This window comes from Castor canadensis, chromosome 13 (assembly GCF_047511655.1).
Source record: "Castor canadensis chromosome 13, mCasCan1.hap1v2, whole genome shotgun sequence".
Classification (NCBI taxonomy): domain Eukaryota; kingdom Metazoa; phylum Chordata; class Mammalia; order Rodentia; family Castoridae; genus Castor; species Castor canadensis.
Window position 1 is genome coordinate 121,337,900 of NC_133398.1, and position 72,089 is coordinate 121,409,988.

The 72,089-nt window shown below is 35.9% G+C and overlaps 1 protein-coding gene across 1 annotated transcript; it reads right to left on the bottom strand.

Moving 5' to 3' along the window:
* Positions 1 to 1,541: 1,541 nt before the first annotated feature.
* Positions 1,542 to 51,875, bottom strand: LOC141415576 (protein mono-ADP-ribosyltransferase PARP8-like). Its single transcript, XM_074052498.1, is given in 24 exon segments — positions 1,542 to 1,641; positions 2,417 to 2,486; positions 3,626 to 3,699; positions 4,620 to 4,667; positions 4,670 to 4,688; positions 5,695 to 5,767; positions 5,992 to 6,104; positions 7,119 to 7,167; positions 8,725 to 8,792; positions 10,940 to 11,005; positions 11,976 to 12,101; positions 15,505 to 15,597; positions 21,972 to 22,067; positions 22,173 to 22,223; positions 23,610 to 24,171; positions 24,499 to 24,624; positions 29,979 to 30,045; positions 35,694 to 35,784; positions 36,800 to 36,860; positions 43,206 to 43,300; positions 44,376 to 44,453; positions 45,626 to 45,696; positions 46,180 to 46,269; positions 51,738 to 51,875. Coding segments are annotated over 24 exon segments (2,379 nt in total). The 5' UTR covers positions 51,841 to 51,875; the 3' UTR covers positions 1,542 to 1,552.
* Between the last annotated feature and the right edge of the window lie 20,214 nt (positions 51,876 to 72,089).

A 72,089-nucleotide genomic window follows, 5' to 3' on the forward strand; every position in this document is an offset into this window, starting at 1 on the left:
ACAACAACAAAAAGACACATATGGTAACACAGAGAAGGCCATGTAAGATGGAGGCAAAGTCTGAAGTGATGCTGCTGTAAAAAATAGGAATGTCATAGTCTGCTAGAAACCACCAGGATCTAGGAAAAGGCAACAGAGTATTTCCTTTATTATCTGCAGAGTAAGCATGGCTCTGCCACCATGGTTTTGAAATTATAACTTCAATAGCTCTGAAAGAATAAATTTCTGTTGTCTTAGAAAAAAAAAAACTTCTAGAAGGGGACCAGGAACTACAGAAAAGGATAGTTTGAGAAGAGTTAATTTAGAAGGTAACACACATGTAACAGGAAAGCAATGCGAGTCAACTCCCTGTATAGCTATCCCTATCTCAACTAGCAAAAACCCTTGTTCCTTCCTATTATTGCTTATACTCTCTCTTCAACAAAATTAGAGTAAGGGCAAAATAGTTTCTGCCTGGTAGCGAGGGGTTAGGGTGGGTAAGGGAGGGAGCGGGGCAGGGGGAACGGGGAAGAAATGACCCAAACATTGTATGCACATATGAACACATATGAATAAAAAAAAATTCTCATGGGCCATCTGTATGCTGCTGGAACTCTGATTGATATCTGTCAGTATATTACTCTAATTTTACTGATGAAACTGACAGAAGTTATGCAACCTGGGAATTTTACCTTACTAATTTCTGTTGAGCTGGGATGATCAAAACCAAGGCTCTCTCGTGTCATCATCAAGAAAGAAACCCATATGCAATAAATATGTGTTATAAGAAAGTTATAGTTTTCATAATGTCCAAAGGAAAACTAAGCCACTCATCAAAGTTTCATTATGAATAACCTGTCACCAAGCTAATGGATCAAATGCTGAACCATGGTACTTACTATGCACATTTGATAGATTGAAACAATTTTGATGCTGTCAATTTGACATGGCTTATAAAGCAAACCAGACCATTTTCTCAGCTTCTCTTAAGAAACTACACAAAGTACAAAATGAATATACTCAACTCTTCCTTAAAGGAGAGCCAAGGTCATGGATAAGGTGGGAATAGGCAGTAGAAAGGGGCTGGAAATCAGGATTGGATGAAAACCAGACTGGTCTATTGCACCCATTACTTAGGAATAATGCTTTTATATTTCCATGCAGCTTTTATGATATAGCTGTGCCCACCCCTCAAAAAATCAAGACATCAATGTGGGCTTCACTGCCAGTCCATGTCATAGGATATGTGTATCATTTTTTTTATGATACAACCTTTCATTATTATATTCTTCATTCCTGGTTCTAAAATCTTTTATTATTAAAGTATTAAAAAGACGAGGACTGTTTTTCTTCAGTTCTCAGTTAACAACTGTTTTTCTTCAGGTCTTCCAAATTATCAACACTTAAACACCATTTTTTTTCTCACTAAGCTTATTGAAATAAAACATCACTAACTTAGTGATAAGCTTAATTACCTGTTTGTTATACTTGACAGCTAAAGCAACTAAATAATAATGCAGTTATTACTTCATTTGTAGAGAAGACAGTAACATACAAATCTCAGCATTTACACTTACACAAAAAAGAATCGTGTGCAGACATGGTCTGTATTTGGGACGACCCATATCTCTCCATGTTTGTGCAGGTCAGGCGAAGTGATCACTGTAAGTAGAAGATAAAATTAAACTATTTTGTACCACAGGAATCCAAATCCAATCCAAGTTAATATACTCCTTTCTTTTGAAATCTAAAAGCAAAATTACATAAATAAACATACAAAAATATTTAACCTTATCAGTATCATTAAATGTAATTTAAAACAATGAAAGGTCATTGATTTGAATAATCTGTATAATAAAATTGAGGAAATCATTAGTGCCCCATGTAACAATCAAGTGTTGATAACTTAAACATAGTTGGTAGTTTACTGAAAACTCCATGAATAAAAACAATGAATTTTAAGCCAGTCAAATTTTAAAGCAGGAACAAAGTATTATGATCTTACAAATAAATCACCTATCAATTTCTGTCCTAAGTTCAGAATAAGAAACAATTTCCATGTAGGAACAGAAAGATGTTATAGGCTTATCTTCTCAGTGCTTGGTTCATTCTTCAAGATTTTTTTTGTATTACATATTCAACTACCAACTAAGAGGAAGGCAGCACATTAACACAAGCAATAAGCATTACATGATCAGAAAGATATAATTATCTTTCTGAAATATATGCCAGGAATAAAACATAGCACTGTCTGAATTCTTGCCAATTCTGCAATTTGGTTTTAACCTTTATGATCTCAATTGTACTCATTTTCCATTTGTGCCCTTAGAGATGGTCTTAAGGAATAATGCTTGTATTATTCCATCATGAAAAGTCTGTAAATATAATTCAACTCTTAAATATAGATAAGACAGAGAACTAATATCATAGCATTTACCTTCACATAAGGCTATGCACTTCAAGTTACGGCTTTGCAGGAATTGGGATTGTTGTCCTTTTTTCTGTGACTGAAACACAAAGCAATTAAAAAATTAAGAGTAAAAATGTGATAGTCATTCTAATGAAAAAATTGTGCACCATTAATTAATAATAGTCACTAAGATGGCTTCAGGGGAAAAACGCCCATCTAAGCTAGTATCAAAAACTTTGCACTCTAAATATCCAGATACTCTTGTTGTGCATCCAGATAATTTCTGTATGCAATTACTAGAATCATTATTAAATTACTTACAAGATAAGTGAACTAAAACAATACTGAAATGGGGTTCAACAGCCTCCTACTAACACACAATTAAGAGCTCAAATTCATTTTTTCTGGAAGCTTGGCAAGTTTATTTCAAGGTAAGCAAAATGAAATTTGCACTATCTCTTCAAGCATTGACATCAATCATTCCAGATCATTTTACTATCTAAAACTAACCCACTTTTACAGCATATTTACTAAGCGGCAAAAGTTTCAAAAACATTGCATGAAGAAAATCCGGTATGTTATGGTTTTGCTTTTAGATACTAGATAAGTTAAAGTCACATTATTCATCAGATGGATTTTTAATTTTCCTGGAAAATGTGTATAGTCTACACACAGCAGGGAATTCATGCTCACTCTTTACCATCTGGAATATTCTTTCTCCTAGACAGCCATGCGGCTCAAGCACTCACCACGTATAAGACTTTACTCAAATGCTGCCTTCTCAGAGTATCCTTTCCTGACTGGCCCATTCAACATTCACTCTAGTCCCCATTCCAGCCTACAGTATTAAGCATCCTTTTTCCCTGATGTATTTTTCTTCATTATCTAGCACTGTGTCTCACTAAGTATGTTTTAAATTTTATTGTATTCCTTCCACAGAATGTAGTATCCAAGAGGACTGGGATATTTGTCTGTATTTTGGTCACCACTGTACCCTAATGTCTAGGAGAGATTCTTGATTATTATAGTGGGAGATCAACAAATGTCTGTTGAATAATTATTGCACAGAGGCATTGTGGTTATTGCATTTTGGGGGTGAGTTTCATTCCTTTATGAATAATGACCACTTAAAATGATTGTTGCAGACTTAATAAGCCTGAGTATTTATTGAAGTGCTGCTGGATAATGAGGCCACAGTTCCCTAATCATATGCAGTCACTTGAGTCAGTACAACACCTGTGATGCATTGCTGTTTTTATTGCTTGAAGCTGGCTCATCCTTGGCTGACACCTTCTGCTTCTTGTTCATCCCTGAAAACATCAGCAAAATAATAACTTAAGGAAAAACTGATTAATGCAACTCAAAATACAATTCATCTATGTCATAAAGTTCCACTGTGGACAAGGATCTAATCACATCAGGCCAATGGTTCCCTAAAGAATGGTGGCTGTGCCACCGTACCTGGGGTGGATGGCCAGTGAATTTAGGAAGGTCCTGGGAGAGTTGGGAGGTAGGCATCTCTGTTTGTCTTTGCACTGAAAGCAGGGTCAGGAAATTCTTTTGCCCTAAATTTTATACTCGTTCACATGGTTTGGACCTCAGACAAAATTTTACAGTGATTCAGTTTGTACCTCCTCTCTCAATCCTTTCCATGAACCCATAATAAGAAGCAGAAAAATCACAGTATTTTTTTGACTTACTTAATGCCTTTTTTATTGTCAATGCTGAAGATGTATTTAAATTGTATTTTAACTTTTTATTTATTATTATAAGGGTCTGATTTTAATTTTTCTCCTTTAAACTATGCTATTCCATTTCCTATTTCTTTACTATTGTGTACTTCCTGGTACTTATTTTCTTAGTGTTTCTGTGGCATACTATATTTCAAAGATGACTATAACAGAATTTTTCAGTCTACATGTTCTACTGTAATATGACTTGCCACGTTCTTTTAAAATTATGAGATGATATTCAATTCCCAACTCTTGAAGTGCTTGTAACTGTTTTAACCAGAAATACACAATGTCCATACACCCTGAGCACACAGCAGAACCAAGTGCTTGTGCTGGTATATGAGTGTGGAAGAAAATGCACCAAGCAGAGGTTGCAGGAACTGAACAAAATTTTTATTTGCTATTTTTATAATTCTATGTAATTTGCATCTCTTTATAATGAACATAATTAATTTATATTTAACAAAACTGAACTTGGAAATGAAATAGACAATTACCTGAGTAACCAAATGATATGCTTGACATTGGACTAAGATAGATTCCACTCCATACATTGCACCATGGAGCTACAATAGGCAAGAGAGAGACACATCAGTCAGTGGTTTAAATGTCAATATTTTATCATAGAAAGAAACATTTTCATGTCAGTACATTAATTCTTAGAAAAATGATTGGGCACTTATCTTATAAAGTATTCTAGTCAGTTTTTATTTTAATGAATCTAAAATCCTAGAAACAAAACTGGCTAAAATACACAAGAAGATACTTTGATTAAGACTTGCATGTTAGTAAAAGAACAAAGTTTCTATGAATATTTCCAGTTTATTACACAATCTGTCATCCCACTCTTCTAAATTTTTCAAGTTATAAGTTTCATTATCGGGAACTCTTCACTGGTCTAAGGAAACTACTCAAAACTATTAAAATTCCTTCTTATCATCTCTGTGTCCTAGGGCCCTGTTAACCTAGCAGTCTGAACCGAATACTAATTTAATAAATGTGAAATTCTGGACATTCACACTTAATTGAATCACTTCAAATGCCATTGCATTGTGACATTAGCTCAGGTGATCTGTGTTAAGCCTCTCATTTCCTAATCCCTTTATGCTGTCAGATGAAAAATTCAGCTGTATGTGAGAAGTAGAATATGCAAGATGAAGGGAATAAATAAGACCAGGGCAACAACCACGAAATCCTAGTAATGCCAAGTGGTGTTCTGAGGCTGAGAGCAGGTGTCAAGTGGCTCTTTGGTATCATCTGCACTTTGCTTACTCCTACATTTTCTTCTCTTAAACGATTCACACTGTGGCACGGTACTCAAGAAATGAATTTTGGATTAATGAACAGAATGTATGGTTTTACTATTTTCTTACTAGGAACTGATCTTTCCTTTCCATTGTAGATAGATCAATTTTGCCTCAGGTTATTTTGTTAAAATATGCATGTCGTTATTAGACATTCCACATAATGTTTTACAATATCCCTTTTGCAAGCAAAAACATACCAGGATTACTTAGTGAGCCTTAACACTGGAGAATAATACTGACTTACTAATGGATTCAAACACTTTACCTGCAGACGTGTATTAGAGGCAACAACCAGACCGTTCCTCAGGATGGAGTGCCAGTTTTCAATGTGTGAGCCACTTGAAAACAAAGGAGGGGAGGAAAAAAAGCAAAATCAATGAACTTTTACAGTGGTCCTAGAATATAATAAGTCATGATGTGTCTGAAAGTTATGAGTTTCCAAGTCAAGTATCATGCAGTTGACTATTCAAAGTTAATACTAACTACTGAAAGAGGTTTTCTTCCCCATTTATTGCTAAAAGCCTGGGTGGAACATACCCCATGAATACAAAGCCATACTCACTGAAATGCAAAGGTGCTTCCAAAGAGTTTTTTAGCAGCTCTAAAATTGGATTCTTTGGCTGGTGGACTGCTGAGGAGAAGGAATTGATGTGGAGTATGCATAAACTTCAGTTGCTGTCATTTAAAATAATGACAAATGAAAATGTCAATTTCAGTTTATCATTAGGCTGCTGACAACTTCAAATTTTACTGGTTTAAGAGGTACACAATTTCAAGAATAGTAATTTTACACTAATGCATTAACGGGCTAATTTATAAACTATATATTTAAAACATTCATAAATGATAAATCACATAGAATTACTGACATGAAGAATAATTCTTTAGGCAAATGGGAAAGTAATAGCAGACAGGCAATCCAAAGTGATTTATATTTAGATTTGGGATATACTATGTAATCATGTTCAAGCACATCTGCTTTTCTTAATTATATTTAAGATTTTATTATAGAATTTCCTTAGTGTACAGTAGCTGGAGGTTGCGAAGCAGAAAGCTTTATTACTATTATGTTTTATTTGCTGACATTTATAAAAATGGAAATTACCTACATTTAAACATAATTTTCCCATTTGGTCATGGAAAGAAATGAAAGCAGAATCTTTTAGCTTAATTCTTGACAAAATTTTCCAAGTGTTTCCTTTCCCCTCAGGGATATACTTAGGTAGGAATATAATACACAGAAATCTCACATTTGGAGATGTGTACATGGATACACTCTGAGGTGATGGTCAGAAGTGAATTCAGAGTCCGTTGGCTTTCTATATTTATTATTTTAAAAGCTTACGAGGCTGAGAAGTAAGGTCTCTGGGACAGTCTTCTCAAATATGGAATGGGGGCAATACTCTGATCAGTCCTTAGTTAATACTTTTCTATCACTTGTGGAATGACTCAATTATCTCCTATTAATGATTTTTTTTATTTAGAAGTGCATGGCAGTTGCTTGAATTTGAATTTGATACCATGGAAGAATGTAGATGTAGTACACAAATGGAGATTTTCAAACTGAAAAATTAGAATTAACTGTGGTTTATATGCATCTGGAGAGGCTGCCTGAAAGCCACTGGGGTCAGTTCTCCCACGTCATCCCCACTCCTCCCATTTCTGGTGTAGATGTGAAACCCAACTTACCCTGTTAACTGGCAGTTTCACAATATGTGACATATTACTTGAAATAACCCTGTAATTAAAATGGTCAGTCAGTCACAAATAGATTCCAATTGTATTTAAAGATTTTTCTTAGTTGACAAGTGATTGATATGTGCTTTGGCTATGCCATAAATTAAATTCAGTAATAATTTCTTTTAGCGACAGAAATTTAGTTTGCATTTTCAAACAATTTAGAGAGCTCATGTAACAAAAAAGATATTTTAATCTGAGAAAACACACTGGGATATGGTTTCTTAAAACTTACCAAGATATAGTTTTTACTAAGCACAATTTCAAATATTTATCACTTAAAAAAAAAAAAAGAAAATTTCTACTCTATACAAACGCTAGAAGTAGATTCATGTATCTGCTTGTTTCACTTCTCTCAAAATTGCCTAAAATTAAAAGTGAGTTTGTAAGGAAGATTCTTTTTGTTTAAATACTTCAGGATCCCTTTGAGCTCATATTAAAAAGTTAACGTGTGTAGACACTGAAGTTGAAAAAAATTAAGTTCAGTTATCTGAAATAATGAATTTTGTTTCATACTTTCTGGTATATAAAATAATAATAAAGGAAAACAGCAAAATATTTATTTTCATTTTGAATATGGTAATGAGAAAATTTAAAAGGTTAAGAAGGAAACTTTTGTCAGAATTTAAATAATTTAATTACAAATAATAATTTTAAAATAATTACAAATAATACTAAATAATTTAACAATTACAAAGAAGACAGGTTTCTAGAGCTAAATTTTGTCATGGCCATGTTAGACTAAATTACACATTTATTGTAGAATTTTGACTACATGAAACCTAAGTAATCAGAATCTTGAGGAAACTGGATTCTTTTTTCCTTTGCCACATTTTCTTTTTAACTTCCTGGTTGTACAAAGAGTAAGTTCTTATCTAGGCCAATCTCTCATAATTCTTACATTTGTATTGCTTATAATAATAATGGTAAATCTCCTATATCCTTTGAGTTTTCAGAGACGTGTACACTACACCTTTATAAGCTCTTATGGTCTCCATGAGAAACAAGATGGCAGATTATCTGAAGTAGGAGAAGGCAAATGATTTGATGCAGGCATCGTAGCAAGGTAAGTTCTCTACCTACCTTTCCTCTCTGTAGTCTAGCCCTTGAATATAGGTAGAACTAATGCTATATCCCTCACCAGTGTATCTTCTGCCATGATCAAGAAAAGAGTTAAATCAAATTTACACTGTACTTATTAAGGAAGCAAAATACACAAAATAAATTTCAATAAAAAAGACTGAAGAAGTTTTATCACTAGTCCTCACTGAACTAGAAAATTAAATGAACCAAAATGCTTTCAATACAAAACCTAGTTAATCACATCTTTTAAGATTGTAGACAAACTGCCATCAGATGCACTGTGCTCCCTTGAAAGTGTGTATGACAGCACTTTCTTCTCCATGTGATGTACAAGTTTTAATTAAAGTGAGGGTCATTAAGGACTCTTGGATTGCAAAATCATCGGGTCTCATAGGCTTGTAAAACTATAGCTATGCAGGGCTTATGAAATAAATGCATAAAATGCTGTTTTCATTACAAAAACTAAATTTTATACCATTGCAGTAAGGGATGAGCAAGGGGGTCCTGTTTATCCATCTGCTTCTTGATTTCCAGATATGGTGCCTGAAAAAAAAAGTTATTATATGCAGACTTTTCTTTAAAATTCATTTTTCCTCTTTTACAAAAGGAAAATCAGACTGAATGACATGCCTAATCTAGTTAAAATGGAAAATCTGTGCCTTGGCATGGGATAGCAGCAATTACCCTAGTCATGCCCCCCATTGTGGCACAAAAGGACTTGCCTATCACTGTGTTAAGAGACTTGGCTAAAGTTTAGCCTGGTTTGCACCTACACTACACTGTTTCATTAAAGGTGACCCCCCCAAAAAAAAAAACCTCCACTATGACTTTTCTCATCCCCAAAGCTTCCTTTGTTTCCTGTCTTCTCCCTTCATACACTTTAGTCCCTCATCTTTGTAGGTGAGCTTAGTTTCTGCTGCAGCCTCTCTTCCCAATTGCAGTACTCTGAAAACAATGTGTCTTGCTATCTTTGAAAACAGTCCTATAAAGTTGCACTTTTGAAAATGACCACTTTAGAATGTTAACTAGCATCCAAGCAAAACTTGTGAAAGCCACTAACTGGGACCCAGACTTACGTGCAGATTTTTCTGTAAGAAACTGGGCACAATTTACATAAGAACCCTTCTCTAAAATGAGAAACCTAGTGGGATTTACCCAAACAATTAACCATTTTGAAGAACAAACAATAACTTTAGCACTACCTACAAGACAGTACATTCTACAAAATGCAGCAGGTATTAATGTTATATTTCTGAATTGGAAAGGCTTTAATGCATATGTTGCTGAAAGAGGCAGCTTTACATTTCTACCTTGACAGTGAAGCCACTCAGGCAGCAAACAACTAAACAACTTCCCTGGCATCATGGGCCACATCATTGTTGAGCCAGTTATAAAACTTTGGCTTCTAACTTCACAGAATGATGCTAAGTCATCTACATTGACTCCTATTTAAATAGCTTACACATAAGCCAGAATAAAAGAAGCAATTTTTGGCAGGGGGCTGATTCAAGTGTCGGAGATTATAGATATTTTTATATTCAAGAATGATCTGACTCTAGGGTATAGTAGATAGTCCCTATGCCAAAATCTTTTGAGTAAAAATGTTCAACTTTGTGAAAGATACTGCAATAGCTCCTTTTGTCTTATCTCCTGTGGAAATATATTTTATTGTTTTCTTTCTTCATATAAATAATAAATACTTGTTGGAAAAAGAATTCAGACAGTACAGAAAATTGTGAGCATAGAAAATCAATTGAAAGAGATGGTAGTTTTTAAGCCAATAATGTCATTTATGAGTTAAAAGGACAACTTTGTTGTCATTGCCTGACACATGCTATCTGAATAAATAATGACCAAAAGACTCAAAGTTAGAAATGTAAAAATGTATTTTTGAGCACTGTCTTCAAGTAGAGAAGAACAGAGGTCATTGGAGGGGGTGGGTGGGTAAGGAGTAGTGGTTTAGTGAGACTCCCCCTAGTCTTTCCCCAGAGAATAAAAATAGCCCAGGGGAGTGTTCGCCACTGCCCACAGGTCCCTAGTGCGGTGCAAGCCTTAAAACAACACATGCAACACATGTACATACATGTGTGCTACCAATGTTGAATTAGTAATTTCAATTTATATAATGCCTTCCCAAGTGCTGGGTTACAGACCAACATGTGTTACATGTTCATAACCACCCCTGATCCTAATCAAACTTTTCCACACCAGCCTCCCTGATGAACAAAAATATAAACTCATACATCTTCCAGACTGGTTTTCGACTCTGTGTTATATCTAAACTATTTATGAAAAATTTGACCTTGATAGAATATTTCTGTGTTTAACAATAAAATAATGTTCCAAAATTACTAACATCAATAAAAGTTAACATTATAGGAAAATGGTACTATATTTAACCATTGCTTTAAAATATCCCAACATACTCAGGCATTTGCATGAGCTGCAGAGTAGAGTATTAGGGTAATAATTATGCACTTATCCTCCAAAGATCACAGTGTTAGCACGCCAATACACAGGTTTAATTTAATTAAAACATCCTAACATGACACAATTCCTTAATGATTTTAATTATACCCCATATAATAGAAAAATCTACATTTCACTATACAGCCACTCTCAGATATCCTTAAAATGTGATTTAACTCAAGCAAACTGAATTACATGAAACAACAAGGTAACATACTTACTTGTGTCATTTCTCTGATAGAAGTTATGCTATCCAGTGCTTTCATTACTCGATCATAGTTCTTTTTCTGTGCAATGGAAAACATAACAGTATTCACTTACAAACCTCTGCAAGTTATATATCATGAGAAAAATGTGTTATTTCTGTATATGACTTTCCCATCAGAGCCAATGTGAAACAATGCCTGTTTAATGTACATAAAAGGGAAGCTATAAAAGATGACTCAAGGACATAAGATTTGTAGCTAGAGTCAGAGAGAAGTTAAAAGGAAACAATGCTGTATCATGCTTACGTAATAGAGGAAAAAATCTAGAAATACAAAAGATTTTGGATTCTTGATTCAGGCTTTCACCACTCAAATAATAAAAGTCAGTACAGAATCCCTCTTCTAGACAAAAATCCACTTCAAATGTCTCAGTTGCTTTTGTTTTCTTTTGACTGGCATATTGTAACCAAATGAGTATGCTCTCAGTGTGCAACTGACAGCATACACAGACTCAACCGACAATTTACTTCTAAGCACAATGTAAACATGGGCTCTGTTGCCAATAGGGAACAAAGGGAAGGTGTTTCAAGAAGGTATTATATAGTCGTTTCTATAAAAGTACTTCAAGATGAACAATAGTACGTGCTAAGGCAATTTCAGCTCTCATTCAACATGAAAATTCTGTTCTTTCAAAAGGATTCTGCTTAATCCCCACAAATATTTATCAAATGGTTTTCTTAAGACATGCAGTCCATTAGCAATATGAATTTAACTTTTTACTAACCTTTCAATAGCTAGAGAAGGACAAAGGGAAGAGGGAAGGAAGGCTGAAGTGAAAATAACAAACACACATGTGTGCACACACACAAAGGAAAACTTGTCCTTTTCCTTGTGACCCTTATGATTCAATTGAGATTTAAGTAAAAAATGAACTTAAAATAATCACAAATATGCTTTATGATTTAGACACTCAGAAAGAGGAAATTTAGAGAGATTAAAATTTCAGTTACTGATATTTCAAACTCTGTGCCTGGTTAGCGTAACTATTTACCCTGGGATTGAAGGCCAGCATCTGGGGGTCATTAGGATCTACCACAGATGGATATGGCTCAAAAATGACAACTTTTCTAGGAGATTCCAATGCAGATCTACACATGGACACGAGGAGATTTACCACCTTGAACAACACAGGTGAGACAGCTGTCACCCTTCAGATTATATCACATGCTTTGCCATTATTTTTCCCTCTCATGGTAACAAATGTCAATCAGGAAGCCCCAGGATTGCTAGCAAAACTGTAATTCATGACTTTATACCACATTTGGCCAAACCTGACACTTGATGTAAAATAACAAATATGTGCTGCCTGTATCTTAAATTTTATCAAAAATTAATTGTTTAAAGGGGTTTCATTGTGATATTTACATTTATTCTTTCTCAATCACCTTCCCATGTCCCCTGTCCTTAACTGTTTTTGGTGGGTTTCCTTGTATTTTCTAGGCCAAATGGTATCAAAAGGAACAAAAAAGACAGATCTGTGCTTGGTGGCATGAACAGTAGGCCAAGGTCCCTCTTACCAACACTTTCAGGTATGAAAGACTTCAGAACTCTTGTAAATGAGAAAAATTCAGCCATGAATATTTAGGTGGTTGAAAGTCCAGGCAGATAAGAAAGGCAACAAACAATGTATACAGATTTGAATATATGTAAAAACAATAAAAAAAGAAAGGCAACTACAGAAATAGCCTATAGAAACACAAAATAATCTGATAAAAAATAAAGATTTAGAATTTTAGGCAATGGTTGTGAACCACTGCAATAGTGACTCATTATTATTATCACTGTTTATAGGAGCTTCTTGGAACGTAGGCCACTGCTGTTTCTAGACCAGTGTCCTATAGTGTCTTTGTGTCCCCCAGAGCTCTTCATAAAGCAGCAGTTCAGGGGTCAACTGACATAATGAGACTATTGAAGTAGAGGTTCTTTCTGTTTAAGGAAAGAACTGCTTTAGAATTGCTAAAAATATTGGGCCCCTGTTTGTAAAACAGAAGTAGTTAGAAGAATGCTCTTTTGGAGTACAGTAACTCAATTCTCTGATCTTTACAGTCAAATCGTTAAACTGATCTGATTAAGCACTAGATAATTTAAAATTCATTTCTATTTAAGAACCATTCTTTTCAAAAATGTATAATGTACAGAAGGGAGAAAAGCTACCATTATATTTAACTGATAAACATATACATAAACATACACATACAGCAGATCTATAGATATTCAAACACACAAATACATACACTTAGCTCCCTAGGTAAAGTTTTAATTACTTTTACATAGCTATAAATATCTGTGTACATTATCTGGTTTTGAACATTACTTCAAAAGGATGAGAAAAACTTTCACATTAAGAAAGAGAAAGAAGAGTAGAGAAGAGAAGAGAAGAGAAAAACATTTGAGAAAGCATTTAAGTACAGATTAGATATTTTCTTAGTTTTAGTGTTTCTTGGAGGCTTCCATATGTAAATTTGTACATGCTAGGGGCAAAACCAAACTGTATTGTTAGGATTTATTTAAATTATGAGATCTTCCACAATACTTAAGGTTACTGTCCTACTGTGGGTAGTTTTTATTTCCATTCATAATTCATTATAACAAAAAGATTATCCTTAGTGTTTCATCAGGTGGATGCTTTGTAGCTCAATCAGTGAAGTCACTAGGTTAAGTGGCATAAAATCACGAGGTTTAAGCTGTCTAGATAAATTAACTACTGTGCTGTCGGCTGGCACAAGGCCTACTGGCAGGTATTCCGTATTTGTTGAAAGAAAAAGTATTTGTTGCATGATCATTTTCCCTGCTCAGCTGGGAATTTTATTAAGGAAAGATTGGCGTTTCCTTTGACATGCAGCTTCCTGTTGATCATTTCTGTAGCTAGATATTTTCTCATATTCAATTCCTAACTGTACGTCCATTTCTGTGAATTTGCATTAATTTTCTTTGTTAATTTGATGTGGTCCTCATGGTTTTCTTTTACATTTTTCTGAGTTTTCATATAATTATGTTTGTGATAAAAGGAACTTTTTAATACCTCATTGTTTTTATAATTTTTGTTTTTGTTGGTACTAGGACATGAAATCAGGACCCCAGGCTTGTTGGGCAGGCACTCTACCAGCCTCCTGCACTTCATTCTTAATGTTCACTATTTTTTCAAGTGAAAATGTAACATATGTAAAGAATGGCAATCACCTTACGACTTCCAGCACTGAATACACGGGAGGCACTGCCTCAGGTTGGGCATATTTGATTTTACTCTTTTCCAGTTTTCCTTGAGCTATATGCAATATATTTTTGTACATAGTGTAAAGTGAAGAGCTGAACTAATTTCTTTCCCATATTGCACGTCTCACCTCACTTATTAACTAATTCTCGGGTAAGTGAGGTTGTGATTGCTCATTTAACATGTATTTATCTATACTGACTGGTTTTAGGTATAGCCTGCCATTATTTGCCGTTCTTTTTTTGTCAGTAATAAATTTTGTTAAAATGACATAGCACTGCATAATATGCTTTTGCATATGGTTGCATAAACTCTCTGAATTAACATTAAATAATTTAATGTTCAAAAAATGTTGTTTATTGCAACTTTAAGAAGGTTTTTATTGCTGTGCTGGGTGGGAGTATATTGTGGCATTTACAAATGTTCTTACAATATATTATACATGAATTCCCTCTCTCCATCATTCTCCTTTATCCCCCTACCCCCATTTTTTCTTATTCCCTACATAATTAAAAAAATTGTAATTACAATGAAACTGTAGCATCTAACAAATCTGAGCATCTTTATACTTTATTCTTGCCTTTCCAGAAACATGGTAGGCTTCTCTACTTCCAAATTGTTCCATTGCTTATTATTTTTTGTTTGGAGACAGGGTCTCAATATGCAGCCCAGGTTGGCCTGGACTTCTCAGTGTACCCCAGACTGGCCTCAAACTTGTGATTCTCTTGTCTCAGACTCCTGTGTGCTGGGATTATAGAAATGCACCAACACACTTGACTCCTTATTTGTTTTTATATTTTTCTTACTATTTCATAAACACTGCTAGTGTAATCTACCCATTATCTTTGGACCTAAGTTTTTTCATTTTTATTAGTGTGTATGTATTGTGTGGGACATTCATTGTGAGAATTCTGAATAGGCTTACATTGTACATTGGTTAGATTGCCCCCATCATCAGAAGTTTTAAAAGTTAATTGACTTCATTTCATGGCAGGAGGACTTTACAAATAAATTTTATGTAAGGCATTTACAAGGGTTTCTATATGTCAACTTCACCATTCAAGATTTACAGTTATATTTAATCAAAAAGAAAGCCCCATTTAATCTCTTCTCCAGGCAACTTCTAAATGACAAAACATACATTAGATGAAGAGACAAAATTTAGTTTATAGTTTTAAAAATATCAAAATGGCAGTTTTTCTTTAACAAGAAATCATCAAAAAAATTCTCCAAAGAATAGCAAAATGAAAACAGCCAGTGGACTGGAACAAACTTTGAAAACCCCAATAAGAACTCAATAGATCAGTACCTGAGCTCCAGTTGCTATTTCATCGGCAGCTTCATTCATTACTCCCAGAGTTTGAAATGCAAATACACACAACTCTCGTTCACACACTGTGGGCTACAAAACAGGGGAATCAATTACAGCATGTTTCCATCTCTGAATTGCCAAATTAAATTTCTGACTGTCTATACAATAAATAGAAAGTGCTAAGTTTTTAAAAAGAAGTCCTGTCACTTTACTTAACAAACAGTAATCCTTAAATGCAAGTACACCATCACTTACTAATATAGTCACAATTACAATAAGAACTGACCCATTTCATTTTGTTTTAGACATTTTCAATCGAAGCAATTAGAAATGGGAAAAATCCATCTCTCTTGTTTAATATCCACTTGCACATTAAATATATTTTCTTCAGTCCTGGGGATAAAGCCCAGGTCTTGCACATCCTAGGTAAATGTTCCACCACTGAGCTACATTCTCAGTCCTTTAAATGTCTTAAAGACAAAAAAAGTTCTATACAAATGCTCTATATAACAAATATACAATGGAGAATTCCACTTTTTCCTAGGAAATTTGGAAGAAATATGTATGACTCTGCTTACTTACTACATGGTTTATGAAAGATGGTTTTGTTGCAAAGACTTTTGACTTGAATAACCTCATGAAGTCAACAGCACTGAAATATACACTATGCAATTACTTTGGAAGAGCTTTCATCTTTCAAATCTAATATGGTGTCAACCCTCTGATTTATCTTATCTCCCCAGTTACATAGCATTAGGTAGCTGATGAAGCCTAACACGATGCAATCCACGGTTGCTCTGGCACAGCAGACAAAAGGCATTTGTAAGTGCCACTGCTCCTGTGCTTGCTGCCTTCAGAGGAGGACTTGGTCTATTGCTTAGCCAGTGGGGAAGTATAACTCCTTTCTGAACATCCTTTATGTTCAGAACAGGCCCATATGTTTGGCTTTACAAAGCCTGATTAATCACAAAATTTTCTGGTTGACTCTCCCCTGAAGAGAATTTTAAAGGAAAAAAAGGAATTGATATATTTCCTTTGTTGGCCACAAAAGTACAGTCTGATTCCATTTCAAAAACTGTCAGAATTGTGGGAGGAAAGTAACTGGAGAAAGTTCTCCATCCAGATTCAAGCTATGCCCACTGCTAAATGTCTTTGAACATGCCCAAAGCAGAATATTGTTCAATTTCTACCACTTTTTCTTCACTTGAATGCCTACCTTATTGATAAATCTTTTATTGTGTGTGTGCACCTCTGTACACATGTTGTTTCCTCTTTTCATCTTTCTGAAGCAAATTGTATGGTATTATGTGAAGTAACAGCAGCGGCCAGCCACTGCTGCCTACTTACTGTAATGTTAGATGCTACATTGGTGTCTAAATATATGAAGCTGCACATGAACAGGAGCACACAAAGAAAACACTAGAAATCACAAAGGACTCCAAGAACTTACTCATTGCTACACGAGACTTGATAGTTAATTTTGAAAATTTTACAGGAGAAATTCCAAAGACTTAGGAATAATTATGATAAAGTACATCTCCTTCTAGAAATAGACAGCAACATTCACCGACACAGAAATAAAACTAACAGAAAGAATGATATTGCTACCACTTACTATAGTAATGAATTGTCAGCAATTAAACAAAAAAATGCAAACTCTCAGAAATGTATGTAGGGAATTCAAGTTTAGAAGTCAAGAGGCTGTTCTAGTACCATTCTGCCAGAGACAAAATCCTGTCTCTATTACATACTGGCAGAGGGCCACTAAATAAAAATTCTGTTTTCCTCTTAGGTAACATGAGGATGATAATAATAATACCTACTTACTAGAGTTATGAGGACTCCGCTTGACAATCCAAGTAAAGAATGTAATCTCATAAAAAGCACTTAAAAAGCATCATTATTGATAACACTACTGTTATTTTCTGCAGTGAAAATGGCATGGCCAGGGTTGAGCACTGGCAAATAAAAATGTATCTCCTAAGTAGGTGAGGTTGAGACTCATGATAACTACACTTCTCCAAGCACAAAATTAAAATAACACAATCATACAATTGAGGGGAGGATGTGGCTCAAGTGGTGGAGTGCCTGCCTGACAAACCCAAGGTCCTGAGTTTAAACTCCAATACTTGCAAAATCATACAGCTGTTTAATAAATCCATACAAATTGAGTTAACTTGGATTTCAGAATAATGTATCTCTTCATTATGTTACGCAAAGAGATCTCGACTCAGGACAAACACTGCATGTTCTCTTATATGCAAAATCTCCACCTTAGGAAAAAAGGGACAAGAATGTGAAAGGACTGCTTGGGGAAGGAGGGCAAAGAGAGTGATGGTGGTAAGGAGTGAATGTGACTGAAATCAGTTATATGCAGGAATGAAAATACAATTAGAGCCGTTAAAAATTGTTTCTTAAAAAGGCAAAAAAGTTTTGATATTCCTTTGAGAAGAATGTATTTCTGAGAGAAAACTTGAGTGGCAAAAAAAATAGCATGTACTACAAAAATAAACTTTTTTTATATATGTTTCCCTGAAATACAATGAAACAAATAAATGATACAATTCATACAGATTATAATGTTCACAAAAAGACTATTATATTTGTTTCTTTAAAAGTCTTAAAATAGAGGCAAAAGTCAACTATTCTGGTATTCTGGAAACTAACTAAGAGCTTTCAGTAACCCGAGGAGAAATTACTGAGGACAAATGGTTACATCCTGGTAAGAAATGCAAAATTTGTGATAACAGCCCACCTTGCTGATTCTGAAAAAGCAAGATGGAACTCATTCACAAAGAGTTGTTATTACTGTATCTGTCTGATGGCTCTTTGAAGACAAGTTCAAAACAACTGTCTTTATTTCTGCCTGTCTCGGAACTCAATATGATACTAATCTAATATCCAGGGTGCATGCAGAAAACATTTACAATCAATGTTTTAGTCACTGCTGTCTAAGGCAATAGATAACAATGAGACAAACAGCAGACTAACCAAAAGGCTTAGGAGGAAAAGCAAGGAATGAGGTGTCAGAAGGACTATGTGAACCTTACACATATTCGGAAGAATGTAGAAAGCCAAGTACTTGCCCATGTACATACATGCATGCTCGAGAAACACCTGAGCCAGGCATAATAGCACATGCCTGTAATTGCAACACACAGAAGGATGAGACCCTGTCCCCAAAAAACAAAGACAATACCACACACACACACACACACACACACACACACACACCTTGGCAACAACTGGGAAGGAATTTTTGTTACAATAATTAGTTGACCAGAAAATGAAAAAAACCTAAATGGTCAGTCAAGATAATGAACAGAGACTGTACAGTGAGCCAAATAGAAATTCTGGAGTTAAAAAGTACAATAACTGAAGTCAAAAATTCACCAACAGAGGATTTTAAGAGCAGAATTAAGAAGGCAGAGAAAGACCACAAACATGAATTATGCCATTGAATTAAAATATTAATTGTAATTCACAGAGGAATCACTATGAAAAAAGTTACAACATGTACTGGAAAATACCTATTTAACACACAAAAGAGGGAGTAATGAAAAAGAAAAAAAATAGGTAAAATGACAGAAGTCTTTCTTACTAGTAATTGCATTTAAATACAGAGATTAGTGAGATAGATAAAAGAACTGGATCCACTTTAGTTTCAAAGACATAAATAGGTTATAAATAAAAACATGGCAAAAGTCATTTCATGCAAATCATAACCAACAGAAAGCTTCAGAGGGGTCAGGTGTGGTGGTTCATGCCCATAATCCCAGCTCTTTGCAGGCCGAAGCAGAAAGTTCACCAGTTCATGGCCAGCCTAGGTTACATAACAAGATCCTGTCCGAAAAGAAAAGAACAAAACAAAACGATAGGAAAAAGGTACAAAATGAAGGAAGAGGAGGAAAGGAGGGAGTGAGGTATAGAGGAAAGGAAGGAAGAAGGGAGTAAGGGAGGGAGGGAGAGAAGAAGGCAGGGAGGGAGGGAAGGGAAAGGAAGGGAAGAAAGCTGTAAAAGTTACATTAGTATCAGACAAAAAAGACTTGAAGACAACTGCTAAAACAAGGGACATTAAAAAAAAGGGTCAAAATATCATGAACATATAACATTTATAAACATATGCTCCCAACAACAGCTTTCCCCCAAAACACATGAAGGAAATACTGAAAAAAACTCAAGAAATGAGACAGCTGAGCAATAACAGTTTGAGAATAAGACACTATTATAATTTGGATTTGAAGGCCCTAGAAAGGTGCTATGAACAGGTATTGGAACCTTTAACAAGTAGTGCCCAGTGGGAAGTCCTTAGGGTCACTGAGAGTGTGTCCAGGAATTCCCAGGCAGTTTGCCTCTTTTTGCTTCTTGGAAATAAGATGAGCATTTTTGCCACATGTTCTTACCATGAAGTTGTCCTCAATACAGGCCTGAAGTAATGAGACCAAAATGTAACACAAAAATTCATGCAGGGAAAAAGTAAAACTGTCTATATTTACAGATGGTGGTTTTTTTTTTTTTTCGGAGGACTGGGGTCTGAACTCAGGGCTTCACACTTGCAAAACAGGCACTATACCTCTTGAGCCACACCTCCAGCCAATTTTGCTCTGGTTATTTTGGAAATGGGATCTTGAAAATATTTGCCTTGGCTGGCCTTGAACCAGGACTCTCCCAATCAGCTAGGATTACAGGAGTGAGCCCCCAGCTCCTGGCTAAATGATGTGATATTATGTGGAGAAACATTAAAGAATCCAAAAAGAACTTATTAGAGCAGAAAATAAATTCATTACAGAATACAAGGTTAATATACAAAAATTATTTGTATTGCTACACATTATCAAAGAACAACCAAAAAAAGAAATATAACAGTTATGCTATGTACCATAACATTAAAAGTTACAATAATTAAAAAGAAATTTATCTTACAACATAAGAATCCCTCCAAAGTCTTACCACCTGATATGGGAGTTAGAATTTTGGGGTAAACAGAAAAATTCAGTGTGTAGCTGAAGGCAATACTTCCCAAGGTAATCCTACACAAATGTGAACTGACAAGACCACAGAATTGATAAGGAAAAGTAAGGAGCCCCAAATAGTCAAAGCTATCTTGTAAAAGGAGAAGAAAGCAACATTAATCAAAACAGTATAGTACTAGCACAACACCAGACATGTAGATCAGAGGAAACAGACTGGACAATCTAGAGATATACCAATATACCTATGATCAAATGATTTTCAATAAGATTACCATGGTCATTCAATTAAGAAAGAGTAGTCTTTTCAACAAATGATACTGGGAACACCTTACACGCAAAAGTATGACTTTGGAAACAACATCATATCACATATAAAAATTAACTCAAAAAGGACCAGTAGCTGGGCACTGGTGGCAAAAGCCTGTAATCCTAGTTACTCAGGAGGCAGAGATCAGGAGAATCACAGTTTGAAGCCAGCCCAGGCAGCACAAAAAAGGTGCCGGTGGAGTGGCTCAAGGTGTAGGTCCTGAGTTCAAGCTCCAGTACCTCCCCCAAAAAAGACGAGTAGCTTAAATGTAAGCATAAGCTATAAAGCTGTTTCAAGGAAATGTAAATGTAAATCTTGCGACTGAATTTGGTAATGGTTCCTTAGACAAAATGTCAAAACACAACTAACCAAAGAAATAAATGAAAAGAACTAAAGAAAATGAAAGGACAGCCCACAATAGTAATAATCTGTCAAAAAGGATCTCATATTCAGAATATATAAGGAACTTTACCAACTCAACAATAAAAAAAAATAAGCCAGTTTAAAAATGGAATTTCATAGATATTTCTCCAAAGATATGTAAGTAGTAAGAAAGCACTTGAAAAATGACTAATAAAAAATCATTAGTAATTAAAGGAAGTGCATATCACAATGAGATACTGCTTCATACACACTAGATAGTTATAATTCTTTAAAAAAAAGAGATGTGTAGATGTGCAGAGAGCAAAACTGATGGATTTCCAGTGGGATGTAAATGGCACAGCCATTATCAAAAGAGTTTGGCCATTCTTCAGCATTATATGACTCCATTTTTATTAAATGTCCAGAACAGACAAATGCATAGAGACAAGAAATAGATTAGTGGCTATCAGGGGATGAAGGCAGGGCATGGGGCCTATACCCTCCTTCTTGTAGTAACTATCTTAAATTTTAGATTTTTGAATAAGCTCAGTTGAAGCAACATTGACACTTAAACTTCTAAAGAGTATTTCTTAAAATTCCATAATTTATGACGGTTAATGTCAACATTGATAGAAGTGGATACAATAATAGTGACACATAGGAAATATAGTAAGAAACATTTTGTGAATACCGAATTACTTGCCTTTTCACGGACTTCTTCAGAAGTAGTATGATTTCATTTTTGCCTAAATTATGCCACTTAGTATTCTAAACAATTTGCCAAATAGAGTAGTTACTTAACTCTGCCAATAGGAACTTACCCTAAGCATGGGGCCATGTTGAAACACATGTGGTTCATCACAAACCACACAGTATTCATTCAATACAGGGATCCGCTGTTCAGCAAACTCAATCGTCTGAATAAAACGACACAGAGAAATAATCCAGTGACGTTCATGAGTGATTTGAAAAGTCCAGTAGGACTAAAATATTTCTGCAATGGATAGCATCCTGACTCATACCTGCACTAAGAAGCCGCGGTCTCGTATTGGAATGCATTTTGCACCATTTGGCTATAAAAAGCAAAGTAAGAAGACAGTAATTTTTATTGGGAAAACGTAGAAATTAAAGCCTTTGACTTCTTCAAAAGTGATTACAAAAGTGATCATGCAAAGAGCACATGAAATGCTGTCTTTCTGATGTCAAGATTTCAGAATTTCTTTACTAACTCTACTGTTAGTACTGTATCATACTGTTTCTGCCTTTACTATTACAATCTTTCCCTAAATTAAATAATGGTATTCTTAATCTCTGATCTTCTACTAAAAATGACCGGCATCTTTACGTGATCACAAAATTCATTTCCTCTGATACTAATCAGAAAATGCTCATATTACAATCTCATTTTATGAGATACTATTACTCAAAGAAATACTAAAAAAGCAAAGCACAAAACATTATACTGTGCTTAACCATCATGAAGGACATCTAGACATTTTCTTTCCAGAACAATTGATCTTTCTTTGGTGAAATTATGGTAGGAAACATTTCACTTCATCATTTTTTTGACATTATTTTGCCTACATCCTTAAAGTTTTCCTTTGAATAGAAATGGACTTTTAAGATGTCCATATAAAATTATCAATATGCTCAAATCTTCATGAAAATTTATAGTATAATTTACCATTTCATCTTAGAAACAAATCTATATGAGAATAGATTTCTGAAAGCAGTACCTTATGTTTATCAACTTCATCTATGGCTGGGTGTATCCATATTAGTAGCTACAGCTAAATAAGTACTCTCAATATACATGCACACATTTTGAAAATTTTTCATCCAATTATTTTGATTATGGAAATAACACGTATAAGTTAGGTCTGTTTTTATCTGTAATTTGCTGCAATGGCAATCACTCTAGAGGTAAATTTATTGGTAAGATTATTTCCCAATAAATGCCAAAGATAGCTACAGTCATCACCTGGCCCCACATCCCCAAAAAACAGCTTCAGCATAAAGTGAACAGTAAGAACAACTTTGAGTGAGGCTCCAAGATACAGGTGTCAATACTGCTTGTATTCACCAGTAACAACACACATGGCCAAAGTTCTCATACATAAATCATAATTATAATGTAGAGGTGGCCTTTCACTACTCATGTGAAAAAAGAGATGAGGTTAACCTACTTTATAAAACACTAAAACTATATGCTTCCTTATAAGCATATACAACTGACTTCCATTTTTAATAGCATTCATTACTACAACAGGAATTTGGACTGGACCTTAAACCAATAACTACTCTTACTCTTTTAGAATCAAAGTTACAAATGTCTGGTATGCAAAAGCAATATCCCAAAAGGAAAAAGTTCCTTCCTTCACATTATCTTATGGAGAGGATAAAAGCTCCACTAGCTCTTAGCTAACGTTTAAGAACCCAAGATGAAAGTATTTACGCACAGCAGGCTGGGAAGATGAAGATGAAGATGGTGTTAAGATACCAATTAGCCCTGAGGTAAGAGAGAGCCTCCTGCCCTCTGCATTAGGTTCCTTGAAAAGCTCGGTTTTGGATGACTTGGGGGTACTGGAGTAGGACTTGCTGAGCAGTTTGTGGTTTTTCAGCCCGTATAACTCTTCCATTCTAAGATTACTGGAGTAGGATCTGCTTAACAGTTTGTGGGGCTTCACGTTGGTGTTGTGCTCGCACCTCGGGTCTCCAGAACAAGATCTAGTCAATAGTTTATGTGACTTTAGAGTGAGGCAGTCCTCCTGCTTAACAGCCACAGGGCAGGGACGGTTCAAGAGTTTATGCGACTTAATAGTTGTCATCGCCTGCTCGGCCCTGGAGTCGCTGGACAGGGAGCGACCAAAGGCCCTGTGTGACTTGGTGCACACATCCTCAGCCTTTACCGTGCTGGAGCAAGTCCTCCGGAGCAGCTTGTGTGTTTTGGAGATGCCGTCTTGCTCAGGTTTCAGTTTGGATTTGTTTTTGCCACAACCAGGGGGAGGATAACTTGGCGACCTGGGAGAGGAACAAGAATGCAGCAGGGCAAATCATGAGTCTAACACTCAACAGCATCTGTTACTGCCCCATTTAAATTCTGCCTCCAGTTATGACTAAACCCAAAGTAGGTAAAGAATGATCACAGGGGCCAAATCACATTTTTCCTGGAAAGCAAAAGAAGATTGTAAGATTTTTTTTCTCCCTCCTCCTATGCCAGAAATGCTACATTGTTCAATATATGTTACTTGGTCTTTTCTTTAAAGTCACAAAGAGAAAAAGCAGATGTCAGGACAACTGAGTAAGTATGTTTTATCACATGTAATGATGATGTCACCGGTTACCAACCTGCGCAAGGTAGAAAATAAATGCAGGGGAGACTTCACCTTCTTCTCTGACAACTTCTTGTTGTGCAGGCAATTGGACTTTTCTTTGCTCTGTTTCCACTGCTGTGTAACAAATGTCTGCATGATTCTGTCAACCCAAAGGCAATTCTGTTATCACAGTTCCAAGGTAATTTAAAGTAATATTGCTATATTTATATTGCAAATATGTTTATCTGAGGAAAATAAAGATGCTAAATTAAAATCATACAAGGTTTTTCACATGTAGGAACACAGCATATAGCAACTACCAGGACTTTATTGTGACTAGTTATATCAAAATAAATAATAAAATTATTACTTATTAAATCATAATATTGCTATAATTTAATTATACAAATGACATAAGGATTTGTAGGAGAATCATACATATAAAGAGAATTAACAGGGTGGTCAGTAATTATGAATTATTTTAAGTAAAGCCAATTTCTTTATAAATTAATTTTTACTTCTATATTTTTCTTCATGAAAAGGAAAACAAAACTAAAAATATGTGCTCAGCAAATATTGTCTTCAGCACAGCTCATTCACCTGTAAATAACACTGGGGTATTCCTAAATTTCTTAAAATTATTATCTCAAGGAAGGAATTTAATAATTAATTCCTAATCTCAGAATTTTCTATGAGATCAATTCATCAGTACCTCATGATACAGAATTCTGGAATATCAGCTGTGGACAAACAGCATTGTTTTCTGAAAAGAGTGTCTTTATCTCACCTTTCAATTGTCAAGAGGAGTGTCCCCTCAATGCTGATATTTAAGTAGATATGAATTTTTACAATTATATATTGTATATAACTGTGCAATAAATTCAACACCTTTATTTCTTTTAAAAATCACTTCAGTGTTCTGGAAAAGGAACATGGTACCCCTGTTTGTTCTTCAGTTACAGCATGCCAGGTTGTAAACCAAGAACTTTATAAATACATTTTTTCTGGTATTCACATACATTCCATACGTTATTATTCCATATATTCACAAATAAGGTGAAGAAGTGAAAATCTGTGCAAGTTAGTCTGAATAACAGTGACAGTTCTAATCAGCACATTAATGAACAAGGGTCAACACAGGTATAAACGTATGCAATTCCATAAGAACAGGTGGGACTCTTAGCATGAGACCAATTATTAAATTCAAGATCTATCGGGTCTTAATAAACTAACTCAGCTTAATAAATTAACTCAGGAAGGACACCACCTGGGCTTCTTCTGGTAATCTTTCTCCTGCCAGCTTGGATGGATTAAGAAGAAGAGTTATCGATGGACTTATTATGAGTTCTCTGTCAAAGGGGTGAGAACAGAGGATACACTGCAACAAATGTGCCATGAACCCAAGTTGGCAGTAAACTTGCTTTGGAGCTCTGGACAAAGGAAACTTTGAAAATTTTTATTTGTTTCTCTACTCAAGATTCTAGCAGGATTGAAATGTCCACTGGTACATCTTCTAAACGAGCAAATTTGGAATGTTTACTTTCTATGAGTTAAAAAAATTTCTATTCCAATAACCACTGCTAACTTCCCTTACTTTTATGTTGCATCAGTATTCTAACATGTAACCACCACCTGAAATCAGCAATACTTAAACGTGCACACTCAGTTTCCTAGATGTTCTTGGATGCAAGAGGAATTACCATCAGGGCTAATCTGAAGTTTATGTATGACCACATTTGATATAACAACCACCTTCTCCCAATAGGCAGCCCTGAAAGATTTAAATATTCACATTTGAGTTTTCTTTCACTAGTCTGTAAGCATCAAGAAGAGGTATGACAGGATAATAAGAGAGCGATTTTAAGGTAAGCTACACATCTGCCCAAGTGAAGGGCAGATAATCTACCAGGCAACTATTTGAACAAAGGTGCCAGGGTCCTTTCAACAGGGAAAAGTAAACAGGAATGTGCAGCCTCGCAATTTTTCTCTTGCTCATCTCAAAAGAAACTATGCACAAGGAACACAGAGCATTCTACTCAACCTATATTGGCGAGCTTCAAACCATCAGCCATCAAGTTAAATTCTGGTACTATTTTGAGTTATGAGAATTTTATTTCAATTTCCACTTAACTTTTAAATTGAATTTAGTTTTATGAATATAGAATGCTACATAGTGAGACCAAACAAGAATTGTAGTATTTTCCCTCCACAAACACAACTTAACTGTGATCAACATAGACCCTTTTAGGGTTTTTTACTGACTTTCAAACATACATCCTACATCACATACATGTGATGTATATCATGTACAAGTGATATGTAGGTAAATTAGGTAGAAAAATTAGCAGATGTATCTGGAGTAAAACTCTGGTTCTATTGCTTTCTGGCTGTGTGACCTTAAACAAACTGCTTATCCCCTCTAGGCCTCAGTTCCACTGTCTAGGAAATTTGGCAATAACAGAACCTGTGCTTCAAGAGGGTAGTTAATAGATAGAGCATTTCAAATAGTGGCTGACATATAATATCCCTTAGTCCTGCTGCCCCAAATACACCAGAATAAAATGAGGGTCTCTTAATTATTAAAAACAAATCTAAACAATAACAAATGCTTTAATTCTAAACCTGACTTCTTTCCTATGTGTCTCTGGGAAAATAACCTCAAAATATCTGAGTTCCTTATGATGAATTACTGGGAAGATGAGAACAGATATTAGAAATTATATAATTTTACCCTAGATAAGACCAGAAGGATCTTAGCCAAACCAGTTATTTATAATAAAGGAAATTTAAATATCTATCAGAGTAAAATTTGCCAAGGATCAAAAAAAAAGGATCTAGGTAATATTAAAAAAATTCTACATAGATAGTATTTATGCATTAAAACAAGTAACTTTTTAAAAATATTGGCCAAATAGATGACAATATCAATAGATTATGTTACATTTTCTAAGCCATGAACACAGCACACAGCTGTCCTTAGTTTCTAAGGCTTGGAATCATACCCACAAGTTATTTTTCTAAACACATATACTCAGAAGCGATAAAGCGTAAAAAGCTGTTTATTCTGGGACTTCTAGGTTTTATAATTCTCATCTTGGTTCGATCAACCTTAGCCCACTTTTTTACAGAAAATGTTCTAATGTGCTTATTATAAAAGCACATAAAGTAGAAAAGCAGAAAAGCAAAGAGAGAATTGGGTAAGGGGAAAAAAAAAACACGGAAAAAAAATGTACCAAGACAAGGTGGTACCCTAGCCAGATGGCACAACATAGAGAGGGAGGCCCCATGCTCTTCTCTAAGACATGAGATGGTGACTCAATGCAGGAAAGATAATTCAAGTAAAAAAGAAAAACTAGTGGATACACTAGAAAAGCATCCCTAGTCTTAGGAGAGAGGACTGAGAACCAGTCTCCTACGAGTCCTTGTAAGAGAACACTCATGTACAGTGTGCTAACCATACCTTGCGATTTCAATTTAACATCAGTGATGCTCAATTCTAAGCACTAAAAACTGTCTTGGCTTGGGAGTGTGCCTCAAGTGATAGAGCTCCTGCCTAGAAAGAACAAAATCCTTAGTTACCCCCGGAAAAAGAATAATTATCTAATTCTGCATTTGTACATATGTAACCTAAACACTGGGTGTTTACAAGAGTAGTGTTATACAATACAGTGATTACAGATAACTATGTAGTATGTATTTCAAAAATCTAGATGAAAGGATTTTAAATGTTATCACCATAAAGAAGTTAGAGATGTTTAGAAAGACAGATATGGTTAACAATGAATACATATATTAATATATATAATATATACATACACATAAAATATATTTTTATGTCTGTACTAGAACTTGAACTCAGGGTTCTGAGCTTGCAAGACAGTTCCTCTACTTTCTTCCTGTTATTTTGGAGCTAGGTCTTGCTTTTTATCCACTCAGCCCTGGACCACAATCCTATTTTAAGCTCTCTGCCAATACTGACGTGACAGGGAGTGCCACCCACCCAGATTTTCCCGCTGAAAGGGAAAAATGTTTGAATCTTCCAAACATTCTGCCCAGGCTAGCCTGAACCTCTGTCCTCCCTATCTTAAGCTTCCAAGTATCTAGGATCATAGGTGTGAGCCAATGGAGCCTGGCTAGTCTGTATAATGTTCATGTTTTTATGTAATTAAAAATAAATAAAAATAAGAGTTCCTGAAAATGTAAATTCATTTCTTCATAAGCTAGACTTAACCATCCCGAGCATCATGTTGTACACAATATATTATCTACCAATTTCTTAAAAATTAAAAAAATTAGTGGTGGCACACAAGTATAATTCTAGCTACCTAGGAGGCGAAGACAGGAGGGTTATGGTTTAAGGCTGCCTGGGAAAAGCTAGTGCAAGACAGAGGGCACGGTTCAAATGCAAGAGTACTTGTCTAGCAGGCACACGGCCCTGAGCTCTTTGCCAGTACCATAAAAACAATTAATTAATTAATTAATATTAATAAATTACCCTCACTTGAACTGAGGTAATCTCATATCCTCTTAAGGAAAGATGGAGGCTCCGGTGGACTCTTCCCTCAACATGGAAGTCTCCAAAGGGGATGTGTAAGCAGCATCATTATTTCCTTCAGTGAAAACCACAAATGCTCAGGGTCCACACCAAAATACTGACCAGTGGGTCATATCAGTGTTCATTTGACTTTAGAGAAAGTTGGAATTGAACTTTCAAGTCTGTATACCAGTACTCTTTTTTTTACTCAAAGACATAATTTGTTTCTGTTGTCCTTATATTTGACTATCAGTGTTTAGCAGTTAGCTTCTGTCTGATTTTATGACACACTATACAAGAGCTTCAAAACCCATCACCATTTTTTTCTACTTCAAGACAATAATGCCAGAATCCTAGTGAATAGATATGTAGCAATGACAGGCTAATCTGTTTATTCAAATTAATTCATACAAACTGTATTTTTGGAGAACTAAATTCACTTCTAAAAGATAAACTGAGTCACTGTATTAGTCAAGGTCCAAAGAACAAATAGTTTCAAAGGTATAGGTACAGAAAACAGAAATCCTACAGTAGCCCAGGATCAGTGGCTGCCAAGCTTTACCACCTTCAGTCCCAAGAACAAGCAGTGGGAGCCCCTCATAAAACCTGGTCAGAGTCATGTGAAGGCTGCAGCTGGGAGCAGAACAGGAGGCAGCAGCCAGAGGGCGACTCAGCAAAGGGACCTCCTGGGAAGAAGCCAGGAAAATGAGCACCTCCTCTCCCCTACTCCCTCTGATGGTCACATTACAGATGGTCCCTGTGTCCATACAGGCCTGAGTTCTGGTCCTGGGCCCCAGGCAAAAAGGGAGCTCTGCTGACAAAATTACAGATGCAGCTCTTAGCATCAGCATGATTTCCTCTCCTGAGACACTTCAAAAAGATCTTAATGAATACAAATGGAGAAAAATATAAGCAAAATGAGAATTTGATTTTCCTAAATAGAAATTTACTTTTTTTTTTTAACTCTTCAGAAAACTTACTTTTTTAGCTGATATCCCAATCCAAATCGTTCTTTTGTAGAAATCTGAAAGACATCAACAGTGGGTACTGGAAAGAAAAAAAAAATCAGAGTCAAAAGCACTAGTGTATATGTGAACACCCACATTTGAAATAGTGTGTATTTGTGTGTATGATGTACATTAGATTTTATATGAATGTAAGTATCTGTATATGTTGATGTATTATGCACAATAATGAAGACTCTCCAAAATAATCAACAGTTTAAATATGCACAAATAGGACAGGCAGTGAACCATTTATTAAACAGAAGAGAGACATGCCTGTATATACACCAACATTTTTAGAAGTAAACAATGGAAGATGAGGATAAAGCATAAGAAACTCTATGTCCTTCCTTAAATCAGTACCTCTTTCTTAAAATTACTAAGTTCGCTATAAAAAAAAGTTGTTCGTCAATTATTATTCATGCCCACTGTCAGTCACTATACCTGTCAAGAACACAGAGAGAGAGAGAGAGAGAGAGAGAGAGAGAGAGAGAGAGAGAGATCCCTACTCCATGAATCCTGTTGTGTAGAGGGAGGAGACAAGACAAAAAACAAACACAAAAAATTGACATAGCTGTAGACAAATGCAAAGAGAGGAGTGGACAAGGTCCAACAGGAGACAAGTGCAAAGAAGGACCATGGATGGGGCTGCATAGGATCTCTTGTCCAAAAGGCCAAGGGAGAAATAAGAAAAATCAGTCAGGAACATCTTGCACTAATTAAGGCAAGAGACATGGTGGCTTGCATCAGTGCAGTGAGTGATTCATATGTTCTCCGAAAGCTAACATACTTCATTGTTAGACTGGATTTTAGGTGTAAGGAATAGGAGTCAAGGGCAAATTCAAGGTTTTTGAGCAAATAGAAAGATAAAATTTACCAAGTCCTGTGAAAACTGCAGTTGTAACAGGTTTTAAAAAGTGAAAAAGTTGGTTATTTGATTTCTACCCATGTAAAAAAGGTGTGGACAGTGGGATACAGGAGGACATGATTTAGGCATTCAAGTAAGAAGAACATACTAAAGATATAAATTTGATACACCTAGAGTGCATGATACTTGAGAAAGCACTCAGTGACTACAAATGGAGGATAGAAGTCTGGGGGTTACGCTCTGAGCTCAGGAAAGCTCCAGCAAAGGAAACCTAGAGAGCAATGGCCAGGAGGATGGAAGACTCCATAGAGCTGTTACACTAAACACAAACTTCCGGCATATTTTCAAAGCAGAGGTAAGTCTTCTTTGTTGCTAAGTCAACTAAGGTGAGGACTCACAGGGCTACTTGCAATATTGAAGTCACTGGATAAACTGACATGAGCAGTGTTTGTGACATGAGAGTACCATCACCCAATGTGAGTGGATTCAAGAGGAAAAAAAAAAGAAAGGAAATGAAGTAAGCTAATGTGGAGGCTCTGCGGATGAAATTGAACCATCAAGGGAAACACAGAACCACATTAGCAAGTATCAACTGAAGTAGGACTACTCAAATAAAAGGATGACATCAAACAGGAGATCAGATAGCACCAATCACAGTAAGAGTTGGGACAGCAGATAATCAGGGCAAAACTGTCTTGCCAATACCACATTTTCAGATCACCCATGTTCCACATTGTAGACCAAAATGCTTCACTCTTTGTGTTGGCCATCATTCATTATGGAAGTTTGGTGTTAGTATCACTAGTCAGTTTCTTTCTTGAGAATCGCCTAATCCTTATATAAGAGTGAGGAACAGCGTAGACACCACTCCAATCTCACCTGTCTCAAACCTGGCATCTCTGAAATTCAAAAGTGAATAAAAATTCCTAATGTCTTAAAAATTCAGTGGAATTTTTTTTCACAGAAAAATGAGAACACACTGCACTCTCTAAATTTAAGAAGACACAAATTTCACATGCAGGAAAAAAAACTGACAGGGAAGAAAAGGCAGAGAAACTAAAGGAACTTGGCTTACTTTACAAAGGTAGCAAAATCCAAAATGCACTAGAAGAACTAAAAACCTTCCCCAGAAAAGGGAAGAAATATGTGCGATACATAGAAAGAAAAGATGACAGACAGATGTTTGTCCAGAATATATGAATTACTCCTAAAAATTAATAGTCAAGGCTCAAAAGCTCATCATAGCATGTATGACTAGAAAAACTGTTTATCAAAATGATACATTTCCTAAGAAAATATGTTATAAGCAATAAAATCTAAATGACCCAAATTCTTAAAATACACTGAAAAAGCTCATGAAAAACTTCTTTCAAAGATAAGCTCAAATGAAAAAATGCTTATCACTGCTAATATTTACTATACTAATATAAGGTATTAATAATTGGGGAAACATGAAGAGAGAACTACTCACAATTTTTCTTTAATTCTGTAAGCATTTTAGCCATCATCAGCAACACCACCAACAACAGGTGTTGGCGAGGATGCGGGAAAAAGGAACCCTCTTACACTGTTGGTGGGAATGTAGACTAGTACAACCACTCTGGAAAAAAATTTGGAGGCTACTTAAAAAGCTGGACATCGATCTACCATTTGATCCAGCAATACCACTCTTGGGGATATACCCAAAAGACTGTTACTCCAGAGGCACCTGCACATCCATGTTTATTGCGGCACTATTCACAATAGCCAAGTTATGGAAACAGCCAAGATGCCCCAGCACTGACGAATGGATTAAGAAAATGTGATATCTATACACAATGGAATTTTATGCAGCCATGAAGAATGAAATGTTATCATTCGCTGGTAAATGGATGGAATTGGAGAACATCATTCTGAGTGAGGTTAGCCTGGCCCAAAAGACCAAAAATCGTATGTTCTCCCTCATATGTGGACATTAGATCGAGGGCAAACACAACAAGGGGATTGGACTATGAGCACATGATAAAAGCGAGAGCACACAAGGGAGGGGTGAGGATAGGTAAGACACCTAAAAAACTAGCTAGCATTTCTTGACCTTAACGCAGAGAAACTAAAGCAGATACCTTAAAGCAACTGAGGCCAGTAGGAAAAGGGGAACAGGTACTAGAGAAAAGGTTAGATCAAAAAGAATTAACCTAGAAGGTAACACCCACGCACAGGAAATCAATGTGAGTCAATGCCCTGTATAGCTATCCTTATCTCAACCAGCAAAAACCCTTGTTCCTTCCTATTATTGCTTATACTCTCTCTACAACAAAATTAGAAATAAGGGCAAAATAGTTTCTGCTGGGTATTGGGGGGGGAGAGGGAGGGGGTGGAGTGGGTGGTAAGGGAGGGGGTGGGGGCAGGGGGGAGAAATGAACCAAGCCTTGTATGCACATATGAATAATAAAAGAAAAATGAAAAAAAAATAATTCTTACAATGTTTTAAAAAATTAATAACTTCTAAAAGCTAATAATAATGAGTTACAAAATAAATTGAACTATAAAATTCTGATCAAGCAAACAAGTACTCAGAAATACTCATCTAAAATTAGTGATCTTAACCAAAAACAAGTAAAAACTATATAGCAAGAACTGCATTAGTATATAAAATTCAAGACTACAAAAGTTAAGTATTACTATGTTGCAAATATATAGTCTTCCAAATTCATTTACGAGTGTACACCAACCACAACCAAACTCCTCAGAGTTCATTTTGAATGTCAAGGAAATGAAGTAGGATGTGACAGAATGTATGAGGAATATGTTTTCATATTCTTTTTAAAAAAAAAAAAAGGTAAGTTGCTGGCCAGGTGGCTCACATGGTATAATGCCTGCCTAGAAAGTGTGAGACACTGCCTGTCAACCCCCAGTGCCACCAAAAAAACGTAAATAAATATATAAATAATGAAAGTTCAACTTTTTTTCTCTCTCATATAATTTTGGTTAGAAAGTGAAGACTGCCTAAGACGTGGAAAATCTTCTAACACTCTGAATAAGTATAGAGGTACCAACAATGAGGTGATTTGAACAGAAAAACTTTTTAATCTTAGTTTCACATTCCAAATTAAAAACAGGCATGCCCTTTAGATTAGAACCTGAATTTAGGCATAACAAATTATGACTTTGTTTAAGGTATATTTTTCCATGTACAATTAAAAAAAACCTATCTTTAATTTCAAAGTGGATAAGTGGATACATTTCTTCAATTCTTATCATTTCTGTTCACTCCAGATATATAATCAGGTTAGCCTTAGCCAAAAAAAAAAGTGTTATTCCAAAGCACAGGAAAAAATGCATTTGAAAAAGAACAGGTAAGTCAGTCAGTCTAAACTATGGACTAGACACATACTTTTACAAATTCATTTTACTATAAATACTGATACTTTCAAAGACACATCACAAAGCACCCATAAAGACGTATTTTTCTTACCTTTTCATTTGCTTGCAATAATCAAAATTATGAGTTAGGAAAAAAACTATTTCTTCTGGAACAATAAATTAGAAGTTCTTTTTAGTAACTACTTCTAGTTCTATTCGTGTATTACACAATATTGCCCATTTTAAACCATGGGGTTTTTTTTGCACATTCTCAGTGAGGTAAAAATAACCTTTAGAAGAATTTAACAGTAAGACAGCAATGAGTTAATATTATTGAACAAGCCCCAATTTAACCAGTGTAATATACAATTATGACAACTTCATATAAGAAACTCCCAGCAAATTTTGCTTCAAACAGAGGAGACTGAGCCAATCAAGGGCCCTAAATGGATGCCCCCACCCTTTACCACTGACACATCTCGGAACATGGGGCAGATGACCTTCAGGCAGTGGGCTCAGAGTTTTGATGGGCACTGGTTGTGCAGGAAGCAAAGGCCTCCAACTTTTTCAACCATGACCTCCCCATCTTAGGTCAAGTTCTCTCAGAGGCAGGCCCAAAGTGTAGAGGTGGTGACAAATAGTTTACTATGAACTACTCTCAGGAGAAACTAATAAAGGGATGTGAGGAGTACAAGGAGGAAAGCCCAGAAAGGGTACAAATTCAAGTAAAGTCCCAGCTTCACAGCTGTCCTCTGGGTAACACAGATGCATAAATCACACCTCAAAAAGTTTGTCTGGCCTTGAGACCAAGCAGGTATGTTGCTGGACTGCACAGGATAACCTGCTCTTCACAGGAAAGAAAGCTCTGTGTCTAAGGACAAGGTACTGAATGTGTACAGAGCTGACGGAAGGGAGTACAGGGAGGTAAAAGGTGTCTCAGAGGATCAGGGTGTGGCACCAAACAAGCTCCCGGTCAACCATCCAGCTGTCAGATCCCACAACTGCGCACTCTAGAGTAAACGCAGGATTCTTTATCTTTCTTTTTCTTAATGGAAAAAAATAATACATAAAACACAGTAATTTCTGAAAGATGTGTACATCAACTCCTGCTTGGACAGATACATGTTATATTAGCAAAGCTAAGTTCACTAGTAATCACAGATGAGATAAATAAGAAAAAGAAATAAAATCTAGAGTCAATCCAAAATATATTTACTGAGCTTCCAATATATTCAACTACTCTTTTAGGTTTTAATGTGTTTCACAGAAACTTGTCAATTTCTGAAAAGCTATGCAACTGTTACATATTTCTGTTCCCCTAAGTTAAATTGCCAATAAATCATCTTTCTTAGGAGATAGCCTACTTAAATACCATCATCAAGATGTTTAATTCTTATGTTTAGAATTATCAAATTAACACTCATTTTGCTTAGTTATGGTGCATAGCTAATTAATATTCAAACAGTAAAAAATAAACTAACCTGGGCCATTTAAGTATTGGGTAAGGGAACAGTGTAGTCGGACAATTATTGGTTCTGTTCGAATTACTTCCCATGCCACAGCAATCTCCTCCTGCATAAATACGTTGAAAAGATGAGTTAGCCATCCTTCAGAACTCAAAATGGAAAAAAAGCCACTTAAAATGTAGGCTAAACAAGATGCCTCACTACTGATGAATGTATTAAGAAAATGTGTTATTTATACACAATGGAATTTTATGCAGCCATGAAGAAGAATGAAATCTTATCATTCGCAAGTAAATGGATGGAACTGGAGACCATCATTCTGAGTGAGGTTAGCCTGGCCCAAAACACCAAAAATCATATGTTCTCCCTCATATGCGGACATTAGATCAAGGGTAAACACAAGTGGACTGGACTTCGATCACATGATAAAGCGAGAGCACACAAGGGAGGTATGAGGATTGGTAAGACACCTAAAAAACTAGATAGCATTTGTTCCCTCATTGCAGAGAAACTAATGCAGATTCTTTAAAGTTATAGAGGCCAATAGGAGAAGGGAACCAGGAACTAGAGAAAAGGTTAGTTCGAGAAGAATGAAGTTAAAAGGTAACACACATGTACAGGAAAGTAATGCGAGTCAACTCCCTGTATAGCTATCCTTATCTCAATTAGCAAAAGCCCTTGGTCCTTCCTAGTATTGCTTATACTCTCTCTTCAACAAAATTAGAGATAAGGTCAAAATAGTTTCTGCCTGGTAGCAAGGAGGTAGGGAGAGAGAGGGACGGGTCGGGGTGGGTAAGGGAGGGGGTGGGCGAAGGGGGGAGAAATGACCCAAACATTGTATGCACATATGAATAAAATAAAAAATATTTTAACAAACGCTTTCAGATCACAAAATAAATAAATAAATAAAAATAAAATAAAATGTAGGCTAAAGAAATGCCTAAGTTATGAAGGACTACAAATTACCTCAAAATCCATTGTTGTGTGAATAATAAAATACTGGACAAGTCTACATGAAGCACCCCAACAAAGTCACTATGTACTGACACCAAAAATTAGGTTTCATCCTAGAAAAAAATTACTTGAAATATACCAGCCATACTACAGAAATTGATACTTACATCAAGAAAACTGACATCAATATGCAAATCAATGTCTACATCATCGATGGCTCCATATTCTCTGAAAGCAGAGATTCACATTATTTTTTTCATTCCCCTTTAAAGATTCAGTATGTGCTAGGTTATTATAATTAAAAAATTCAATCATATTGTGATCCCTGATTTCTATGTATGGATCAGAACTGACAGTAGACATAAATAACTCAATCTAGTTGGACCATTATTTTCTGTGACCTATTTATACCAAAGAGAAATCTATCTATATTTTCACTCATGCATATGCATACACAAATTCAAGAGTTGCTTGGTTCCAAGCTTCAAATGTTCCCATCCCCTGTGGCAAATTAGTCAAACTTCTCCACGTGACTGTTCCATTTTCACTACACACTCTGAGTATGAAGAGCTGTGTCTGGTGGTAAGGAAGAAGTTTTTGACATGAAGAGTGTCCATGAATTCTCCTTCCATGTTGGACATCGGTGATTTGCACACTGGTCCAGGTGTTCTGCCACTTGAGTATCACTGTGTTGTTTGGGTGGGTAGCTATGTTCCATGAGAAGGCATTATAAAAACAAGCTCAGGTGGTAACATGAACCAGTATGGTTTTTAATACAATGAAAAAATACAAAAATAATAGCTTAAATATTCTTTCCATAAATGTCTCCATTTTGATATTCTTATAGAATTCACACCATATATAAAAGGTAAAAAACTACAGAAAAAACTGAAATGCTAAGTTAACTAAGTAACTTGAATATGTATATTTTAGTTATTTATGTAAACATTAAGATAGTTTTATATTCACGAAACTACCACTTTGTATTGGAAACTGGGTCAAACATTAATCGATAATCTCATTAGGTTCTCATCACAACACTGTCAAGCCGATAATGTTACTACATTCATTTTACAAAAAGGAAATGGAAGGTCAAGAAGTGAAAAAAGCTGCCAAGTGGAATATAAAACTTGATGAGAAAGTCATATATTGAATCCATCCATATCTAACTTCAAAACACTGTACAGGTCTGTCACAAAATTCTCAGTGAAAATTTATGTGCAACATATATGCAAATAGTACAGATACAATTCATAATTATGGCAGTTGATAGTGTTCAAAGCAGAAAATTTTTAATGATAATTTATGTAACTCAATTATGTAAATTAATGAATAAAGAAATCTAGAAGCTTTCTTTGTGTGTTGATGTCTGTGACAAAAAAGAGAATATGTTAGAATTTAATAACTTAGACTCTGTACTTTTTCTATTTTTCTCTTAAAAATATATCAAAACACTGACCACATTCATACTTTTTATGAAATTTACTTTCATTGCAATAGTTTAAAATATTACATAAAATTAATAGTATTATTTACATGGGGACATCACATCATTACAACATCTGGACTCTTCATAAAATATAATCACAAAATTGATATGAAATTTAATATACAAAGTATAAAAAGAATAAGGCCCAAGCAAATAAGATTCATTTCTTCTCTGTCATTCCTCTTTTTTATGTAACCCTTTTAAAAAGGAAAGTCCCATAGTAGCTCATGGGCTATTGAAAATTGACCTTATAGCTCAGTCGTTGTAATTTAATGACCTTGAACATAGGAAAATGATTCATAAATATAATAGCAATAAGAATATATTTTGTTATGTAATAATATAATGTAATTAATAATATATAACGTATAAATATACATAAACATATATTATCATATATACATATGATAATACCTTGGGAAATACTCCACCAGGATATATATATTACTTAATTATTGTCTTAAAAGGTTCTTATTGTGATCATTTCCCACACCTCACTACCAATGGATATTTTTTTTCTCTCATCTTTGCCAATTTCATCTGCAAGAATAACTTTTATCTGAATTAATTTACTTGGTAAGACTTGGCAAGAGGCAGAGAGAACGGAATCAGAGATAATAAATATCAGTAAAATCTTATCCATAATTGGCTACCTAATCAGAAAGCTATGATAAGAATGTGAATTTGCAGTACTCTTTGCATTATTTCATAATTTTTAGGTTAAAAGTTTCCTTTCAATTTATTTTTTAAAGGGATGAGGGAAAAAAGAATTACAAGTGCTCTTCATTATAGCAAAGCATGAGTGCAGCATTTTAAGGACGTGGAAGATTTGCAATTTACTGTATTCTGTAGGTGTATATCTGGAAATAGTTAGCTTTTTCTGTTTTGTTTTTACAAACAACAATGTGTATATGCAAGCCAACTTCGGTTGTAATGCCCTTTTTATATAATGCCAGTAATTTCACGCTTCCCACTGCGAGGGTACAAAGAGCAGTTAGTTCGTCCAGATGCAGCAACTCAGTCATCAGGATTGCTTCTATACCTGAATAATGTTCAGTAGCCCATGATCTCATAAACAGCAAATGCAGGATCAAGTCGAATGCTTCCTTGATGTAAGAATGAAACTTGAATCGTGGCTGTGTCCTGAATACATTATTGGGTTTATAATAACTCAAAATAATTTTTGCCCTGCCTTTATTTATTCACTGTAGAATGACTACATCAAATTGAATTTGAAATCTTTTTGAGATATGAGAAACAACACAGAAATGATCTGAAGCAACTGTTTCACTGTGAAGCAGAGGGTCCAGAAAGAAATGCTGTGTAAATGTCCCTTCTCCTCACCTAGGTGGGCTCCCAGTTCAGTTGAGCTTCCTACTCATTGAGGCAACATATCTTGAAATCTGGGCATTTGATTTTTTTGACCCAGATTATTTAAGAACATGCGTATGAAATGCTTTTGTTAATAAACATGTACTTCTGAGGACATCCTATAAAAATCCTTATAATACTTTTCTATTTTTAATATAACTAATTAAGAAGCATCCAAATTAGTGAATAATTTGCATACATACTCATACAGACAGTAAATATTAGACCATTCTTGTCATTCTTTCTTTCTCAGATTAGTCATTATACCATTATAACATGCTATAATGCAACCTCATCAAAACTAGTTGTGACCAAGCTGGTTATAAAAATCTATTTTTAGCATCTCACCTTTTCTTATTAACTGTCAAATAAATCATACGTTTCCCCTACACACACTCACACACACACTCACAATTCTACCATCAATTCTTAAGAAATAAACCTATTTAATTTTTCTGCTTTCAACCACTGGGCAGTTACATCTTGAGAAGATATTTTGCTGTGACATCTGACGCCTATTCACTGTGTTTTTGCCCGGTGTGGGCATGATGTTTGTGAATGGGCCAAAAAATATGCAAGCTTACTAGTCAGGAAGAAATCTTGACAAGACCAAAGCTTTTGCAAAACTGTAATCAACATAAGATATAAGTTTCTCTAAAAGACAACAGGGCTGAAAAGAATTTAAAAATTAGACGCAGATAAGAAAGAAATCTCATCTTTCTTTATAAAAAAAATTTTATAAGATAAAATACCATTTGTAATTTTAAAACAATATTCAGAGACTTTGCAGTCACCTTAAAAATCCTGAGTTTTGCTCAAAGAAGGCCCAGGCTTTGGGAGCAGAGTGAGTTTCTAGGATCTGAGCTTCTGAAATTTACATCTAAATTGTTTTCCCAGGTCTTTGGAAGATATTTCTCCCTTTGGTTTAAGAAGGACAGAGGGGAACTCCATACTTCCTATCATCTCTTCCTTATTTTCCATGACAGACTCAACTCAGAGGCAGAGGGTGAAGAATCCATACACAGGAAAAGATACAAACGTCCAATCCAACAACTTTTGATGAAGAACATACTTCAATGTATAAGTTATACTGTGGTTAAAAAGACTAATATATCAGGATGAACCACTTTTACTTTATAGATACAGATATAAATAGATACAGATATATATCCTGAAAATCTTGGCTTACACTAGAAGGCACTAGGGGATCGGGCAGGTCATGGTCATCAGTGAGGATGACAAGAGTCTAGGAGACAAACTTCACTGGCAAAACTAGTCATAAGTCCAGGTTACATATGAAAGGTCTCAGGAAAAGAAAGTCCAACCAAACAACCAGAATAAGATAATCAGTGAATTTATAAGCAGTTCAAACTGGCCACTTAAGTGGTCAATCCTGATTTCTGTAGGTTGGTTCTGTCTTGTCTTTTTCTTTATTCTTTTTTATATTTCTTCTTTCTTTCAGGAGATAGAGGTTTGGTGGCCAGAAGTATAGTGGCATGTGGTTTTTCCTCCACCCATCAAAAAAAAAAAGAGAGTTGGAGGTATGGCTTAAGTGGCAGAGCACCTGTCTAGCAAGCACAAGACCCTGAGTTCAAATGCCAGTAAGTGGGTGGGGGCAAAGGCAGGGGGAAAAGGGAGATTCAGAATGCTTTTGCTCTCCAAAACATCAACTCAAAGAGGCCTGTTTCAAATGTCCATTTGCAAAATGCAATCGAATTGTGTCACAGTCATAATCTTTGGAGCTCCCAGTCTACATCAGGCATTAGTCACAATAATAAAAACAAAGGTTAGATTACTCATACAACTTCAATTTTTATAATGAAACAGGAAATGATCATAAAACAAAGGATATTTTGTATGAGATTGTAATTGCTTCTTTCCTAATCAAATGAGAACTTTGACCACTCTAAAAATATCAATCTATTGATAGAGCACCTATCTATTCAAGTGTGATGCCCTGAGTTCAATGCCTAGTACTGCCAAAAAGTGAGTACCATAAATATAATATTCAGGGGCTAGGAATGTAGTTTAGTGGCTAAGTGCCTGCCTAGATGCATGAGGCCTGGGGTTAGATCCTTAGCACAGTAAAATAATAATAATAAATACTATATTCAAATGATACTAACCAATGAATATTACTTTATAAATGTATAACTACAGAAGTACATTTACAATTAAAAACATATACTAAAGCATATGGTTAAATGATTTAAGATGAAACATTTAGACTGATCACAGGAATTCTATTTCACAGAGACAGAATTCACTTCCCACTGCATAGGCTATGAATCAGAGGTTTATTTACATGTTGTTCCATGCAGCCACTATTTCAATATTAGATGGAATAGCCAGGTAGGACTGGCATTACCTATTTAAGTAACAAATTTACTATTAATTAGTTTTCCTATATCTTCTTTTAGCCTACTTTTAGAAAGGTTTTGCCTCAGTCTAGGCAATCAATCAGTAATTTCCACCTCTTACAAGGAACTTAGATGTGGTTAGTTGCCTTTCTCATTAGATATCGCATAAAAACTTTGACACCAAATAGCCTATTGTGCACATTGAGGTACTTCTTTGCTCTTCAAAGTCCATTAAGTTCTTATAAGACTCAATTAAGTAAAAGAACAGCTAATTAGAACAGTCTGTTTTCAATAGATTTAGAACTTTGCAAGAAGACGATTCCAAGACCTTATGCCTAACTACCTCTTTTCCATGTCTCAGGATTAGAGTAGGCAGGAAATTAATTTTTATTTGATTTTAAGCAAACCAAACAAGTTTTTCTGTGATTCCATTTAGACCATGATCATTTATTTATGTGGCTTACATTCATTAAGATTTACATTGGAGCAGGGTGCTGGAAGCTCACGCCTGTAATTCTAGCTACTTGGGAGACGAAGATTGAGAAGATCAAGGTTCCAGACCAGCCTGGGCAAATAATTCAACACCTTGTCTCCAAAAATAACCAGAGCAAAGTGGACTGGAGGTGTTCAAACCCAAGTTCCAGCCCAAAAAAAAGTGGATAAAAATCCAAATTACTTATTACTTTAGGTACTTCATTTATCTAGTTTCAACAGTCAATAATGATGAATTTCATTAATAATATGAGAACACAAATACAGAGGACCATAGGAGTGTGGGTAGGGTTTTTGTTGGTTGGCTTGACATGGTCTCATAATTTAACCCAGGCTGTCCTCAAACTCACAAGCCTCTTGCCTCTGCCTCTTGAGTGATGGGATCACTGTACCTATCACCACCATAGGTGCTTAATAAATGCTTTGTGAAGAAGCAACTTCTTATATACATGATAATATGACTGAAGCCAGAAAACATGGAAATATGTTTTAGAAAGTAATCACTGTATACCATGGTTAACCTCTAGACAAAAATAAGCATTTTGAGTGAAAAGTTGAATTCTATTATATTATGTCTATTAATTATATGTCTCAGCTTTTTATACTAGTGGGGTGCATTTAAATTTAAAGCTTCAAGCTTTCAAGACAACTCTCCAAAATAACTAATTACCTTACTACAATCAGCATAAACTTAAACTATGTGTACAAAACATAGTCATCCATACGCCATTTTTGCATAAGTAGAAACACAACAGAATCTCTCACATTCAAATATAATTGAAAGTCCTTGAAGTTACTCCAGTAGGAAAGCTGCAATGGTTTCTCAAATGATAAATGCTTTCTCAGAAAGCATTTATTTACCTGAGAGAAACGGCATGTGGCCCATATATCTCTCTCACTGCCGACAAATCAGCTTCCAGCTGTGGGTGCTTGTGCAGTTCCCCATCATAGTTCACCTGAGGACGGGGACCATTCGGGAGTGACGTAGATAAACTCAATAGTACATTCACCAAAGTTCTTAGCTTTACACATGGCTAGAATAATTACTTGTGTTAAAAAGTTAAAATTAGATTATTTTGACACAAAGAAAATGCAAATGTTGAAAAGGAGTGAATTAAGTGTCTGACAAATACTCTGTAAAACTTCTGGAATGAATATCTAGACTCAAGAAAAGCATTTGCTTCCTCTCTGCAAAAATTAGTTCTGTGAACAAAAATCAATCTTGGAAGAATTATTTTAAATCAAGGGTTCTATTGGATAAAGATCCATTTCATTGAGAAATCACCTTGCTAGAACTCTATTCTTGGAGATGAAAACTACTTTTACCATGTCCACTCAACTGCTGATTTGTACATAAACTTTACAACTTGTTTTCTATTCTGAATGAATAGTTACATGCATTTTTTATGTGATAACTTTGGCTTTCATGACCCTCCTTATCATATTATCCTCTTGGTATCATGCCCAAGTTATAAATAACCTTGATCAAGAAGGTTACAGAAACAGAACAGCAAAGTGAACAGCCACACTCTAAAATTAAGTGTGCAGCTACTTCACATATGCAGCTTAAATTATGACATTTCTTCAGAACAATTTCTCAACACAAATGAACAAGGAGGATGCTCACTAATTATTATTAGGGCCCACTGAGTTGTATAAAGATAAACCATCTCTCACTGAAACCTAATAATTGAGTGTCCTCAATTTAAAACAGTGCCATCATTTCAAAATATTCAAGCAATATGCTTAAGAAACATGAATGTCCCAATCATAATAAAATACTATACAATTTCTGTAAAGCAATTTAGACAACTTCAATGTAAATGAATGATTACATAAAAAAAGGATTTGCAAAGGTAATCTTAATTTCTGAAAACTATGTAGAAAATGAAAAACAGATAAAGTATTCAGATTTTTTAGCAACTTACAGAACCATGGACACCTGGGGTTTCTTAACTCTTGGGCATGCACTAAGGCAGACACGGCAATTAGAATGCTGAGAATGGATCCTTGGAAGACAGATTTACTTACCTGTCCTCCATAATAAAATTCCTCAGAATCATTGTCTCCTTCGGAATCTTCTTCCACTGTGCTGTTCTGTCTAGACTCCTTAAAAAATAAAGCAAGACCATTTTAATGGTCAAAACAGTTTTTCCTTCTTTTGAAAATAAAATAGCAATATAAAACATTCTGCCGGGCATCAGTAGTTTATGCCTATAATCCTAGCTACTAAGATTTTGATGACTGGTGTTGGAGGCCTGTCCAGGGAAATAGTTCACAAGACTCATTCTTGGTATGGTACAATTCTACCTTTTGTTTGTGGATGTATTTAGCTCTTTATAAAGCAAATCTTTGGCTGATAATATTTGCAATTTAATATTTTATGTATTTCTGAATAATCAATTATAGCATCAGCTTTTATTAAAAAGTTCCTCTGTATTATTTATCCAAGATTATTCTCACTTCCACTGCCAACTTGAAACAACAGCATGAAGCCAAAAAAACTTTGAATGCAATAATAAAAAATCAAGTTATGACAAGAAATACAAATCACATTATAAAGAGAACTTTCAGGATATAAAAATTAGCTGTTTTAGAATTCAGAATACAAAAGGGTATTAAAATTAATATGCCTGTCTGAGTGTTTAATTAACTGAACTCCATTATATGTCTGAAGTTCAAATAATGAAAATTTATGGTGACATTCCTATCACTGGCCTTACTAGCAAAGTCAAAAGCGGGTGGGGAGGGGAGGTGGTATCTTTTGAATGTAAGACTCCATTCATCTGATGTTTCTTAAGGAAATTAAAAGACTTTGGGTTTTGGGTTTTATGAAATTCTAATCTATTTTTGGTATCAGTTTTATTCAAGCAGTGATTCTCACTATGGATAAAAAAGGGGAAGAATCATGAAGAGCTTTCAAGAAAAGGACAGTTGGTCCCGTTGCATTTCTTTTGTTTGTTTAATGGCATTGTATTTATGGAAAATAGATGAATTTGTGTTTTTAAGCACCCAATATTGGGGGGGGGAGGAAGCTATAAGTGCTCTTCTATCAACTACATTATTTTATTAAAGAATATGAATAAATTATGTTGTGTTTATGTCTTATTTAGAGCTAAATGTCTTGAGAGCAACTCCTCAGAGTTGATTTTGGGCCATTCTTGAGCTTGAGTGACACCACATGCAACTTTAAATTGAAATGAGATGTTAACTACAAATACATGGTAAATTTAAAACACATCTGTGCTGTTTTCAAAACACAAAAAACATCTCTTACATACCTCTCCATTTTCCTTTTGCAATTTGGACTTTATAGATAAACAACAGTTAATATCATTTGTTTTTCGTAATTCTGAAAGAAAGTTACAAATTAAGAAATATTTCAGTTTTCATCATTTTTTCCCCCAAACTTTCATAAGTTTCTGTGATTCCCTCTCTTTTGCGAAAGAATTAAGGGGTATCTGGAAATTGTATCATCTTGGGGAGTTAGACAGTAAGTCAATTTTCCTGGTTTCTTATTGTGTGTAAGAATGTGATCCAACTAAAGATACAGCACACAGATTTTTCCAACTGTCAGTACATACTTTATTGCCCTAAGTGTAATTTTATATTCAGTATTGTCACTACAAAGGGAAATGGTTTATAAGAGCCATATACAAATTATTGAAAAAAAACCAGTATGTTTACGATATAAAATTTATATGAAGATCCACATTTACAGAGGGTAAAGATAGGTATTTGCTATATCAGCTAAGAAAAACAAAGAGCAACAGTGAAACTACCTACAATCAAGACAAATTAATTCAGGATAAGAAAAATGTGGCATTGCTGTTACCTGTTGCTATTCTATGAAAAATTACAGGAATTGGCTCTGTAGTTACTAACACATCTTCATCATTTTCTGAACTTGACACATATGTATTATCTGAAAAGAAATATGATTAAAGACACAGTAACTTGAATAACTATCCTTTATAAAAATATTAGTTATAATCAACATTACTTTAGTATCGATTATCATACAAGGATCTGCTGCTGATGTCCCCTGCATCAAAAAATTTTAAAATGAGGAAAAAAAAGAAAAAGAGAATTACAGCAACAGAAGTACAGGATCATGCAGTTCACAGCACCAAGAAATAATGGGGATTTTGCATGCTTAAGAACACAGAAAATTAATTCAGCTTATAGGATCTTCCTATTTAAAAAAAGCTTCAATCAAGTAATATATACAACCATTTGCTAATTTACCCACCCCAAAAAAGCAAAATATCACCTTCACCATCAGCAGCTTCACAAAGTAGTAAAGTTAATAGAAGGCACTATAATTTGATTCAAGAGCCCATAATTTGGTACCTATGCATTGTGCAATGCTGAAGGTCAGGACTCTACCTTCAAATATTTTGTAAGAGATTTTCTACCAGTTCATATTTTGACATTAGCACACTTTTAATTTTTGGTTTCAGCTTAAGTGCACCCCAAATCAAAAAGTCTCAGGATTTATGATACCATGTATTTAATTACCATTCTGACATAATAGGCCAAATTAGACCACAGAATGTATCCAAGTTCTGATCAGAAATGTAGCAGAGTAGAGAATACATCACGTCTCGATGCCACTCTAATGGTTTGGGATAAAATTAAGCAAAGACCAGCAATAGTTCTTTAAATGTTTAGGAGAGTTCATTCACAATGCATTCTGCTTCAGGGCTTTTCTATTATTTGGAAGTTTTTGATTACTCATTTGAGTTTCCATTTCTTCATGATTCTGACTTGGCAGGCTGCATGTTTTAGGAACCTGAGCATTTCTTCTAGGTTAACCAGATTATCAATCCCACTTCTGGGTTTGCTAAATGAGGTCAGTATTTCTAAGGGATGTCAACCCCTCACATGCATTGTAGCACTATTCACCCTATTCACCATGGCTATATGTCCAGTAACAGTTGACTGGATAAGCAAATTATGCTAAGAGCACACAATGGAATATTCTATTCAGCCTGGAGGACATAAGCAGAAACAGAAACACAGAAATGAAATCTAACAAAGTTACACTAAAAGAAGCATGGTGTAAAACAGAAGGTCACAAGGGTAGCGGGGTGGGTGGAAACAGCTGTCAGTCAAAGGGTGCAATCCTTCAGTCCCAGGGGTCTCTAACATTCAGCAGGGGTGATGGTGGATGTGTGAAACAGATTGTGATATCAATACAAAACGTCCCTGCATGTAAACATTTATATCAAATCACCACCATCGTCTACCTTGAAAATCTACATACAGACACAAACTAGTCAAGGATCCCCTTTACCTTAAGCCACAGTCTCAGCTATGAAATGAGGAGACTGGCTAATGATCTTTGAGCATTTTCTCTACTTTTTGGTTATTTAAATCTAACTCTTTCTCAAATTGCCTTTGTCATCTGTGAAAACACCATCGTTTTTTAAAGATGTGCAAGAAAGATATAAATAGGCCTAAGTCTATGTTTCATAGAAGACCTATAGACTTTTGGTAAAGCTGTTATCAACATGAGTATTTTCTCTTCTCTTCCCTAAAGGTCACTGCAAACACTGCAACCAGAAATTCGTATGGAACAGTGGGGAGAAAGAAAAGCATCTCTTCAACTACTGGTTTTATTCAATTTCAAAAGCAGGATAATTGAAATCAGGTCATTCCACTCTCAATTACTATGTAACTTAAAAGAAATGATCACTACAATTATAAATAATAGTACATTGATTTTGTAATCTATTCTAGATGTTTTCTCTGAATTTTCTGTGTAATTTCATGTAACTTCCCAAGCCAATTATTATCCTTTTTAAAGATAAATCAGAGAAATAAATTAAACAATTAATTGCACAAGTAATAAGCAGTAAAGCTTAAATCTTTTTTAATCTAATTTTGTCACTATGTTGCTTATTTTAAATATAGAAAATAGTATCACTCAAAAAAATGCCTATTTAGTATAAAAACAATTACAACTCATAGGTTCTTTTTTGATACAAACTGTAGGATTTTACTTCTCACTTATTATTCACACAGCTACACACAATGCTCACATTTGTCACCTGTCAGTCAAGACACTGTGTACAGGCAACAGAGAACCCAGAAACCACCACTTCTTTCTTCTAGATTCCAGTAAGACATATAGTAGATTTGAGGGAATTCACTCCCAATGCTTGGTGTGCCTCCTAATTAAATGTGAGAACAGAATAGGTGAGAATTAAAGACTTCTGCTGTTTTGTTGTAGCAGAGCCAACCTGTGACTTGTAATATATATGCTATTCTCAAATCCATTACAACAACAAAAAATCATCTTCACTGTAAAATTCACAGAGTATAAACAAGCCAGAAGGCTACTCATTTCTTCACTTGATTTTAAAGAATCAACCTATCATTTAATATTATACTTACATCTGTCATTATGAATACCTAACTCAATAAAGACTCTAAACTATGAAATGACATCTGTTCCTAGGAACAAAATCCTGACTGTGGAGGATAAAACTGATACATTCCAAGAGGGCAAAGAAAGTCTCCTGCTTCCAACCCTAGACAATGAGCTAATCATTGAGCTATACAATCTAGAAAGATAGAAAAAAATAACCCTAAGGATCACTACCAGAAGGAATGAATGTTAATTGCAAGATTACTGCATTTAGAATTAAAATGCAATGGCAAAGAAAGCAACATGTTTGACAGAATTTTTTAAATACACAAACTTTTAAAAAAATATTTCGGTGGTACTGGGGTTTGAACTCAGGGTCTCATGCTTGCTAAGCAGGTGCTCTATCATTTGAACCCTTCTACAACAAAAGTAAACAAAAGAAATGAGGTTGGAGAAATACTCATATGCACAAAAGATTATTTTGACAATTATAAACCAAACACTATATTTTTTGCTAAAAAAAGGGACATTTCAACAACACAGTGACTTTTAAGAACACATGTTTAAAAATGACAAAGAAATTAAAAACAGACTAGATCAATAATCATGGCAGAAAAATACAGCTGCCCCAGAACCATCCTTAGGAAAAGATATCAAACTCTGACGGATTTCCTTGCTAGTTCTACCAGGTTCTCAAAGAGCAGTTTAGTTCTATTATACCAAAGTATATGATAAAATGCAAATAATGGAAATTGTCACCTTAGTATCTAAGGAGAAAGTAGACATCAAACAGATGCCAAATAACAATTTGACGAAGATTTAATACTCATAAATTTTTAAAAAGTAATAAATGAGAAAAGGAATTTTTTTAAAGCAATTGCAAGCATGCTTATTTTGAGAAGAAAGAAAGCTGCCAGCTTTCATATCTATTGTGGTGCCAGGGGGAATACACAGGTATGAACATTGGAGGAGCAATAACACGATTTCTATAAAATACTGACTATCTGAAAAGTCAAACATATTAAATAACAACTCTTAGTACAAGTAAACGAGGATTAAAATTTAATAATGGAAAAATATTATCATAGTAACTAACACTTTAGAGAAAAGTTTTTTTTTCAAGTTTGTACATTTTAAAGAAATTTGAGCTCACTAGAGAACCTTTTGGTCATCTATATCAGTCTCTACTTACATAGCCTTCTGTCTTAATTCACATTTTAAAAAAAGTAAATATATACATATTTCTAAACCTCTTCATCAAGATTTGATGGTATATAATAAAAATTATTTTTAAAATCTTCCCCCCAAAAAAAGAAAGAAAGAAAACTCCATAAAAACACTAATGCTACTTCTTCCCCAGAAATAAGAACTTGGGAAATATTACTCGTCTGAATGTCATGATTTCCCCTTTTTGCCCACCGCACGGACTACATGGATCCACCAATTCAAAGTGCTGCCCCAGTATTTAAGCCAAAATTCTCTAATTTTATACTCCTTTCTCTTTGGAAATGAAAAGTGAATTCAGTAAAAATAGCACAAATGATAACCAATGCTTTATTTAAAATTCCAGTTCTTAAAGGGCTGTCGATAGAGGACTGTGCTCCCTAGCACTGCAATAATAAATAAATACTCACTGGTTTTCAATTTTTACACAGAATCAACTTATATATCTCAGTGGGGCTCCCATCAAGTGAGGAAAGGCCAATAATGCCTCTTGGCCACCAGAGGGAGCTAAGAACTTGGTCGGTTTCATTTACCAAGAGCATCTTCCACCACATGTTCCCTGACATATTCACGTGGCCTCCTTTAGCTGGGCTTTCATTTGTGGTACCATTTCTACTGAGCTGACTTTCTGGAGTCCTAGACCTCTCATGGCTGACATCTACACGATGCCTAACTGAGAAGTACAATAATTATGCTTTCAGTAAGTAGCTGACTTTTATTTTCCAAGCATAATTGACAAAAGATTCAGCATCATAAACATACAATCCCACAATAAAAAAAGGCTGAATGCTTATCACGGTTCTTCCACTAAAACTTAGTTAATACTTTTAATATCACATTCTTAATAATGAAAACGCCCACTGTTCGAATATTATACTTAAAACATGTAGAAAGTTTACGATTTAAGAAATTATTTTAAAATGTGGCAGGTGGAGTAGGAGGAATCACAGCTCCAGGCCAACTAGACCAACAGTGGGAGATTTTATCTGAAAAACAAACTAAAAAATGAAAAAGGACTAGGGGCTTCAAGTGGTGAAGAACTGGCCTAGCAGACATAAGTCCTTGAGTTCAATCCTCAGTACCACAAGGGGTGGGGGCAAGGGAGGGAGAGATATCATTTTAAAAATGTAACATTTAAGCTGTGCATGGGGAAATGTCTATAATCCCAGCTCTGGGAGGCACAGTCTAGGCTGCATAAAGTGACCCTGTATCAAAAAAGAAAAAATACTTTTAAATAAATTTAAATTTTAAAAGACAAAATGTAACATTTTAAACTTGTAAAAGGATTAAATGCCTAAAATAAAAAAATACTCAACTTGAGTGCTAAAAGAACTGAGGTTTGTAATATTCCAATACCCAACTATGAACTGTTTTTAAAATAAAATCAAGTATATACACATATACATACATACATTTATATAAATGTACACAGAAACTACTGAACCAAATGACCGTTAGCTATATTTTTACATTATGAAAAGCAGAATACTGTCCCAAAACTGACAACTAGACCAGTTCAGAGAATCTGCATTTAATTGTTGTCACGTAAAGATACAAGCTGAAATTGTAAGACGAATTCATGTGAATGACTCTTCATTAAGAAGCCATTCTAATTCTGTGAGACATGGGTTATGCCTCACAAGCAGTCAACAGTTCTGTATCTTTCAGATCTGTCAGACAGAATCTCCAGAGTATCTATCTGTCACAAGCTTTACATCTCCAGAAGAAAAAAGTTTTCAAAGAAGTCATGGAATAAATATTCATAATAAAGATTTAAAAGAAGGAAAACATACCTGGGTAATCTTCAGATACATGTACTGAGTAGGATACACTGTTAAAATAGGGAAAAAAAAGAAAGAAAGAAAAAAAGGCTCTAGTTACTGTGAAGGTAGACATATTTTCACAAAAAGAAAACCAACCCCATAGCACCCACTCACTTATACAAATATAAGAATAGACAATATTCAAAACAGATTAGAAAACCTTTTCATATCTGACATAGGAAACATAGGGGTTTCTGAGAGATACTTTTGATGAGTTCAAATGGGTCTTTTCAGAACCGTTTTGAGAGGCCTTCCCCCAAGTGACCAGGTTTTCAGTATGGATGGATCTTCTAGCATTCAAGAATATAGCTATGTGTGAGTGTATAATGTCTCTCACATGCTAGATAAAACTGAATTAACAAACTTTGATGAAAACACAATAGTTACTCTTCCTCATCCAATCTTCCATCACCATTATATATATCAAGTAAACTACCTTCTATTCTGAGGATTGAATTAGTTCAGAATTTTTTTAAATTGAATTTTAACAATTCCTTTCTCAGATTTCCCACTGCTTCTGTGAATTTATCTCATATAACATATGGGAGTGTGGCACAAATATTTATTCATAAGGCTGCATGTGCCTTGATGTGAGGGGTCTGTATCTATATTTGTAGCACAGTCACCAATTTAGCACATTCACAGCACATAATCAACATCAGTTATTTGAACAGGTCAGTGGAATAGCAACTGGCCACAGAAAGTTAAAATTTAGTTTAGTTCAGCTTAATTACCTAACTGTTAAAAAACCAAAAATCACCTTCTCTTCAAAGGAACAGGCAATGCAGATTTATTCACAAATTGAATCCGTATTAGATAATCCAAAATTACTAAATACATGCACCCTGAGGGAGATATAATCTATGCCCAAAGGAAAAGACAAGCCAAGTGTTGCAATTAGCCCACAATGACGTTGAAACACTTTGGTAGTATACTTAGGGAATTGAAGGAAAATCCAACCTGAGGAAGAGAAACAAAAATAGACCATCAAGGACTGGTTCACTCACAAAAGAGCAAACACTTGTATAATTTGAGCAGACCAAAGAAAGATCAAGAGAAAGACAATAATGTGGGAAAAAAATTGAGGAGATTTTTTTCCTCAATTCAGACATGACTGAAGCAGTTCAGAAACACCAAACTAAGCTTAAAATAATTTACTCCCCAGTATGCATAGTCAGATAAAAAATCAAATTAAAATCAAATAAAAAAATTTAAAAGAAGTCAGAGGGAGAAAAGTGACACATTACATACAAGGAAGTAATGATTGGTGGTAGAACAAGTATCAACCCAGAACTCTATGGCCAGCCCATATATCCATCAAAAATTAAGGCAAATAATTCTTCAGATAGGGAAAAATTTTTTAAATTTACCCACAGACAACCAACCAGATCCTAAAAAAAGTTCTTCTGGTTGAATGACATTAGGTGGAAATTTAAATATTCGAAAAGAATGAAGCACACAAGAAATTATATGTATAAAACACTATTTTTCTATTATCACTTTAAAAAATAGATATGACTGTACCACATCCATCATGGAATTAGACTGTATGTAAATATAGTATAGCATAATAGCAGGAACAGGTGAAATGCGAATTGGTGTAATATGAACTCAAATAATAAATGAAGTTAAGGCTATGTAATGCATACCTAGCACAAGCGTATGTGTGCACATGTGATCCCACATTCTTACATACAACTGGCTAGAAAAGGTGAATAGAGCCAGGCGTGGTGGTGGTACAGCCTATAATCCCAGAACTCATCATAAGGCAGAAGAAGTACAAGTTTGAGGCATACATAGTGAGACCATGTCTCACTTTTCACTTTTTTTTTAAGGTTAATTGAACACAGCATATCCTGACTCAGCCTTCCAAGTGCTTGGATTATAGGCATGAGTTACCATGCATGGTGATCAATAAATACAATGGAGTTCTAAAACTAATTTTGGAGCTATATATAACCCTGAGAGAGAGAGAGAGAGAGAAAGCAAATAGTAAAAAAGAGAATAATGGGGGTGGGGGGGTGAATTCAACTACCCTCAGTACAACAATCAATAGAAGAAAGCAAACAGCAATGAATATTGAATCTAACCATAATCATAAAGGCACTGAATGTTACGAAACAGATACACTGAACAAGCATACCAATATAAACATGCATGCAACTTATCAGAGTCAGAAGATCAAAAGCTGATTTTCATAGACATCAGTAACCAAGATAAATTGTATGCTGAGCTCTGAGTCTCAGTAAATTTGTATGGGTAGATGGACATAACTTACCATAGTAGATAGCCTGGGTTTCCTGGCTCAATCTAGATTAAAGTCTTAAGTCCTTAAAAAGTCAGGGCCTTTTAGCATTTGTGACGGGACTTTAGAACTCTGCAACTGTGGCTAGCTGCAAGGTCCCTCCCAGGGAAGCCAAGTCCCCAAGTTCCTACCAGTGAAATCTCCAGCACATTTCCTCATAGCTGAGAAGTGTTTAGGCAGAGACAAAAAGGATGATTTCTACTCAAAGCAAGTACTGATACACTGTTTAGCGGTTCAATTTACTCAAGAAACATTTTTTGGTAACATGGAATAAACCCAAAATTCTGTTACTGTCAAATAATGTTAAACAGAAAAAATCTGGAGGCTACTTAAAAAGCTAAACATTGATCTACCATTTGATCCAGCAATACCACTCTTGAGGATATACCCAAAAGACTGTGACACAGGTTACTCCAGAGGCACCTGCACACCCATGTTTATTGTTGCACTATTCACAATAGCCAAGTTATGGAAACAGCCAAGATGCCCCACCACTGACGAATGGATTAAGAAAATGTGGTATCTATATACAATGGAATTTTATGCAGCCATGAAGAAGAACGAAATGTTATCACTCGCTGGTAAATGGATGGAATTGGAGAACATCATTCTGAGTGAGGTTAGCCTGGCCCAAAAGATCAAAAATCGTATGTTCTCCTTCATATGCGGACATTAGATCAAGGGCAAACACAACAAGGGGATTGGACTCTGAGCACACGATAAAAAAAGAGAGCACACAAGGGAGGGGTGAGGATAGGTAAGACACCCAAAAAACTAGATAGCATTTGTTGCCCTCAATGCAGAGAAACTAAAGCAGATACCTTAAAAGCAACTGAGGCCAATAGGAAAAGGGTTACCTAGAAGGTAACACCCATGCACAGGAAATCAATGCGAGTCAACTCCCTGTATAGCTATCCTTATCTCAACCAGCAAAAACTCTTGGTCCTTCCTATTATGGCTTATACTCTCTCTACAACAAAATTAGAGATAAGGGCGAAATAGTTTCTGCCGGGTATTGAGGGGGTGAGGGGGAGAGGGAGGGGGTGGAGTGAGTGGTAAGGGAGGGGGTGGGGGCAGGGAGGAGAAATGACCCAAGCCTTGTATGCACATATGAATAATAAAACAATAATAAATAAATAAATAAATTGCCCCAAATAAAAAAAAAATCAACTCAGATAACGTTGTATGATTATTTCAGAGGGAAAAAGAATAGGAGACATATTACAAAGGAAGCTGCCATTTTAAAGCACTTTTTTTTTTTACTTTTTGAATTGCACATAATATCTTTTTTCCAGTTTCCCCCATTACTTGCATATTAACAAAACCAGGAAACTGACATTAGTGTAAAGTTAGTGTGTGGTTCTATGTCACTGTCACACAGGCATCCCATAAATCAAGGCACAGAACCATTCACAGATCTTCCTCATTCTACCCTTTCCAAGGCACACTTGTCCCCTTCCCCCAATGTGCCTAATCCCAGGCAGACATTAACTTCTGTCTCTATAATTTTGTTATTTCAAGAATGTTACATAAATGGAACCATAGAGGATGATGCACAATACCATTTTAAGGTAGAATTAGTATTTTCAAAAAGTTACTCTATATGCAATATTTAGGATAGAGAGAAGAAAGGAGAGCTCAGATTAAGAACCTCTCATAGTATTAGAATGTGAGCAAGTATCGGTGGGGAAGTATGTAACAGGAACAAGAAGGCAGGAACAAGTGACAGCTGTTGGATCCCAGCCAGTGTCTCGGCTTTGGAAATCATGGCCCTGAATAAAATGCCAAGAATAAGAAGATAAAATATCCATGTCACTGGTACCTCAAGCAAGCTAGGGGAACTACAGACTATGGCCCGGGGAACTACAGACTATGGCCCAAAATACTGTACTGTGGGGCAATGACATTACTGATGATCAGGGCCCCCTTCGGAGCTGGCAGTGCTACGTGACAGAAACCAGCTCCTTGCCAGAGGTTATACTCAGTTCTAGGCTGAATTAATTCCCAGCAACCAACATCAGTTGACTTTGGTTTTCAATCAAATCAATCTCTAAATACAAAATGAAGCCTCATGTCCTTCTTCTGTCTCCCTCCAATTGGGGAGCCTCTGTAGTTTGAGTCAGACTAAGAGGAATCAAGTTCTAGCTTTGACACTTCCTAGCTGGGAATCATAATAGCAAAAACCATTTAAACATGCTCAACTTCAACCTCTTTTCAGTAAAACAGAAGAATCCACACCTATGCCTTATGAGCCTGCTGTGGTGGTTTAATGGTCTAACAGGTATAAGGCCCCCAGGACCATGCCAGACACCAAGCAGCAGGTGCTCAGTAATTTTAGTCAGCCCCAGTGAAAGCAATTAAAAATTTACAGAAGTGAAATTTTACATGAATGAACATTCTCTGGGGAACAGTCTGCTTTAAAAAAAAAAGCACACACTATATTATTACATTTATTAGAGACCAACGCTAACACTGATTATTTTATTTTATGGTTGTAATGTCCTCCTGATATTAGGCATTCGTTCCCATGTTCACGACCATTTCTAATTTTTCAAACGTGAAACAGAAAACAAAAGCCCTGCAAAATGATTCATCATCTCCTTGTGCTACAGCTTTTTCTTGGTGGAACACCAGAAGGAAAATCACCAGGACTGTAAAATCCTAATCAGTTTCACTCTGTGGCTTACAGAGCTCTAAGGGAAACAATCTAGTACAAGCAGACATGGATGATTAAGCCAGAGGATCTTAAAAGGAGAGCCAAAAACTGTGCAAATAGCAAAGCTTAGGTCATTTTAAGAGTAAGGTTAGAATATACTATACATAATCAATAATATAAAGCAGGCTATGATATTTGGAGAAGTGAAAGTGAAAGAGGATGCCAGGAGAAGAAAGAGATGAAACAAGCTCTGAATTCCTATTCAGGATTTAGAAAAGAAGCCTTTAGATTTCTGAACTATTATTCTATTTTAGATCATATTAAGGTGTTTCATCAGAGACACTCAGGTCAGTCAAGAGGTTTGCTATGTACTGTTTATACAAGTAAATCTGTAAATTATTTCTTTTACTTCTGCAATTTTCAAACAAAATGGTGACTTTCATCTCTAATTCCTCTGAAATCATCTGACCCAAGTAGAGATCCCTCTCCACAGCTAACAGATCTAGAAGTCGATCGTGGTGAAGCCCTCTCTTATTCTTATAACTGAAAAACATTCAAAGGGTCATTTCTGTATTTAAACTCACCATTCACTTCCTAACCATCTTTTTTTTTTCATCTGAAATGTCCACCTACAGCTAAGAATAGATGGAGTTTAATCCGGGTTCCCAAGTTCTCAGATCTAAGAATAGTAGGAAGTAGAAGGCAGTAGTATTACTACACTGAGACTTGAGAATGACTTTTATACTAAGAAGATACGACAGGTGTACTGAATTCAGTGAACCCCAAATGCTGTGAGTTTCTGCTATCTGTAACACAAAACTCCTAGGTCCTAACCACTCTGTTAACTACACCCATACATGTACATACACCCTCATTCTTCACCACTATTAGCTACAATCTTCACTCTTTTCCTCTTCATTACAATCCTCACATCACCACATCTGTATGGACAATGGTAAACTGCATATAGTTTCACACCTCATTTCCCTTACCTCATCTCACCAAATTCATGACTAGATCTTGGATCTTGACTTTGGAGTAGAATTGCTCTCCTAAAAGCTCTACCCCATGTTCCACTTTCTAACCACATTTTTTCTCACTCTCCAGCTCTCACCCCCTATTTCTGCTCTCTGACATCCTGAAACCACAAGGCGTCAGTTCGTTGTCAAGTGACTGCAGATGCCTAACTGCTCTCCCAAGCGCGCCTTCACCTCCTTCATTGTACAGCCACTATGTAGGACAGCTGCCTGATCCTGACTGACTCACGTTTAGCTTTCTCCACTCCTAAACCTAGGCTCTGCCTCAAACCTCCCGATTTCTGACTCTCAAGTAGCTGGCATTACAGGTGCGGACCACCACGTTCACCCTTCACATTCATTTATAATTCAGCAAATTAAATTAACAACAAATTAGAGGCAAACACAAGGAGTCCCTGCTGTTAGGATCTATAGAGCTTTACCAAAACAGGCACAAGTTTCCTGGCCACAAATCGAGGTAGGGATTTTCTGATTGTATGTGTCCAGTGGGACCTAAAAATGAGCACTTGTAAAAAGCTTTCCAGGTGACTGATGAATGAATTCTACTGAGCAAATTCTAACTCCTCAGCACATAAGCCAAGGCTCTCAAGACCTGACCCACAACGAATTCCACAGCCCATATCCCTACAAATTCTGACAGACCTTAACTTCAGTCATTCCAATTTGTGTCATTCCGAAACGTGTGACTTTTTTCCTACCTCAGTTTCCTATCAGGAGTTCCTATCTCCAGAGTGGCGGGGGGGGGTTAGTACAAATATTCATCAAATAGCCGCTTTATTGTCAATATTATCACTCCTGTACAGTCATGTCCCAGAACACACCCTCCTCCCCCTTCAAAACTCAGTCTCCTGTCAAACTCCAACAACCATGGCAGACCAGGGAGGGAGGGGGCTCCTTCCCTGTGCCCACTCCAGTTCTGAACAAGGAAGGGACAGAAAAATGTCTCCATCCTCACATTCTCACAGATCAAGCAAAAAACGTAACAGTCATTTCTGAAGAAAAATGAACAAACCATATCTCTTTTCCAAAATTACTGAAGGACAGAAGATCTCAGGTGTTTGGCATCCTGAACAAAGAACTGGATGGGAACAAACAGATTGCAAAGCAGCAGCCAAGTTTTACTGAAAGTGAAAGCAGAGAGTACACTCCATGAGAGGGAGATGGAGTGAGCTCTGAGCAAGGTGATCCAAGAGCAGTACCTGGAGCTCAAGAGCCTATACTTTGGCTGTGGATTTCTGGAAAGAATAAAGCACAAAAAAAATTGAATAACTCTCCCCACATGTCCCATCTGCCTGAGTGGCAAAGCAGTCAGGGTGCTTCTTGGAGCAAGGAAAAGTTAAAGACACCTTTGCTAAGTTAGCTCTCCCAGGATCCCCACAACCTCCTACTCACACCCAACCTGATCTTGAACCACAGAAGGTAGATTTTTACATTCTTCTTCACGCCAGAATTTCTTTGCACAGCAACTGTAGCACCATTTCAGTAAGGTCGGTCACTGGAAAATAATGAGGAAATGTTGCTTATCATTAGGTTTCAAGTATTGTTAGAAAGCCTCACCATTCCTGCCCCTCAGCAGGGGGCAGGAATCTTTAGACAATTCAAGCACACAAAGTCCCCAAGGGCTAGGTCAGGTACACGTCCATGAAAGTAGCTGCCATAGTTCTCCCAGTTTATCTCAGGTACTCAGCCCGGGGTGGCCAGAGAAATCCTCATGGGGCATGCAAGCTCCATGCTGCACATTTTCTCTGACAACTCTGCCAGGGCTGACATCTGGGCTTGAAGTCTCTCCCCAAATGCCTCCCTGCATGTGGGCTGTCTGCTGAGGGTTGATGGAAGCCAAAGCCTGTTGGGGTCTGAGCAGTGAGGTCCTCTTCCTCCTCCAGAGGCCTGGGTCAGAGCAAGATGCTTGAGGTCTGTAGGGTGACTGGTCTGGTCCACTGTAGATGCCCTTACCCCCTCCAGAGGAGGTCGCAGTGTTCGTGTCTGCAACCTGGGCACTGGCTCCCTGTATCCTCCCAAAGGCCTCTTGAGGTTTCCAGAGAGGACTGGCTGCTCCAGAAGTCCGTGTGGGTCACAGGCACCAGAGTTGCCCTGTTTGGGTCCAATGTCTCTGGGCTATGGCGTCCTAGAGCCATCCTTGCCTGTGGGGTCAGGCAGGGTGCTCAGTCTGTGGCGAGCTCTGCCTTGCAGAAATGGTTGCTGAATGCACTGCAAGGCTCCTGGAGGCACCTGGGCTCGGAACAGCACAGATGCAGGCTGTACCAGTAGCACAATTCTATGTGTGTGTTGTGTGTGTTTGGTGTGGGTGTCAGGTGTGTGTGTTGTGTGTGTTTGGTGTGTGTGTCTAGTGTGTTCAGCCAGTGTGTATATGTGTTTTGTGAGTAGGTTTGTGGGGATATTAGGTGTGTGTCTGTGTGTGTTGTATGTATGTGTGTCTTTGTTTATGTGTATTGTTGTTTATGTATGTGTTTTGTGTGTGTGTTTTGTATACGTGTTAGTGTGGTATGTGTTGTGGGTGTAGGAGGTGTGTGTGCATGTGCGTCTGTGTGTGTCGTGTATGTGTGTTGTATGCTGTGTTTCGATGCGTGAATGTGTGTGTTGTGTATCTTGTGTATGTATGTGTGTGTGTGCTATGCGTGTGTATATGTGTTGTGTATCTTTGTTCTGTGCATGTGCGTGTCATGTATGTGTCTCTGTGTATGCCTAGTTGTGTGCGTATGTGTACTGTGTGTGATGTGTATGTTTGTGTTGTATGTGTCTGTATTGGTGTGTTCTGTGTGTGTGTGTGTGTGTGTGTGTGTGTGTGTGTGTGTGTGTCGTGTGTATCATCCCTGGTAGGCCCATGGGAAGCAGGATCAGCTGCAGCATCACCGGATCTGGGCCACCGCGGGTCCATCTGTGCTCAGCACTCCAGGGTCACCCACCCACTGTTCCAGCAGGTGGAAGCTGTGCTCCTCTACTCCCTCCTCCAGCATTCTATCCATCTAGCCTCCCTCTCCTCCCCCCTGCCCCACACCCGGGGCTCTGCTGCCCGCGCGCCCCCCGCTTCCCCAGCCCAGCCCGCCCCCGGGGATGGGGGGCTCCGCGCTCCGCCACTCCGCGAGTCACCTCAGGAGGCGGCCGCGCTCCGCACCCCCACCTCACCGGCCCTCTCCCCAGCCGGGGCGCCCGCCAGCCGCGCCCCCGATGGCGCCTCCGATGCCCGGGATGTCCAGCGGGGCCGAGTCCCGCTTTCTGCCGTGCCGCCCCTCCCGGCCCTCGCGCTCTGGCTCTTACCTCCGGGCTGTTTTCGGCAGCCACTTCCCCTTGCGCGCCACATCCTCCTCCTCCAGAAATTACCAGGAACGGAAGGAGAAGAGAGTAAAAAGAACAAAAGAACATGCAATGAACCGAAGGTACATGTGGAGCATGAAGCATACAAACATAAGGACAGAGTTGGCCCTCGCTGTCTGTGGGTGAAAAGTTCCAATGGCACCATGAACACTCACACCACTGACATTAAGGCAGGACTGACACAGCTTCTTCACATCATGTGAGCTGCATAAGGCACACATGGGAGGGTTTTTTTTAATACTCTTATTAAAAACCACTTGGAATAAATCTTCAAATAAGTCAGCCTAACTGTAATGGTATTCATACAAGAATAAAAAACACAGGAAAGGGTGGAAAAGGAAGAATGAGTATTTGGAGAAATGATAAGCTAAATGTTTCTCAAGTTGATAAACAAACATAGGTTCATATATTCATGAAGCTCAGTAAACTTCAATATGGAGAAACAGAGATATATTCTGAGACACATTTTAATCATATTATCATAAACTAAGGACAAATAAATGATCTTAGAAGTAGAAAGACAAAAGCTACTTAACATAAAAAAGGAATCCATCATAACTTTAACAGATTTCACATCAATAATTATGGAAGTGAGAAGGAAATGAAACAGCATTTTAAAAATACTGAAATAATGCTGTTAGCCAAAACCATTATATCCAGCAAAATTACCCTTGGCCCTGCCCTTCAAAACAATGTTAAATGGAGTTCTCCAGAATGAAGTCAGAGGACACTAGACAATCAATTGAAACCATGTGATAAAACAAAGAACTGCATTAAAGATAACTACGTAGGCAAATATAAAGTGTGGTATTATTTTATATTTATTTTATAACTCTATTTTCTATTTGATTTAAAAGACAAACATATAAATAAGTAATTATAAATTTATGTGAAAAGTCATACAACGAACCCAGAGGTTCTGTGTGCCAAAAACATCATAAGAGGGTAGCTGTCATTTTAATATGTTAATTACAATGTCTGATTTATACACAAAATACAAAAAGGAAATAAAAAAGAATCAACAAAAGTATACATGCAAAAAAGAAACATCAAAGAAGGCAACACTAGGTGAACTCAAGGAATTAAAGAAGGTAAAAGAAATATAAAAATGTAAAAATGAAAAAAAATCTTAGTCGTAAGCAACTTTAAATGTGAATGGATTAGGCTCTAATTAATAAAATGGCTAAAAATGGTAATACATTTGAATGGAAATAATGCATTATTTAACATCCAAAGGCACAAATATATAGAGGATGAATGAAGGTAAAAATATATTCTATGCAAATAAAAACTAAAGGAGAGCAGAGTTGGCTATACTAATGTAAAACAAAATAAACTTTAAGTAAAAAAAGTTACAAAAGGCAAAAAAGTACAATAAATGAGATATAACAACAGTCATCATGGAAGCAACAAACACTAAAGCCACAATTATATGCTAAAGTTTGAATAATGGTGTCCCCTCTAAATTCTTATTGAAAATAAATCCTCAGTGCAAACAGTGTTAAGAAGTGTGGCCTCTGATAAGGAGTAAAGTCATGAGTGCTCTGCCCCTCATGATCGGGAGTTGCTTTCTTAGCAAGGCTTTTGAGGCTAAAGCAGGATTTTCTTGTTCTTCTAAAACTTCCACCATTGAAGGACGCACTATTCCTCACCCTCAGAAGTTGTAGTAACAAGGTACCATCTTAGAAGCAGAAAGCAGCCCTAACCAGTCTCTCACTCTGCTGATACTGTAATTTTGGACTCCAGACCCTCTGATAAATAAGTTGCTATTATTTATAAATTACCCAGTCCATGGTAATTTGTGAGAGCAACACAAATGAACAAAAGAAGTATATGTGTCTAATATGGACAAAATTGAAGGGAGAAATGGCCAAGTATATATTAGAAACTGTAATATTCTACTTCCAAGAATGAATAGAAGGTCAATAATACTGTATGATCATGTAAACAAGTAGTTAAAACACTGATCAATTCAGAACAGTTCACCATATAATGGAAGAATGCACACGTTTTTCATGTATAGGCTAAAATTCTCCAGAATACACCAATAATTAGTTCCCCCAAATAGTCTCAGTAATCCTTTTTTCTTAGTATATGACCTGGACCTAGGACTCACTATGTAGCCCAGGACTGGCTGAAACTTTTGATTTTCCTCTGTCTCTGCCTCCTGAGTGCTACTCTCAGTTAATTTTAAAATATTGAAATAGTACATAGTATTTTTTAATGGTATGAAATACAGATACAAATAAATAATACAATGAAAGAAGAAAACTTGGCTAAATGTGGAATTTAAATTACATGCTTTCAATAAATTAATGGGTGAGAAAAGTAACAAAGGGAAAAAGAAAAAATAGTTTTGGAACAAATAAAATAAAAAATACCAAAGTTTATAGAATTTACTACAAGTATTAATCAAAAGAAAATTTATGGATGGAAAAACCTCCAATTTAATGGGAAAAGATGTCAATTCAAAACCTTAAATTTATATCTTAAGAAAACAAAAAAATTGAAAACAAACGAGATGACAGCTAAAAGAAAGAAGGAAATAATAAAGATTAAAGTAGTAATAAATCAATGGCGGGATACACATTCAATAGAGTATATTGGTTGCTTAGAATGATCAACAAAATTAACAAATCTTTATCTCAACTACCTAAGAAGAAAAAGTGGTTGGACACAGATTAGAAACAAAATTGGGGAAATGAATACAACCTTACAGAACCAAGGATTATGAGGGAAACTATGAAAACTGCATGCCAATGGCTGGATAGCCAATATGAAATGGACAAATTTCTAGAATCTCACAAACTTAAACAATTTTAGGATAAGAAAATATAGACAGGCACAGGTGGCTCATGCTTGTACTTGTAATTACTAGGAAGACTGAGATCAGGAGAACTATGATTCAATGCAAACTTGGGCAAATAACCAGAGCAAAATGGACTGGAGGTCTGTCTCAAGTGGTAGACTACCTGCTTTAGAAGCATGAAGCCCTGAGTTGAAGCCCTGAGTTCAAGCCCCAGTCTCACCAAAATAAAAAAAAAGATAGTCTGTACAGACCTATAACAAGTACATAGCAACAAAAATTCATCAGTAATCAAAAACCTCCCAACAAAGGAAACTTTAGGACTAGGTGACTTTGCTTCTGAGTTAAACATTTTAAAAAGTATTAACACCAATCTTTCACAAATTCTTCCAAAAACTCTACAATATGAAATTGCTTATTAGTTCATTTTATGAGGTGAGAGTTTATTCTGATACCAAAGCAAAAAGCAGCACAAAAAATTAACCAATATTCCTTATTAATACAGATATAAAAATACTAACTGAATTTTAGCAAATCAAATTGTTCAATATATTAAAAGTACTTACAGCATGAACAAGTGGGATTTATCCCAGGAATGTGAGGTGGTTTAACTAAAGAAAATCAATATATTGTAACACACTAATAGAAAAGGATGGGAAAAAATGGATTATCACCCAAGCTGATATACCACATTTGAAAACATTGATAAATGCATTTGAAAAAATTCAACACCTTTGCTTTATAAAAAGTGTTTAAAATGAGGAATGGAAGAAAACTTCCCCAACATGATTACTCACAGCTAAGAATACTCTAAAGTAAAATACTGAAACTTTTCCCGTGATCAGAACAAAACAAGGATGCTCACTATCACCAAGACTACACAATGTTGTACTTAAAGTTCTAACCAGAGTAATTGGTAAGAAAACTCTTAAAAAGTCAGTCAACTTAGAAATGAAGAAAATAAACCCTTCTGTCAGCATATGGCATGATTCTTTCTATAAAAACTCAAGGAATCCACAATTAATGAATTCAGCAAAGATGAAGAGTACATTGTTAAACTCAATTAAACAATTTAAAAACAGGAAAATAATGCGGATAAATATGTAATCACTGAATAAACATTGGAATTGCTCCAGCGAAATTTTCATTTTCCATAGCCAAGATGGACAATGGAATACTATTTATTTTAAAATACTGTTAAATGTCTCCTCTTACATTTAATGAATGAAGTCTGTAGTGGGGGTACACTGGTTATAGGTCCTGGCAAAGGAATTCTCTGTTGATTATTATATCAAATTGCATTCAGGTATACAATTACATATTAAAATATCCCCTTCCAGAAAACCAAGGGCAAATATACAAAAGACATTTTAAGACACAGGCAGATGCTTAAATGACACCTTTTAAATTATAGTTGCCAAGATAGATGATAGATGATAGATGACAGATCAATCAGCAATCAAGTCTGAGAAGACGATGAATGTAATGTGGATAATGTAGTTAAAAATCTTGACTGTTAATTTGCAACTCACAAATAATTAACCTTGTTTCCCTAATGTTACAAAATTGCTGATAAAACCCAGACAAAGCAGGATAAACTGGGAGAACTGGATCAAGGTCGTCTACAGCCCATGCAAAATTGAGAGCCACAGATGAAAATGCACTCTCCATAAAGATGCCTCCCAAGTCTGGTTTCACTGATTTCTATAGGGTTTTCTCAATTGAACATTACACTCAAACAATTTACAAAAAGAAAAATAATGTGGATAAATAAGTACTAACTGAATAAACATTGAAATCACTCCAACTAATTTTCATAGCCGAGACAGAAAGTAGAATATTATTTTAAAATACTGGCAAATGTCTCTTCTTACAGCTAATGAATGAACTCTGTGGTGGGGGGACACTGGCTGTAGGTCCAGGCAAAGTTATTCTCTGTTGATTATTACATCCAATTGCATTCAGGCATATAATTACATCTGAAAATAACCCCTTTCATAAACATAAGTGGAAAATATACATTAGAATGTTTTTTTCTAGGAAGATTCTCTTTTTTTGTTAGCATACATTTAATAGTACAAAGGGGTTTAATTTTGATAATGATATAAGCCTGATGAGCTCATGCCTTGATATGAGCCTTCATATTAAGATAAAGATCTCTGTCTCTTCTTATTGCTTAAGACATCTGATTAAAAACAAGGACACTAGATGATTTGATCCTTTGAAACAGGGCTTAAAAAGACTCATCTGCTCTTATTTATGAACAAGAAAGAAGACATTCTCCAGAAAGTATTTGACAAAATTAAGGAATTTATTGGACTCCTGACAGCTGATTTGTTATTTGCAACGTCATGTAAAATGACATTTAAACTACCTTTAAACAGTAGCTATGATTTTGGTGGAGCACAATAGCAACCAGAATCAATTCATTTTGAATTTCATATGATCACTACATAGGTAGCTCTCATTTTATGGAAATGTCACTTATCAGTATGAGGGTCTCTAAGCCCCCATACTTTAGAGGCTGTACTTTCAGTTTTGTAAATTATTTTTATTAGGAGGGGGCAGGAAAAATAGGAGAAATAAAGTTTTAAAGTGGCATACAAATAAATTGTATATGATGCAGTTTAGTAATGTGTGCTCATATTTTATCATAGGTACTTGAGGTTCCAGAAACTATACAACAGCTAAAATTAAAATTCATACAGATTTTACATTTATGGTTTCAACTTCTATCTTGTTACTTCTATCATCAGCTGAATGAATTTCTTCTCTACTATGTATTTTCTTTTATGAATGGAGGGAGGAGGATAAAGGAGAGTGATGGAGGGGGTGAATTCAACTACAATTTATTGTAAGAAATTTGGTAAATATCACAATGCACTCCCAGTATAGAAATAATGAAAATAAATATTTTAAAAATCCATGGATAAAATAAAGCAGAGCTTATCTTTCTATTTGTGTATGTGTGTGCCCATTTTTCCCCTTGAGTGAAAGAATGTATCCTAATCGATTAGCATATGAAAGTTAGAACACATGCTAGAGCCAGCTTCTTTACGTTCTCATTGTGAAACATCAGACTAATAAGTTTTAGTTGTGACTATTAAATGAATACTGTAGACTATAAATAAATTAGTAGTATCTATTTCAGGTTATTCGATGATAAATAAAATAGTACATGCGAAACACTTAGTACAATATTTGGCATGCTTCCAGTAGTAATAAATAAAAAAAGCATACTCTCTTCTGACTCTTATAAAATTAAATACATTATAACAAACTAAATTTGCTTTTTACTCGGCACAGTATCAGACCATGACAGTAAGAAATGAAGTTTGACTTAAGAATAGAAATGCAATTATAAAACATAGACAAAAATATAACTATTTCTACTCTATTGATGCAAAGAAAATAATCTCATTCAACATCAGAGAAAAAATCTATTTAAAAGCCACAGTGATTCATTTATCTGTGAGGGAAAACTTTCTCTGCCATGGTTTTCTCTCTGGCTGATGATTCCTTGGTACTGCTACATTTAAATGAGTTCATCTGTGTTCTTGGAAAAACAAGCAGAGACAAGCTAGGTTATGCCTATCAATGTAACTTAATCTCCTTTTTGTAATTCAACAAAGTAAAATATACAATTTGCATCTTGGTTGATGTTGATGTTTACAAGTGAGTAATGCAAATCTCAAAATTTATAAAACACTATTTTCCACTCATGAAAGCATAATGGGATAGTTTAATTGTTGCTTGGACATTTTAAGACACAAGTCAGAGACTTAAATGACACCTTGTAAAATATAGCTGACAGGAAATTGTTTGAAATGTAATATAACATGACATTTAAATGAACTATAAACAGAAACTATTTGGTAGAGCACAATAGCAACCAGAATCAACTCATTTTGAATTTTGTATAATAATAACAAATCAGCTGTCATGAGTCCAATAAACTCCTTAAGTTTATCAAATACTTTCGGGAGAATGATTTCTTTCTCCTTCTTTTTCAGAAATAGGAGCAGATGAGTCTTTTTAAGCCCAGTTTAAAGGATCAAATCATCTCACGTGCTTGTATCTAATCAGATACAAGCCAGTGCCCGGGATTAACAGCGGGGCCCAGTCCCGCTGTCTGCCGCGCCGCCCCTCCTGGCCCTCGCTCTCTGGCTCTTACCTCCCGGCTGTTTTCGGCAGCCACTTCCCCGTCGCGCGCCACAACCTCCTCCTCCTCCTCCTCGCCACCAGGACCCCGAGCGCATGCCTCATACTGCTGAGGGCGCCGCGCACCCGCCATGGCCCCGCCCTGCGCGCCCCCTCCCACGCTCCCCCAGCCCAGTCCGCCCCCGGGGGTTTGGGGGTGTGGGGCGCCGCGCTCTGCGAGTCAGCATTTGGCAAGTGAAGATGACATAAAAATGAGAAATTAGGACAGGTTTCTGTGGTGAGTCCAAAGAGGTTATCCACCTGTTATGGGATTGTGGCAAAACAATTGTGTTTATGTATGGGGTAACAATTTCAGGAGTTATTTATATGCTTTTTCCTCCATGGTTGAAAGACACTATGACTTCATATTGAGGCACTTTCCTTTGTGATATAGGTCATCCCTCCTTTTACACCCATGTTTTCTTATTCAAGAAAAAGAACTGCTCTGAGGTGAAATATAGTGGGTTCCACTTCAGTCCATTCATAGGATTCTGCTTTCTTAGCTGCTATCTTAATTTTCGTCCATTTTATTCTTTCTAAAAATAATTAGGGTACATTCTGTATTATTTTTTAACAATAGGTTTGTTGGAATATTGTTTACATATAATTAACTGTACAAATTTAAACAAACACGTATACACCTGTGAAATCATCACTATAATGAAGAAAGTAAGTATATCTATCACCTCTCCTCTCCCCATTTTGTGCTGCTTTAACAGATACCTGAAACTAGATAATTTATAAAGAACATATCTCTTTCTTATAGTTCCAGAGGTAGAAAAGTCCAGGGTTGAAGGTCCTGCATCTGTGAGGTCCACTTGCTGCATCCTCCCATGCTGAAGGTGAAAAGGTAAGAGAGAATAATATATGAGAGAGCAAGACAGCAAACTTACAACCTCAAGCTCTTGAGCATGCAACTCTCCTGTCCTTAAACAACTCCTACTAGGCTCCACCTCCAAAACTACAGAGTAAGTTTCCAGCACATGATTTCGGGGGGAAACATTTATCTTTTATTCGTTTTTTTGAAATGAGGGCCTCACTATGTTGCCCAGGCTGGCCCTGAACTCCTGCCTTATTCTCCCAAGTAGCTGGAACTATAGGCATGTGTCACCACACCTCATGTGGGGGATATATTAAAGTCATAGCACCTTCCAAAGTTTCCTGGGTCACTTTAACATCCTTTCCTCCTGCCCTTTTCAGCACCCTTCTTCCCAAGACAACCACTAGTATGTTTTCTGTCACTAAAAGTTACTTTCCATATTCTAGAGTTTTACATAATGGAATAATAGAATGTTCACTTTTTTGTTTTAAGTTTTTCATTTCTGGCTTCTCTTATTCACCATAATTAGTTAGAGATTCATCTGTATTGTGCTTATTAATAGTTGAGAGAGAACTTTTTATTGCTGAGTAGTAGTTTTTGTATAGATAAGATTTGTTTACCCATTCACCTGGTGGTGGACTTTTGTGTACTTTGTAGTTTGGGGCTATAAACATTTATATAAAATCTTTGCATATATACTCACATATCTCTCAGGAATATCGAGGAACAGAATGGCTGTGCCATTTAATAAGATTATATTTTAATACCTTTGACCAAGGAAGAATCATGTATATATAATTATACTATCCTTTGAATATCTTCTTAAGTAGACAGTTTCCATAAAAATTCAAGCACTTGTCTTTTATTACAACAGATATATGTATATCTTTTAAAGAAATTTCCAAACTCATCTCCTGGTGGCTATACTATTTTACCTTCCAGCTATTCTGGAATGAGAGTTCTATGCTCCACAACCTAGTCAGCACTTGGTATTGTCAGCCCTTTCACTTTTGCCATTGTAATGTATGTGTGTAGTACTTTCACATTGTGGATTTAATTTAATTTGCATTTCCCAGTGACTAATAATATTCAACACCTTTTAAAAATTATTCATTTATTCACATGTGCAAATATTGTTTGGGTCATTTTTCCCCCCTGCGCCTCTCCCCCATCTTCTCCCCCCTACACCCCTCACTTCCAGGTATAGTTTCCAGGTGGAAACTGTTCTGCCCTTATCTCTAATTTTGTTGGAGAAAAGACATAGGCATAATAAGGAAAACAAAGCATTTTTGCTAGTTGAGTTAAGGATAGCTATACAGAAATATTCCTAGCATTGCTTTCATGTACACATGTGTTACAACCCATGTCAACTCATCTCTAACTGATCTTTACACTGGTTCCTGATCCCCTTCTCATGTTACCCTCTGTCACTTTAATGTTTTTGTATTAGTTCCTCTAGAGTGGGGACATCAAATGCTTTCATGTTTTGTGTTTTCTACCTATCCCCATACCTCCCGTATGTGCTGTCCCTTTGTCATGTGATCCAAGTGAAAGCACATTGCTTCATTTGCCCTAGATCTAAAGTCCACATATGAGGGAGAACATATGATTTTTGGTCTTCTGAGCCTGGCTTACCTCACTTAGAATGATGTTCTCCAGTTCCATCCATTTACCTGCAAATGATAAGATTTCATTCTTCATTGCTGAGTAAAATTCCATTGTGTACAAGTATCACATTTTCTTGATCCATTCATCAGTCGTGGGGCATCTTGGTTGTTTCTATAATTTGGCTATTGTGAATAGTGCTGCAAAAAACATTGGGTGTACAGGTGCCTCTGGAATAACCTGTGTTGCATTTCTTTGGGTATATCCCCAGGGGTGGGATTGCTGGATAAAATGGCAGGTCTGTGTTTAGATTCTTAATAAGCCCCCAATTTTTTTTCAGAGTGGTTCGACCAGCTTTCATTCCAACCAGCAGTGTACGAGGGTTCCTTTTTCCCCACATCCTTGCCAACACCTGTTGTTGGAGGTGTTTTTGATGATGGCTATTCTAACAGAGGTGAGGTGTAATCTTAATGTGGTTTTGATTTGCATGTACCTTATGGCTAGAGATGGTGAGCATTTTTTCATGTGTTTTATGGCCATATGAATTTCGTCTTTTGAGAAAGCTGTGTTTTGTTCAGTTTCTCATTTTTTAATTGGTTCATTGATTTCAGGAGAGTTTAGTTTCTTAAGTTTTCTGCATATTCTGGTTATCAGTCCCTTGTCTGATGTATAGCTGGTAAATATTTTCTCCCACTCTGTGGGTAATCTCTGTAGTTTAAAGACCATTTTTTACTTATGTCTTCTTTGTCAAGATATTTACTAAATCTTTTTCTCATTTAAAAAAATTTGGTAATTTACTTTACTAACTGATGAACATTGAAAATTTTATATGTTCCTGTATAAAATCCTTCATCAGATTTTAAACATTCTCTCCCAGTCTGTGGTTTGCCTTTTTATATCTTCTTACCAGTATTTTTTGAAGTGCAGTAAAATGTGCTTGGGTTCGGGACATATTTTGAAAGCGTAAGATACTCTGATGAAAGAATGGACAGATAAATATCAGTGCCCAGTGATGCATGGAACTTTTTCCCACATTGAACTGGCCAGAATAAGTCCTGTGTCCTTACCAAGTATTATCATTCATGTGTCTTGTAGAGGCAAACTAGATATTGGTGGAGGCTTATAATGTCAGCCTTTATAAATAAGAACAAGAGTCTATTTATTTGTTTATGTTTTGATGTGGTAAGATGCCTATATCCAAGTATAAATGCCCGCTAAGAATTAAGGATGTTAGAGTTGGTGGTTCAGAAAGTGGTCTAAACTAGATATATAAGATATAAATTAGGGAATCACCTGTGAATAAACAGTATTTAAAGTCAAAACTTTTTGTATCTAATACAAAAGAGAGAGTTCAAAGACTGAGGCCTGGGTCCCTTAACATTAAGAAGTGAAGGTAATTAGGAATAATCAGGAAAGGTAACAGAGAAAGACTAGTTGTGTGAGATAGAAGGAAAAAATAGGAGAAAAATAGGGAGTGCACATATAGGAGATATAGGAGGAGGTAGAAAACCCAAAACATGAAAGTGTTTGATGTCCCCACTCCAGAGGAACTAATACAAA